The sequence below is a fragment of the Pelecanus crispus genome, chromosome 8, assembly GCF_030463565.1.
Source record: "Pelecanus crispus isolate bPelCri1 chromosome 8, bPelCri1.pri, whole genome shotgun sequence".
Lineage (NCBI taxonomy): Eukaryota > Metazoa > Chordata > Aves > Pelecaniformes > Pelecanidae > Pelecanus > Pelecanus crispus.
Window position 1 is genome coordinate 15096569 of NC_134650.1, and position 71147 is coordinate 15167715.

The 71147-nt window shown below is 40.2% G+C and overlaps 4 protein-coding genes across 8 annotated transcripts in view; 3 read left to right on the forward strand and 1 right to left on the reverse strand.

Moving 5' to 3' along the window:
* Positions 1-31068: 31068 nt before the first annotated feature.
* On the forward strand, positions 31069-36564 carry CCNG1 (cyclin G1). 3 transcript variants are annotated; one of them, XM_075714879.1, is made up of 7 exons: positions 31069-31197; positions 31949-32212; positions 33280-33533; positions 34132-34210; positions 34293-34391; positions 34653-34847; positions 35512-36564. In XM_075714879.1, exons 2-6 carry the CDS (start codon positions 31949-31951, stop codon positions 34842-34844), a joined length of 888 nt encoding a protein of 295 aa, XP_075570994.1. In that variant the 5' UTR covers positions 31069-31197; the 3' UTR covers positions 34845-34847; positions 35512-36564. The 3 variants fall into 3 exon arrangements, with proteins under 3 accessions (XP_075570994.1, XP_075570996.1, XP_075570995.1); XM_075714881.1 differs by having other exon boundaries at positions 34135-34210; XM_075714880.1 differs by lacking the exon at positions 31069-31197 and adding an exon at positions 31599-31618.
* A 2990-nt stretch (positions 36565-39554) lies between these two features.
* Positions 39555-44899, reverse strand: NUDCD2 (NudC domain containing 2). The gene is made up of 4 exons (XM_075715466.1): positions 44711-44899; positions 43316-43364; positions 41879-42030; positions 39555-40930 (listed from the first exon to the last, which is right to left on the reverse strand). Exons 1-4 carry the CDS (start codon positions 44897-44899, stop codon positions 40847-40849), a joined length of 474 nt encoding a protein of 157 aa, XP_075571581.1. The 3' UTR covers positions 39555-40846.
* Positions 44900-45213: 314 nt separating this feature from the next.
* Positions 45214-59654, forward strand: HMMR (hyaluronan mediated motility receptor). The gene is made up of 18 exons (XM_075715430.1): positions 45214-45259; positions 46409-46507; positions 47132-47208; positions 48060-48140; positions 48902-49090; positions 49437-49523; positions 50055-50155; positions 51367-51441; positions 52460-52638; positions 53465-53613; positions 53924-54138; positions 54595-54711; positions 55514-55672; positions 57398-57550; positions 57661-57760; positions 58000-58176; positions 58709-58871; positions 59635-59654. Exons 1-18 carry the CDS (start codon positions 45214-45216, stop codon positions 59652-59654), a joined length of 2187 nt encoding a protein of 728 aa, XP_075571545.1.
* A 3177-nt stretch (positions 59655-62831) lies between these two features.
* MAT2B (methionine adenosyltransferase 2 non-catalytic beta subunit) overlaps positions 62832-71147 on the forward strand; it is a 16333-nt gene continuing 8017 nt past the window's right edge. For 2 of the 3 annotated variants that reach the window (XM_075715263.1, XM_075715265.1), the window contains exons 1-3: positions 65402-65477; positions 69885-70079; positions 70994-71108. In XM_075715263.1, the coding sequence (XP_075571378.1) occupies positions 65415-65477; positions 69885-70079; positions 70994-71108 (373 nt within the window). In that variant the 5' untranslated portion in view covers positions 65402-65414. Of the gene's footprint in view, positions 62862-65401; positions 65478-69884; positions 70080-70993; positions 71109-71147 lie in introns of those variants that run through there. The other variant, XM_075715264.1, reaches the window with a different exon arrangement.

Below are 71147 nucleotides of genomic sequence, written 5' to 3' on the forward strand. Positions count from 1 at the left end.
GCCCAGTGTTGCCTTATTCACAAAGGGTGCATGACACAGATTTATGAACTTTGCAGTCCCAAGAGAAGATCTCAGCCGCCTCTCCTTGAGAATTGCTTTCATTTTCCCTCAGCATTAGCTCACCTGGCCTCTCTCTCTTCCTATGACCATATGCTCCCTATATCTCAGGCTGCAGAATACGGGGGCAGGGGGGGAACCCAAGAAATCAAATCACAATTCCTTCCAGGTAGCCAGCTGACTCTTCCCCTTCACATGTAAGGCTTCTGATCACCACTGTTTTTCTCAAAACATACTGATCTTCCTGCTCAGCTGAAGTTCCCAGGGAACAAATATTCTGCAAAAGTATTTCCATCAAAGAATTTCACACCCGCCTCCTAATAAGACCCAGAAGAGAGACTAAGGAAATACTACATCCCATCAGTAAAACCATTGCTAAGTGTTATTTATATCCCATGTTAAAACGGCGCCCTATGATTTGTCATACTCTAGGAGGCCAAATACTTACTACAAACCTCCACTGTTATTACATGTCTTAACAATACTGATGATCATATAAATCGCCATATATTAAAACTACCTATGTAGCTATCATGGTCTTTTTGGAGGAATTTTAGTTAGACCCCAGGTATCCCACTAATCATTCAGAATTCTGGAATTTAAATTATCTAGTGCATAATTTATGTTAACGTAGACAACACTCTGCCTTCAGTGCCATACTCCAAATATGTTTTCAGTTTTTTTCAGTTTTTAAGGGCAAGGGAAGGGCCGAGGAGAGAAAGGAAAAACAAAACATTTAGAAATAGTGAAGCAATGCGTGGTTACCCAGAGTATGTTTCATGTTAAGTTCTATTTGGTAGATTTGTAACGTGGTATATAACTGATCATCTTGATACTGAATATCAGGATCAAAATATGAAGAGATAAAGACACATGTTGGCCCTACAGTGTGGAAGTAAGGCAGGAATTTGCCCACCAGAAATTATAAGAAATGATATTGATGGATCTCTGTTTTTCACACCCCTCACAAAAAGAATCAGAACATGACTGTTTTGAAAAAACAGGCTAAGCTGGCAGGGTTTACTCCTTATTACTCAAGCACAGTGAGACTAACTGCAGGCCCATAGAGACTGACATTCAAATCATTACAGAAGATATCAGAGGGTATCGTGTGTTCCCTTCATACCACAATCAATTTCCAGAGTTAGCAAAAGGACACAAGCAAGTCAGTATGCCATCCTGTCCTTTTAGTTGGGAAAAGGATGGGCTAGATCAGCATCATAGGTAAGCCCCAACACAAAGCAAAGGGAATGCATTAATACCAGCTGATAACAGTCACTCTATCCTTCACAAAAAAGTGTGTGTGTGTGTCTAAACAGAGAAATCTGAACTAACAGGTAAAGATCTTAAAAGGTGCTTAATCTTTGAGAGAAATAGAACACTATGCATGTTTTCAAAGGGTGGTTATAAAGTAGCTATAAATGTCACAGCAGAATGAACAATAAGCAGCCCAAAATTTCTATGGAATGAGAACCTCTGCTTGTATTGACAGTTATATAACTTAATTGGTTTGCAATTCAGATTGGTATCACTGTTCTTTGTTATACCACTTCTTTAAATTGTCTCTCTGTAGACATAGATGAGGTCACCCCTCAGCCTTCTGTTCCCCAAGCTGAACAAGCCAAGTGACCTGAGCCACTACTCCCAAGTCTTGCCCTAGAGACCTTTCACCATCTCGATCGCCCTCCTCTGGACACACTCTTAATAGTTTGATGTCCTTCTTACATTGAGGTACCCAAAACTGCACACAGTACTTGAGGTGGGGCTGCACCAGTGCAGTGTAGAGTGGGAAAATCTACACATTAGAATAATACTGCATTATGTTATAATAATACTATGTTACTTCCGCCTTCTTACAGGAAAAACATACTGTCTTCAAGATACCTCAGCTTTCACTATATAAAAGAAGAAAATTGTAATCTGTAAAATTCAGCAAAAAAAGCCATACTATTAGGACACTTATAGCAACATCTTCTAGAAAATCTGCATAATTTGTAACAAGGTCCAAAAGGCACAGATGTCTTCCTAAAATGATATTCAACCAAAACTTTTGCTCATAATGTCAGGTTTGATCACAATGAATGCTTTCTGGCACTGCAGGCTGAGAATTCCAAATTACATTAACTAGTTCTGAGTCAAACTGACCTCAGCTACATGGCTAGAATTGCAGAGTAACCCTGACCACACATAAATTACTCCTAAGTATCAGAGATCAAAGTCTACTACACCTTCCAAGAAAGAGGAGCTGGTGAGCAATATGCCATTCATTCTACGACAGGGCACAGGTGAAAGACATCATGTGAGCATTTGCTTTGCTACAGTATGTTTTCTTGCAACCATTCTACCTGTTCTCCCAGATTCTATTAATCTAAATACCATGACAATCTTGTAGCCTTGTACTGACAAAACTCCTTTCTACCACATCAGCATTTCTATTTAATGTATTTTTAATTGAGAGTATAATATGAAATCATTTGGGAGAGCCATGCTCAGCTTTAATCTTTTCTGTGAATAATTAGCAACTTGGCAATAAAGGACACGTGCTTGCTCTCTCTCTGGATTGACGTGTATTCCAGTGTCAAGACATCTGCATTTCTGCCAAGGGGCTTAGCAATACACTGTTCATTGCATTTCTGTTTTTGCAAGCTAAAAAGGAAAGTCAAATTACAAGGAAGAATCTAGGCAGTTTTTCTTTTAACCACACTCATTTACCAGTGTAATACAGCAGATTTGTTTGTCTTCCTAGGAAGTAACATTCCTGTTATTCCAACTATAATAATAATTCTATGAAGGAGTAACTGCATCAGTGGACAAGGGAAAAGCAATGGATGTCATCTACTTGGATTTCTGTAAAGCGTTCGACACAGTCCCCCACAACATCCTTCTCTCTAAATTGGAGAGATATGGGTTTGATGGGTGGAATGTTCAATGGATAAGGAATTGGCTGGATTGTCAGATCCAGAGCGTCATAGTCAATGGCTCGATGTCCACATGGAGACCGGTGACAAGTGGAGTCCCTCAGGGGTCCATACTGGGACCAGTGCTGTTTAATATCTTCATCAATGACACAGACAGTGGGATCGAGTGCACCCTCAGCAAGTTTGCAAACGACACCAAGCTGAGTGGTGCAGTTGACACGCCAGAAGGACGAGATGTCATCCAAAGGGACCTGGACAAGCTGGAGAGGTGGGCCAAGCACAAGGTCCTGCACCTGGGATGGGGCAACCCCCGATATCAGTACAGGCTGGGGGATGAAGAGATTGGGAGCAGCCCTGTGGAGAAAGACTTGGGGGTACTGGTAGATGAAAAGCTGGACATGAGCCAACAATGTGCGCTTGCAGCCCAGAAAGCCAACCGTATCCTGGGCTGCATCAAAAGAAGCGTGGCCAGCAGGTCGAGGGAGGGGATTCTGCCCCTCTACTCTGCCCTGGTGAGACCTCCCCTGGAGTGCTGCGTCCAGCTTTGGAGCCCTCAGCACAAGAAGGACATGGGCCTGTTGGAGCGGGTCCAGAGGAGGGCCACAAAAATGATCCGAGGGCTGAAGCACCTCTCCTATGAGGCCAGGCTGAGACAGTTGGGGTTGTTCAGCCTGGAAAAGAGAAGGCTGCAAGGAGACCTTATGGCAACCTTCCAGTGCTTAAAGGGGGCCTACAGGAAAGATGGGGACAATCTTTTTAATAAGGCCTGTTGTGACAGGACAAGGAATAATGGATTTAAACTAAAGAAGAATAGATTTAGACTAGACATAAGAAAGAAATTTTTTACAATGAGGGTGGTGAAGCACTGGAACAGGTTGCCCAGAGAGGTGGTAGAGGCCCCATCCCTGGCAACATTCAAGGTCAGGTTGGATGGGGCTCCGAGGAACCTAATCTAGTTAAAGCTGTCCCTGTTCACTGCAGGGGGGTTGGGCTAGATGACCTCTAAAGGTCCCTTCCAACCCAAAGCATTCTATGATTCTATGATTCTGACACAGAGACAGAGCCAGAAAGAACTACCAGGTGACAAACTTAAGTTTATAGAAAGCATTCAGAAAACTGCTCTTGGTTTTAGGTCAGTGTGCAGGCAACTGCAGTTGTATGAAAAGCAGCTACTCTTCTCAGACATCACCAAGCCATGGCTTTGTACAGCTTTCAGTGTGTGCCACATACTTTTGGCATCTTTGAACGGCACCTATACAGACTGCACTGCTATTCAGCATTATGGTATTTGACATCCATGAGCTGTGTCATAGATATCAGAAATAGCAGCAGTTTATTGGTGGTGCGCAACTATCCCTTAGGGGATGCAACGAAGAATCACCACTTTGTATGTACACAGGAGGGAGGCATTATCCATGTACTGCCTGCCTTCTTTTTGAAGAAGTTGTTCACAAGCGACCTTTGTTTGGACATAATCCAGTTGTGATGCCTCCACCATTACACTGTGAATTTGAGATTTTGAAAAGCCTAGAATTGTCACTGAAGATAGCAGACATGAGGTGGAGCTTAAGGAGAGAAGGGACGAGTAAGAAACCAAAGTTAAGCAAAGCCATACAGCTGCCTTGTGTCAAAGCTGAAAAACACAAGCTCCTGGTTTTGCATTCAGTTCATTGAGTAAGCATCCCTATCTGCAGATCTGGAACTGAAAACAGCTGAGGTGCTGAACTTACAACTCTCATTTTCACCTGATGACCAGACCTTACACACTTATTTCCTTTCAAATTGAGGGAAATACTTTGTATCAAAGCTACTGTCTGGCAAAACTTAATCCCGTATGTCCCTCCAACTCCTCTGTACACAAGATGTACCAGTGCAGTGTAACAGAAATTATATTTACTGTTTGTTCAAGACAGTAATTAATTCAATTAAATTAATTGAAGGGGAAAATTCAAGAAAGACTACTCAAAAACCAAACTGTTTTTCAGCTCGCTCACCACACCTGACAGTCACAGTCCAGGTTATCTAGTATGAATCTGGAGAAAACGGTAACTGGCCTTGAATTATCAAAATGGTGACTATCAAGGCCAATGAAACCTTACTCTCAACTTTGCAACAAGGACAGAGGCAAACTAACTTGTCATTTCTAGAACATGGGTGGCCTGCAGCAATCTAAATGAACCAAAAAAAAAAAAAAAGAAAAAACACCAAAGGATTTAATTTTTCCTCTGTTGGACCTTGCAAATCAGTTGAAAAGTGACTTGCATAGGCTTGATTTTGACAGGAGGAAGAGTGGAAAAGAAACTGGACCCTAGCAGGAGAGAATAAAGAACTCCTCTCTAAGATGTGGAGCAGTAACCACAATATAGGAACAACAAACATTTTCTCACATTTGTCTGTAACATTAAATTACTTCAGCTAAAGTGAATCTGTAAGCTGTTCAGCTAGGAGCCCTGATCCTCACTTACTGAGAAGACTGCCTTGCTCTCTCACGTGCATGACAACTTCCTGTCATAACGAATAATAAAGAGGCTGGAATTTAGGGTTCACATTCGCTGTTCCTTGCATGGAGTTTGGATTGAAAAAGAAAACCACGACTCTTGATGTGGATGCTTATACCCTCTGTTTAAAGTAATGAGACTTCATTTTTCTTCCTATTGCAACAAGAATAAACTATATCCTCTAGTTTTGTCTGAGAAAATTGCATGAACCACAGTTACCAGATAAACCACATATTAAACATATAAATTTCACATAGTTAGGGCAAACAATGAATCCAAGCTTCTCCCCAAGTACTTGTGAACAAAAAGGACCCATAAAGTTCAAGTGAAGTCTCTGAAGATTCTCCAACCACTTTTGAATTTAACACCTCTCACACTTTTAATACATTTTATCATAGTATTCTTTGAGAAATCCAAAATTCCTACTTTGCAGATATGTCCCATCCTGGAGAAAATATCCTTGGCCTGGAAAGCATCAGTTTTGTCATCAGACTGTTACAAAGGCCATGCCTGAAAACACTCAGTTTAATATTCTCAGAATTTCCTCTCTCCTGGAGAAAACAAATACAGAATTAGTATTGTATAAACACAAAAGGTTATCCCTCGATACCAACAGCTGGCAGGGTCTAGTCACACAGCTATAGAAGAAAAGTAGTGAAAGCATTTGTTTGGTTGGCTGTTTGGGTGGGGGGTTTGGGGCTTTTGTGTGTGGTGTTTGATTTGGGGGGGTGTGTGGTTTTGCTTTGTTTTTTTTTTTTTTAAACTGAGAGCCATTTCATAATTTGATAAAAATAAATTCATAGCAGTTCCTTTGACAAGGCTACTGAAGATCGGGTATAATTTAAAACAGTTGTTTTCAGAAAAAGAAAACAAAAAGAATTAAGAACAGAGAATTTCCCTCCAATGTGGCATAAAGGTAGGAAAAATGGGCTTTTTTTTTTTTTTTTCTTATACTAGCAGGCAGGAATACTGAAGACATAACTTCAATTACATTGTACAAAACATGCCCATGTTAATTGGTAAGCAATTTCTATGCTTAAGATGTGCCAGTTATATGACTGAATTCCCTCCTTTCCTGCTTCCCCGCTCCCCGCCCCTTGGAAGAAAGCTAAGCTTTGAATAATAATTTCTTAGGCATTTACAGAACACCAATTCTAAGAATTCCTGAAGGTACTTATAACCTTTCAGATTGCTGTGAGAAAAGTCAGGAACACTTCATCCCCCACTGAAATACATTCTTCAGCTAGGGTGGAATACAGCAACTGTTCAACAGGCAACAAGAAGAGACACAAAAAATATCAATCCAGGAAATTATATGGATACCTGAGGCAAGGAGAATGAAATTACCAGAGCTAGAATTCGATCGAGGTATAAAGATGCTACTGTTGGTAATTTTTCATGATTAATAATGGTCTGAGATTCATTCTTTTCAGCACCAGAAACTTGAAAATACAGGGAAAGATGAGAGAAGAGAATTACAATTGCAAATGCCAGCAGTTACTTGAACAAAAATGGGAAGAGCGCGCATTGCACTGGGTTATTGTGACCATCCGCATTTATTGTGTAATTCAGAAGTTCAAAGATTACAGGTTATAGGCAGACATCTTTTTAAGCTTCTGGTTATTTTTAAGTACAAACAAGCAGAATCAAACTTTCCAATCTCAAGTATCACCTTTAACCTATGCTGGCATATAAATTGGTTCAAAAGTATTTAAATGAGAAAAAAAATATTTAGACAGGAAGCACCAACATTAAATCATTTTATACACCATGCTGGTGTTTCTGCAGATGTCTTCCACCTGATGGGAAATGACACATAAAAATAATTTAAGACAAATAATGCTACAGTGCAAACGTACGAAAGAGAAAGAAAGGGGAATTAATAGTGAGGTGGCTTAACTCTGTAGTCCTCTTGGCCTTGTCAGATGTATGTGATCATGCAATCTCTGCGAAGTGCTTGAACTGTTTATATTATGCCTCTATACTTAATTTTCTTTTCTAATGGTGCATCAATCACTATTAGAACTGCGAAAAGGCACTAGTGTTTTTCTTTTGATTGTTAAAAAAAGCAGCCTACGAGAGTGAATTTGTCACAGCCTTTGTGTCTTAAACTGTGTCCACCTTAATACAAGTTAGTCCAAATTTGGTCACTTTTCTTTCCACATTCCTCTCATGTTGTCTTCCTACTTCCTCATACATTTACACTTTCAAGAAAAAAAGTCCTCTGTTGATCTCTACTGTCTACCCTCTACAGCCACTTCTAAGCCTTCAATAATTCATTATCTGATAGTATTAACATAAAACACTTGGAATTCAAGGCAAAAATCATGAGAAAACTTGCATTAAAAAAATTCATTTAAAGATCTCTTTTCCCCCCTCCTTCCCACAATTTGATGTGTAGCATGGTTGGTTTACATCTTAAGCACACTTAAGACAAATGCTTTCTAAACTTAATTAACTAACTGTTTTTCAGATCTTTTACTGATAAGAAAAGCTGGAAACTTTAAAGGTAATACTTCACTGCTCAGGAATTGCATTTCAACCTTTGCATAAAATAAGCATGCAAAATCACTCACTGCTGCAATTTCTCTTTTGAGTGCCTAAGATTACCAATATGTCCAATATTCATCTCAAAGAGCTTAACTTCACATACAGTACCTCCTTTCAGAGCAATGGACTGCACCTAAATTGTAGGTTAAAAGAATAAATCTGTACTGACAAAATCCAATTTATTTTTTTAGTGCTGACTCAGTGTAGGATTAAGTTAAGCCTTCAGTGAAATTACTGTAAATTTGCAGTAATTAAGTATCAGATCAAAATTTCATCCAATATCTTTTACTGAAGTCAAATGAAAGCTTTTGTTTCCTAGGACAAGTAATCACACTTACACTCTACAGATTTATTAAGGCAGCACCTCTCTTACTCTTTCTAGTACTGTTTTCATTACAATGATCTTTTCACTAAATACGTATATGGACGTACAAATCATGTATTCAGTTCCTAGGTAAGCAAGCAACTTTTGCTCCCTCAGCTATCTTCTGCATGTGATATACACAAGCCCAGAAAATGCTTACTGATATAGTGTCAGGTATTAACTTTTACAGGCAAATCAGTTTTATCTCTTACTGTACTTACCAGCAAAGTTTCAATAATGTACCTTCTAACCACATTCTAGTATGCAGAATCTTCTCACAGCTTCTGAGTATGCATAGGTCCCAAGAGTCTTCTTATTTCTATGAATTCCTTCCCACATCCCTTTTAATATTTTAAGTTACATTATTTCTGCAGTTATTAGGCATTGATTTGTACACTTGCCTTGCCACCTAGTCTTCAGAGCTCTAGAAAGCAAATACAGAATTTTTATTGCACATCCTACTACTTTTACTGCTGAAATAATGAAACCTTCTATAAGTTATTAATTTCATTGTAAAAGTTTATTACACTACATCTTCCAGAAAAGCCATTCAAAACAAAACTATGCAGTCAATTACCCAATAGAATGAAGCATTAATGCTAATTATCAAGTTAATGTTCAATTAGATTTAACAAAAATACTGCTGGGAACTTGAGAAGAGCCATAATACTGATGGCCGTTTATTATTAGAATGATAGCATACAACAATGCAAGTCCTGCTACCAACAAGGCCTCAGACTGTATAAGAGTCCCAAGAACAGATGACTTTTCCTGAGATTTGAGCTTCCTACAATCCCTACAGCTCCTTGGGGAGCCATGTCAATTATACCATCATCAATGCAAATGGCATTTTAAAGAGTCTCTGCAACAGGCAGAGAATGCTAATGCTGATCAGACGTGCCAATATACAGCACATTTTTCCCAAAAGCTGTTTAACCTGTTGTGTGTCTATTCAGTTGGTTCTAATCCTATCACTTTTGTGACAGGCCACTGGTGCCCTCTCTGCCTTTGTCAGTCAAAAATCAACCATTAAAAACAATCCATTTTCCAACATTAGAGCAGTGCGGAAGGCAGTAGTGGCAGCAAAGAGATAAACTCCTGTATAGAGAGTGCGATAATGCGAAGTCTGCTGGCTTTCTTGCTTGATAAGTTATTCTTATTACGATAAAATGTCTTCCAAAAAAACCTACTCTACATAGAAAGTTAATTAAAAAAAAAAAAAAAGGAGTGATGGAGCATGAAAACACTTAATACTGCTATGTGGCATGAACAGAAAATGAAACTTTGGAGAATAGCTATAACTAAATTTCAGGGGGAAAAAAAAAAAAAAGAAAAATCCCACATGCTCATTTTCCAATGTCATTTAAACTACATACTCCTGATGCTCCACTCATCATATAATAGAACTCTTTCAGGAATAGATGCAAATTGTATAAATGAAGTAGCCAAATCAAAAGGAAAACACAGTATTACAGAAGCAACTGGCATATCAATTTGAAAACAAATGAGAACCCAACAAGCCGTCCCACTGCAAAAACATTCATATATGTAATATATCCACTTTACATTTACATATCAAGGAAAGCCAAAGAAATTCTAAGTTTCCTATGATTATAATTGTTGAGAAATTGTGATGTCTACCCCAAATGTTAAAGCAATTCCTTTTGCCTTCACAAAAATTTTGTACTGACAGGCAAACTAATGAAGTTTTTGAATAATGTAGTTCAGTTAACCACCATTAGAAGTTATTTTCCAAATTACTTGTACACAATCCCTACATATTTTTTTTTTTCTTAAGGTTGTTTCTAGTACTGGTTCACAGATGGACAGAGCTGAAATCATTTGGTAAACCATACAGATCTGCACCAGAGAAGCAAGAGCAAAAATAGAAGTTTTGAAAGAAGAAACCAAGGGCACAACTAGAATAAGCATTTAAACCTTCAGTTTTAAGAAAAGCAGAGAGGCTTTTGAACTGTGTAGTGTTAGGAGGTGTTCAGAGAAACCAAATACCTGATTCTAACATCAGCTTTTTATTAAATGGCTACTCCCCTCTTATCTGAGGTTTAGCCACACTTTGGGGTATCTGTAGACTGTTTAGGCTGGAAGACAGCAGGGGGATGGGGGGAGAGGGAGAGAGAAAAAAGATAGGAACTTAAATCCAAACATACTCATGGAACATGTGTCATGTTCAAGATAGGACGTGAGGTCCCCCCAGTGCCCACATGTTGCTTGGTATTATCTTTCTCTTAATTGTGAAAAACATTAAGAAAAAAGTTCTATTTCAAGGACTGTAAAACCTTTATGGTGACACTGAAGTTCAACAAAAATGGAAGGTGAACTTCCCAGGGGATGTTCTACCTTCCAGAATGTCATCCCTCTGTGCAAGCTCTTCTGAATACATTTCCCCATGCATACTCTTCCACAATATAGAAAGAGGTGCTAATGTGCTCTTTCTCTACTTAACACAACTATAAGCATAAGTTTATGTAACTTTCTGCGAACAAACTGTAAGCTATTTTTATTGTTTTATTTTCTAGCAAGCAGAGATAGTCAATGAAGTATATTACTTTTTAAATTCTCACGCCTTTTAAGAACTCGGTAGCTCTACATTAGTTTTATAGCTTTTAAAAAGACAGTCTGCTTCTGCAAGGAATTCTGTCCTTCTGGAAAATACCACATTTTCCTAACATGAACTGAACACCATTTTTGGCTTCGGTAAGAGCTCCTCTGTTTTCAATATTGAAGCCTGATAACTCCATGTGTCATTACCAGAGACACTCCACCAAACACAAGCATCAAGTGGTTTACTTCCCACACAGCAGAAGAAAACTTTCAATTAACATGAAGTTAGCATGGCATTCTGCCCATGCCCTCCCCGCCCAAGGGTAAACTCTCCAACTCCTTCGGCACACGCTTACTGCTTAACTGACCAATTTATACATCAAATAAGACGTCGGTCTCTTATGCACAGCATTGACAGCAATGGTTACCGATGGTAGTGTTACAGACCTCTCAATTTTCACTTTGGTGCTCAGCTGGAGACATATGCCGGGGTGGTCTCAGCTGGATCCTGCCATGCCACAGCTCCTTTCTGTGCCTGTGCAGATGGAGCCAGGGGAGCTCTACAGGCAGCGCACGTCAGCAGTAGCGATCCCGACTCCCATCCAAGCACAACTGCATAAACCAAAAGCTGCTCTGGCAGACGTGGCAGCATCCATAGTTTTTCCTGGCTGAAAGTTCTCACATATTCAAGAGCAGTCTGGGGCAATTCCAGGCACATGGATCCCTTCCCTGCAATTATGTTCACTGGTTATAGATTTCCATACCTTAGAGAAATATTTTTTTTCCCCACATAAACAATTTTATCAGACTATGACATCATTCATTAAAGAATTGGTTTTACATATATGCACCAATAGAATATGTGGTGTTACCAAATGCAAGTTAATTTAGGGAGTTTTTAGAGTATCTACATAATATTTCTAAAGGAGTTTAATTTGTTCACCTGCATTTAGCTGTAAAGAATGAAAACAGGTTGCAGCTGTACCCAGCTCACCAGTCTGTATACTGTATTGTGTAACAGACTATTCCACAATCATACCCATTTTTCAAAAACCAAAGCACAAAAACTTCACCAGAAACCATGTGAACTGAACTTTAAGTCCACGATGGAACAGGGATCCCTACTGCAGATAGTTTATTTTAAATTAGCTTTTAAATGATTGAGATAATCCCTATTTTTAATTTGATATTTCGGTAAAGGTTTCCATTGATCTCAGTTTTCCAAGTATACTTGAAAGCTTCTAAGGAACAGCGGTAGGCTGATTTTTAATTTTGCTTTCACACCACTTGAGTGGATTCAAATTCTATGAGACAAAATGATATTTGGCAGCAAATGACACAAGATGCCACTTGGCATCATATTCTGATTTTTAAGCAGAAGCTGTTGGAAGGCTTAAAATAATTTCTTTGTCTACTCTACAGTATCTGAAATACAGGACTAATTTGTTAATGACTCCAATACTAGAGAGAGGAAGCCAGCACATGAAAAACCTCCTTTTTCTATAGATTAGAAGGACATTGATTACATGACTTTGGGGAAAGTTCAAAATATTGCAGGGTAATACATCTGAACATTAAGATCTGCTACATGGTCAAGAAAAGCTACAGACAAGTAGAGTTTCTACAGTTCAGTGACTTATGATGGTCGGTTTAGTAGTTACATGCATATTTATAGTCCACTGCAAACTCAAAGCAGAATTTGATCAACCTACTGTTATATCATGAACACCATTTAAATCAGTATATTTGACTTTGTTTTGTCTAGCCCACATAAAGACTTATCTCAGCTGAGCTTCAGTACCACTGAGTACTATGAATATTATTTTCATGCTTCCCCCACCCACACCCCACCTTCCACTATTCTTTGTTATCCTTGCTTTCATCTCAGTGACTGTGTCATTTGTAAGGCAATTTCTTCTAATAGCTTTACTCATGCTTCCAGACTGTGCAAAATGCTGAACAAAGCAGAACAAGTAATTCACAGGCACTTGGAATACCTTTAGGAGGACTATACAGCCCTTTAACAAGCATTAGCTAAACTCCTGAACAAACAGTATTTGTTTTGCAGATACATTATCCCTATGGTCACCGAATTCCACAAGGTGCAGAAGCAAAACCAATAATGAAGCATCCACAAGGAACACATTTCTCCTGGGGGATCCCTCATCTAGTTGCAGAGTACACAACCAGACTTAGGAAAGAAATGAATGGAATTCTACTCTAAAACAGCACTAGTTCTTACTTACATTTGCTTCTGGTAATCAAGAAGCTTATCAGAAAGAGAGAAAAGAACAGAACAGAACAGTGATAACACGCCTCCCAGTCTTCCTCTGGTACTCCAGGGAAGGATCCAGTATTAGGCGCTGAAGTGCCAGGAGGTAGTATTGCTTAACATCTCTTGATATTCACACATAATACAGTGGTCAAGGAGTAAAGTTTTCCACATCTATATCTGGCCAACATAGACTTCACATCATTAAAGATGAGACATTTAAAAAACAGTAATGAAATTTGGTTCTGAAGAGCCAGAAGGACCCAGTATTAGTACATTCTTCCGGTTTATCACCAGGGATGTAGGAAAGACCCATTCAAACCTCTACTTTAGCAGTGTCCAAATAGCCTAGGGTTCAACCCAAGTTCCCCATAACTGTAAGTATAGAAATAGAGCATATGAGCTGCTGATGGTAGGGGTCTCTCCTTTGAGTTCTGACCAGAAGCAACATCTTGACCTTTTCAAATCAAGCTTTTGTTGAAGTTGGCCTATCCCGAGAAGAGTTTTTTTGTCAAAAATTTCTTACCCAGCTCTCACTCACCAGTTTTTCACTTAGTTTCACAGAGGCAGGGTTGTTGGGGTTTTTTGTTGTTTTTTTTTTTCTTTGCTGTTGCTACTCCATACAGTTTCAGTAAGAATATCCTATTTCACTCAAGTAGCTCAAGAGTCACTTACTAGCATGCCTTCACACAACTTTCCATTAATGCACACACTTTTGAACATAATGTATTTTCACATTAAAGAGTGCGAAATAAGAGCAGTTGCTGTTTGTAGGTACAAACCACAAGATTTATTTCTGATAGCTGACAAAAATGTAAAGCATAGATTTAAAAGCTTGAACATCACTAAATAAGCAAAAGGAACCAAAACTGACAATCAGTTCAGACTGGCCAAATATCCCTTCATTTGTGGTCCAAAGTTATACAGCTGTTACGGTTTGAGGCTCTGGAAGTATCCAGATCAGATATGGTCATAAAATACTGATTCATAAAACCAAAGCAAAAACCATAAACAAACCCCAAAAAACCCCTTGTGCCTACAAGTGACTGGGGTCCCATTGCAACTCAGCTCCCCAGGTATGAAACAGGAGCTGTCTTCTATTTAAAAGAACCCCAAAGTCACGCTGGAATGTTTACTGCCTGCATCAAAAAACCTTGCCCTGCTGCTTTGCGTTCAAAAGGGGCATAAGAGTATTCTCATCTACTCAAAGGTCTGTCCAGGAGTACTGAGGAGAAGTCTCTCAGTTCGTCTCCTGTAATTACTTCTTTTGAACACTAACCAGAAAGCCTGGCTCAGGCACAGTGTGCTGAACAGGACATTCATTGAAGAGAGACCTGGAGTAACTGCAGAGGAGAACAAGCGGTAAACAGTCTCCATGTGATTATATATTCACTCACTTTATAGCAAGGGCCTGTCTGCTTCTGTCTCTCAGGGAAAATCCTATGAAGTCCACAGTTTTTAAACCAACAAACAGCACACTTAAGTTTTATCATTTTTCACAGAACATCATCAAAAAGACACAAACAAAACATTGCCACATGTGCAATTTACACAGCTTGTGCCAGAGGGAGCTCTCAAATGTTACATTTGAAAGTGCTGAAATGATTGTTCAAAGAAACAAAGCAAAGCAACAGAGGCACAGAGTGTGGGCAGGCAAGCACAGGCTAACCCTGGCCAATAGCCAGCACTGGAGCTGGGCAGGAACCCAGTATTTCATGATATTCCTACTCTAAGTTTTGCCTCAAAACACTTTTTGTCCTCAGTCCAGCTCCCGCTGCTGCCAGCCTTTTCACTGATTTCAGCAAAAGGTTGATTTTAGGCCTCAGGGCTTAGATTTCAGACATGCTGGATGTGTGTTGACTTCTGCTGTCATTGTGAATGCTCAGCAACACACATCTGGAAGAGCAAGTCCTTAGCATGCAAAACAATTCTCTACTGGTCGCATAATCGCCTTACAGAAGTCACAGAAGCGTAAAACTGTTTTAACATGGAAAGCAGCCCCGAGAAGCACAGTGACCGAGAAAACTTTAACACTCAAGAAAACTAAGCACAGCCTGTAGGCTTGCAGGAGGACAGCCCACATTTACTGGTTTCTATCGGAGGTTTCCAAACATAATAATGCATCCAATAATGGACCAGGAGAGGCAACGGTGGCTGGTAGTACACCACCTTGTCTACTTAGTCCTGCCAGAAACAGAGAAACAGACAGCTAGCATCATAGGACCCAAGAAATTACAGTTCAGGTTATCTGTGGATTACATTAAAGTCCCTCAGATTATTTCTGTTAGCCAGTTTTTCACCTTATTCCTTTCCTAGATAAATTCTGAGACGTTAGTTGCTACCAAGATTATGGAAGCAGCTGTTGATCTAGCCTTTAAAGTCTAGCTTCAAAATACTTCTAACAAAATTGATTCTTTCTTCTACAAGACAAGTTGGAAACTCATTTTATTTGTTTATCTACTGGGATAAAGAAAACAGTTATTGGTAATTCATCTCTTATTTAAATGATTTTTTTTCCTCAATAGGAATTGGGACACTCAACAGGTGAGCACAGAAGGGAAGAAAAGCAAAAACTCCTTCTAACACACTACAGGCCTTTATCTCATGGCAACGAATACGAAGACAGCCTCTACAGGTCTCCTCCTGTCAATCTGAAAAAAGTTTCATGTTACAATTAAATTAAATCAGATGTAAGAAAAACAGAGGCTAGAGATGCAGAAGCTGAAGGATGCTCATTACTCTGAAAGAAAAAATTAAACTGCATACAGAGTAACTGAATAAACCATACGTTCTCATGTCACCAGCCAATACAAGAGGCTTTATTGATATATTTTTTTTTAATCTGACATCAGCTTGAAATAACATTTTCAAACAATGGTTCTTTCCTATTGATTGTCTGTGCAATCCATTACAGTGAATGCTATCACCTTTGAGCCAGCTACAGGGTTTTAACCTTCCAAGATGTCTGGAAACACAAATATGACAGTTTTCCTGAGCAGCACTGATTGCCATGTATTTTAAGTTATTCTGAATGGGAACACCAGGAAAATAGCTTCTAGATGCATAATGTATAAGCTCATTTACTGGAAGCAAGGAACAAATCTAAAAGGGAGAAGTGAGACAGAAGAAACTGGTAGAAGCAACAGTAATTTTGCCGAGATAGATAACATCATGGAAATTTAACCTTATGGAAAACTCTCTTTATTCAGAGCAGGCATTTGATAAACAGCCTCTTAATTTGCAAACTGTGCTTCCCAGAGATAATTAAGAGCAACCAAAGTGACAAGAAAAAGTATTGCCCCTTGCTTCTGAGCCCACAGAACATAGCTAACCTGTCAAAGCTTCAAAAATGCAGCAGGCTTCCCTCCTGCAAACCCCCACCACACATGGAACGTGATACAAGGCTTCCTGGCCATTAGACGTAGTCACAAACCTTATGATAAATGTTAAATAGAAGGTTTGCAAGCAAAACGTTACCTTAATCGTGGTAATACAAAAGCAAGATCTAGTTAAACCTCCAGTACACTGACTGTGGTGGGTCGACCCTGGCTGGACACCATGTGCCCCCCAAAGCCGCTCTATCACTCTCCTCCACAGCTGGATAAGGGAGAGAAAAATATAATGAAAAGCTCGTGGGTCAAGATAAGCACAGGGAGAGATCATTCACCAGTTACCATCACAGGCAAAACAGACTCGACTTGGGGAAATCAGTTTAATTTATTACCAGTCAAATCAGAGTAGGATAATGAGAAATAAAACCAAATCTTAAAACACCTTCCCCCCACCCCTCCCTTCGTCCCAGGCTCAATTCACTCCCAATTTTCTCTTCCTCCTCCCCCTGAGCAGCACAGGGGGACAGGGAATGGGGGTTGCAGTCAGTTCATCACACATTGTCTCTGCTGCTCCTTCCTCCTCAAAGTGGGGACTCCTCACACTCTTCCCCTGCTCCAGCATGGGGTCCCTCCCACAGCAGACAGTCCTCCATGAACTTCTCCAGTGTGCATCCTTCCCACGGGCTGCAGTTCTTCATGGACTGCTCCAGCGTGGGTCCCTTCCACAGGGTGCAGTCCTTCAGGAGCAGACTGCTCCAGCGTGGGTCCCCCACGGGGTCACACGTTCTGACAGCAAACCTGCTCCAGCGTGGGCTCCTCTCTCTCCACAGGCCCTGCCAGGAGCCTGCTCCAGTGTGGGCTTCCCATGGGATCACAGCCTCCTTTGGGCACATCCCCCTGCTCCGGGGTGGGGTCCTCCCCGGGCTGCAGGTGGGTATCTGCTCCACCGTTCACCCCCATGGGTGCAGGGGCACAGCTGCCTCACCATGGGCTGCACCAGGGGCTGCAGGGGAATCTCTGCTCCGGTGCCTGGAGCACCTCCTCCCCTCCTTCTGCACTGACCTGGGTGTCTGCACAGTTGTTCCTCTTACATATTTTTACTCCTCTCTCCAGCTGCAGCTGCGGCATTTCCGTGCCCCCCGCCCCCTCTTAACTATGTTATCCCAGAGGTGCTACCACTGTCACTGATGGGCTCAGCCTTGGCCAGCGCCGGGTCCATCTTGCAGCCGGCTGGCATTGGCTCTGTCGGACACAGGGGAAGCTTCTAGGAGCTTCTCATAGAAGCCACCCCTGTAGCCCCCCGATTCCCAAAACCTTGCCACGCAAACCCAATACACTGACCAACCACTTCTCGTCACCCCAACTCAAAGAACAGCAACTCAAGCATGCACAAGAGTGTAGCTTTCTTAGTTTCTCTATTTGCTGCAGTTCCTTGGACCTATACTTGTGCTAGACTCAGATCAGCTGCTAGTTTGGTGTAAATACCTACTAGGAAGGGCTTCCCAAGCAAAGATAAGGATAAACTGTATTTCACAGTTTTAACCTGAAAACCACACTATCTTACAACTTAACAAACATCCAGTCAGGAGTCTGCAAATATTTAACTAATCAATTTAGGTGCTCTGTTTCAGCTGGCTTGACAATTTACAACTGTTGTGCTTAATGAAGCACAGATTCTCCAGGCAGCCACAAAGCTCAGTAAAACAGGGGAGGGGTGTTTTCCCCATCTGCTTTCTAAGAAAAGATTCCCATACGCCCGTCACTGTCCTAACTACACACATATATACCGGCGGCCTCAGAGGAACAAGCCAGTCCCTCCTGGCTCCAGTGCACACATGGCAGACTGCACCACACACACTTCAGACACAAGTGACCATTAAGAATGCTATAGCCTACACATTCCTTAAAAAGAGAAGGTCTACAGAGTGTCTGTAGATATACAGGTACCAAAACGGCAGCTTCAGAACACAAGGTATATTTGTACTAGGAATAAATTCCCACACAAGAGTGCAAAGTGCAATTAAAAAATGCCACTCTCTCCTTTTACATGTTGTGAAGGCAGCAGCCACTCATTACAGTGCAACATGTAGCCTGCAGTTACCCCTTCGACAGCCTACAGACACCCCCGCAACATTTTCACCATTCCATCAAAAAGTTGCTGCCTACATACATTTGAAAACATGATGTTATGTTTGCCAGTTTGGTTTTATGCAGATTTAGTTTAGATTCTTAACTCCAAGGTACATCCATTCCATTGCTTACTATGCATAGAAAGCAGGAAGCATTATTCTATGGTATGTTAAGACTCCATTGGCATACTGGCAGATAAATCCAACAAAGGAAAATTTAGCTAGATAAACTTCTTAAATTATAGTTAAAATTGCGTGCAAGCAAAGCTAATACACCTGTTTTTCTTCAGCCTAAAATAAAAGCTCTGCCTAACAGTTACCACTCGGAACAGAACTCCGGTTTCTGCTCCCTAGCATGCCAGAGCCAGTAACTCCACCTTACCGCTTTTCATCATCCTACATCTTTCACATTGCTTTAGCAAAGCCTTCAGGAAATTCTCATAATCTGCACAGGGGTTAGCAGGCATGTAAACACAAACAACCCACCATTGAGAAGTCAGCAGCAGTTGTGGTTGCATGGAGTTAGTCTTTCCACTTCATTTAACAGGTCTACACAGTCTTCTGTAGAGACACCTCAGTTCACTGTTCTGCATGATTATTGGCTTGCAATTGCAGAGTTTCTAGACTCAGTGGAGCACAAGCACAACAAGCTTATGTAAAGTTGAGCAGACACAGCAAACAAAAGCAGATTGGGCATCATATCGGTTTCTTAAAACCATAATACCCAATTACATAACTAGTTCTGCTGTTCAATTGACTAGGCCAGTTCTTGTGCCACCTCAGCAAGATACCTGCCCAGTTATAATCTCATCTTCACTGCTATATTAATTGCCCCCAAAAGCATGTCACTAGGTGCCATATCAAAAAGTCCTCAACTGGTAGAGAAGTCATGCTTCAGAAGACAACACTCATTGACACCTACAATGACATATATTGTTCTCTCACAAGTCTACTAGTGCTACTCAATACTGAAAGCCAATTAAGAAAATATGACAGGTCTCATGTTAAGGCAAAGGGAGGGGTAATTATTCATCTAATACTTCCATAATTGCTGCTGTAAAGCAGTCACATGAGGATGTAACAATTAGAAGTACATTATTTAAGTACATGTAAATAGACTTGGTGGGTATTGAACTAAACAGTAAAATTAAACATTGTGTACAGAAAAGAATCCTTCAGTAAAAATTAAGTTTCGTTCCTGTAAAACTTGACCATTTCCTGAAAACTTAGAAAACTTTAAATGCAGATTTGCCAACTTTCCTTGTCAAGTGATAGCATTTTCTTCAGCAAGTTGTCTTGCTTTTCTTCGGAACTCAAAAATCATTCTAGTGGGAGGTTAAGTTGAAAGTCCTCTTTATAAAAATATCTCCCTTCACAGTCTTTTCTGTTATTTCTCAGCTCTGGATTTATAAAAATAATTCCACAACACATTCACTGAAACACCTAATATAAATATACCAAAGCTCACAGTCTTTAATGAGTGTTACATTAAACACGAATAAGGACTACACAAATCGTGTGCCACTACTGCCCTCATTTGGGAGAAGTCTGAATCTCACATTCTTCTTTATCAAAAGGCTACAGTCTTCCACACAATTATTTTTATTATTAGTTTTGACTGTATAGATCTGAGCATATGTACTGTCACTTACATTTTCTTTCAACTTGAAGCGTCCTCTCCTAACAAGGGGGGTTTCTATTGGATCCCTGAGCAAGACAGGGAGAAAAACCTGCTAGTATACTAAACCAAAAACAAACCAAGAAACCCACAGCATTTGCTTAGACACAAGTGATCACAAGCAACTGATTGCAGTGCCAAATCCATCTACATACAAATGCAAGTACCAAATATACAATGGAAAAAAAAAATCAAAAGCTGAGAACAACTTGGATTCTGATCACATAGAAAGAGGTATTAGAACAAAAAATAATGACAATAAGAATAGTTTAAATACGCTACACTGTTGTTCATAAAGGCATAATTATCAATCAAAGGTGGATGAAAAACAAACCTAGTGGCAGAGGGATAAAAACTGCTGTTGAACAGTCATAATTTTTGAAAAATGTGTCAGAAAAGACAGAGAAATGGAAGCATAAGTAACAAGAAAAATTTGGTTGACTATAACTTTAAAGAAATTGATGTGTCACAAACAATAAGGAGCCAGATCAGTTTAAAGCAACAGAAGGAATCTAATAGCCTTGGCCCACTATGACACAGAAACAGTAGAATGATCAACAGAAGAAACACTGATCAAATACTGTTCTGCTCTCCTCTTAAGTAAATCACAGTTCTATCAAAATAATTTTGCATTTTACACAATACATTTCAGCTATTAACATTTGATTTATAGAAAAAAACACTTGAAATGGCTCTATTCCACAAAATGTATATTCATAAAGAGCATTCTGTGCTACTAAAGTTGATTTCTAAACACTCCTAAACAAGCTGGAGTCATGATACTATTTTAAAGGAAATACAGAGTGTTCAGTCTAAATCAATCCCTAGTAATATCATTAAATATTTGCCATTTATTCCTCCAATGCACTGCTCATTCAGTGCTGCCTGAATCATCCCTTTCCAGACTGGTAGCCCAGTCTCTAAAACTGGCAGCAGATTCCAAGACCTGCAAGCTAAATTTTAACTGTTTAGTTATCAATGCTAGTTTCTACAGAAAATACTTCTCAGCTTTGTTTCAGAACTTGTAAGGAGGAGGGAAACACAAAGAGAGGAGTCAGTGAGATTGCTCACACACATTTTATTTATTTAATCAAGGAAGAATGCTTTCTGTGTTTTCATCAAGCACAGCCAGCAGCTTTGGCCAGCTGCAAGCAAGTTGTAGGGCACTTACCCCACTACATAATTACCAAGTACTTCTATGGTTATTTGAGCCTGAACAAAGCAGTATCAGAGAGAACAGTGACCAAAAAACTTTGAACTCCAAATACTGTCATTTAAGAAAACTGTGCCAAAAATAAGTAGGGACATGTATGGGTTGGAGGGCAAAGTAAGGGTGGCACTAAGGGGACTGCAGCAAGCTCTTTCAATTACCAATTTTCAGAGCACCTCCATAACCTATTTATTAAAAAGTAAAAAATAAAAAATAGACTACCTTTGCCCTCCTCTGGAACCTGCTTTCCAAATGTGCAGCACTAGACAAGCAGCACAACAGGGCTCATGTTTACCTCAGAGACAACACTGTCACTCCAGCTACATTTGTCTGACATTTTACATTCACACGTTAGGAAACGATGACTATTTCTGGACTGCAAAATACTATCTGAAGGACAGACAGATTATATACCATGCATTCTAAAGTGGCAGGTTGCTATGGTTTCCCACTGCAAGAACAAAACTCACTTCATTATGTTATCTGAAGAGCTCCTCTACTAAACCAAAAGGGTCCATCAGGGAAGCAGACTGTCCTTTAATCACAGCTCTGCCTTTGTGAAAACCAGTCCGTTTTTCTCCTAAAACAGCTTTTGAAAAGAACTATGTAGCTCTCAACATGAAATGAAATATCCTAATGCTTCATGTTCTGAGCTGTGTACTAACCACCGAGTCCCCACAATAGCACGGACATTAACTGAATTGCAAGCTGCTGCACTCTAAATCTGTGGTTTGGAAAAAGATATTTGACTCTTTATTGTTTAAACCTCTACCTGAACTACTTAACTCATTCATTAGGTAAAGCACATTAGCAATTACAATCAATTAGTAGACCCCCTTATCTTGAAAATCCAATATAGGTAACAGGAATCAAACTAGTTCCTCCTAAAAAAAAAAAAAGATGTATCACTCTTTACTGAGGCACTGGGAGGATGAGTTATTGCAATCTGACATGAAGCAATCTTCTGTATACTCAGATTATTTACGGGACACTTTGCAGAGTGTGACAGAGCTCCACTTTTGAGAAAAACAGCAGCAAGGTTTATTGGGGGACAGTCTTCAACAAGGTATGGGTATGGGCCTGGATTGAGAGGCTTCTTCCTTTCCATCAAGCTAAGACAGACGTTCACAGGATCCAACCTTTAAAGAAACTGTTATACTGTTGCTTTAATCCAATGATTTAGAAAAAGAATAACTTTCAACTGAATCTGCTCTCCAGTCTTGGAGAGCCACATAAGTGCTAAAGCTAGGCCAAGAGAGGCCATTCATGTGCAACCAGGGACAAGAGCCAACATAGCAGTGTGGAAACACGCTCACAATCCCATAATTTTAAAGGTAATAAAAAGGAATTTGCATTAGAATCATGATACAGTTACATTTCTAAATCAAAAATCTTAAAATAATTTCACTGTAGAGTTCATTTATTTGCAAATACACCTGAGTTAACAGCTATTGAGGTTGGATGGAACTAGAATCAGAGGAAAAAGCTTAAACTGTAAATATTACTCTGTAGTGAAATCAAGGCACTAATTACTTAAAAAAAATTGGTCACGAAATCACGAAATCAGGAGGATCAGCTCAGAACTGAGAAGATGAGTGAATGGTGGGAAACCTAACCCCACATATCAATGCATTCAATTCCAGTGCTTCAGAGAGCACCTAATCTTTGTGACCAATACATGTGAATTCCCCTGAACAGTACTGCCAAGGTGTTACCTCGCTTTTGGAGGGTGTAGCAGGGAGAATGCCTTCAGCCAGTTACATTTTTTCCCCCCAGCAATCTTTCCTGTGTATTTTTGCTTATTTCCAAGTACTACATGATCCATCAGTGATCTGCCACTCAGAAACCGAAAAGACTTGTTCAGTCCATCTCTTTGGGTTCATCAACCAAGCATGGAACAAAAGATATCCAGGTGTTGCTTTTAGAAAACTATTTTCAACCATTTTTAAGCCCCTGAGCTCTCAATTAGTCTTTCAATTTGCATTCATTTGGAATTTATGGAAAAGTAGGGGTTTTTTGTAGAAAACTTCTGAATTCAATTACTTTGCTTCCCAATATTTTTTCTTAACAAAAATGGCAAACCGCTATTTCCATGATGCCAAGATGCAGCTAATAGGGTTCACAAACTGGTGTTCCAGGGTAGTCAGGAACAATCAACTCATTATCACTAAGCCTAGATCAACTGTGCAGCACCCACACAATCATTGGAAATATTTCTTCTGCAAGCAAAAAAAAAAAAAAAAAAAATTGAAACATGAAACATGACTTTGTACTGTCTTGTAATGGCTGAAGTATTTCAAACAGTTCTCTCTGAAGCAAACTGACACTGTCCCCAGACTGCTCATCACAGGGCGATTAACAAAAACACCCAAACTTTTGCAGGCTTTTTAGTAATCAGTAGTCCCTGGTCTCAGCTTTCCCTGTCTATTCAGACAATTACTGTGTTCTGGATCCAGATGACACTACTCTTCCCAGAAAAGCAGTCCTGAATCTTCCCAAAGTGGGAGGAAATGTCTAGCTGAAAATGAAGGGCGGAGAAGATTTAATCACAAAGAGCTCAGGACTGCTGCTATTTCTTAAGTTTCCACCACAGCATCTAAGATTTCTTACACCATGCCCTTTTCTTCTAGAACAGCTAACTACACACTAATCTTTATGATCCTCATTGAGTGTTTTAGCAAAGGCTGGAGGAAAGGGATGTGAAACAGCAAAGAATTTTCCTTTCAATGATTTTCAATTTAAATACCTTTGGGGTAAAAGGAGATTATTTTTAAAATCAATGCATCACAAAAACAACACAAAGCAATCACAATAAACATAAGCAAGCATACAAATCAGGTACCAGATACATAAAGGAGACTGGGGCATTTAGATTACATGTTATTCCAATACACTAATAAAAAAGCTAATGGACCAATATTATCCCTATGCAATACAGGGTTTTGTGCATTATCATTGCAATCAAGGTGCAGAAACATGCAATAGTCTGCTTAGCTCAGCAATTTCACATAAATATGCAGTAATAAGTTTTCCAGTTTGAAAAAGTAGATATCCTGTTATTACCTTCTAAATTTTCTTTATTAAGAAAATAAGGGGAGAAGAAAGCATGGAATGAATGTTTGACTTAAGATCAGCATAAGAACACCGAGTAAGAGTTAATTACGACTTCTAGATCCATTCCAGGTTTTGGTATTTATGGAGTGTTACAATCTCCATATTCAGTCTGACAAAGTATCCTTCTCCCAATTGATTTATAGCAAGGAAATGTAGACCTCATTGCCTTTCTTTTGGGCTGTAGAGTTCCTTCTGTTTAAAAAGTGAAGAATGCAATGGAAAGCAAAAGTCACAAGAAACTTTTGAAATCATTTAACCTAAGTTTCAGTCAAATCACTCGATGTATCAATGTCAGGGCTAACTGATGCCCCCTCTGATCTCCATGACCTTTCTCCTCCAATGAAGTTTAGACATCTAAGTCCTTTACATTAAGGACAGTGGGAGTTAGATGCATAAAACACCTTTGAGAACCTGGACCTCTGTGAGCTTAAATGAGGCCTTTGAAATTAGAATCCCACAGTTCTTCTGCGCCTATGCTGGACTTTAAATTACAAACAGACTTTCCCTAAAGCAGGTCCAAATGGCTTAGAGACCTGTCTCCTTAGCCTCCCAGACGGTATGCACAAGCACTTGTACTTAAATGCATCCAAGAGATCTTAACACTCTCCTCTGACGTATTTGATGTAATGAGCTTTGGTAAAGGGGTAACACCAGACAAAGCAAATCTCTTACAGGGCTTCACATTTACTTGGAAAGCTTCACATCTTTCCTTTTATTTCCCTTTCCTTCTCATGTGCACTTCCTTACAATTATGTTAATAAACTCAAGACAATTACTACAATAAGGGAACAAGCACATCATAACTACTGACAACTGTCATCAAAACCCTGACTCTCCATGTGTTTGGGTCTGTCTGAATTGTATATGAAACACAATAGAAAGAGTGGGTAGAAACCTTTCTGGTTCTTACAGTAAACTTTTTTTTTACTGAAATCCCAGCAAAAATAGTTTCAAGAAGCTTTATCTTAATTCACCATATGATGTTTTATGACTATAGCATCAAAGTGTGAAAAGCCAGCATTAGCTTCAGCAGTTGTCTTGAGAACAGGGTGATATTAGATGCACAGATGTCTTGCCACAGCAGGGAGAAAAAAAAATAATAGTATTTCCCATTCCCAAGGACTCATACTGCATACACACATTTCTCCAATTAAGACAACCATGTTGCAGTGCTTCCTGGTGTTGTTCAGGCAAGTCAGTATCTGTTTGTAACCCATCACAAAATAATCATATTTCTGCTACAGCAGAAATTCCTTTAACTGATAACAGGTTTATAGTCTCCAAAGGACTTAACTATAGGATGTGTTCTCTGCCTATTAACCATAAACTCTTGATTTTGTCCAGAACAGCTTACAGAAAAGGAAGTCCTATTCATTTCAGCAAATATCCTTACAGAAGCATTTTTACAAATCTTATATAAACGTGTAGGGGGAATTGTGAATGTTACTTAATGTAAGTACAGTAGAAGGATAATGAGACCACTATATACTAAAAAGTACTAAGACTTCCCCGTGAAAACCTACTTTAGATTAAAGCTCTTTTGACTATAATGATACTATTTACAGCAAGACATATAGGATTTTTCCCTTTAATAATACAAGGCATTTCTAGATGAAGTGAAGTGGAAAGGACACAGGATTTTTCTACAGAATCAGACAAAAGTTTTGAGGACCAGTTCATGAAGATGAAAGAGCCAGGGAGCAGCATTGCTCCACCAGGGAAGACTAGCAGAAGCTGAGGACAACCCTGGAAAAGGCAGGGTAGGACCTCACCAACAAAGACACCACCCCACCGCAGAGTGAGCGGAGCCGGTCTGGTGACAGCCACGGACTGCGCTGACAGTCCCATGATTACCAGACAAATGAGAGGTGACAAGGCAAGTCCAAGGTCAATCTGGGAAGCCCAGTCAACAAGTCTGGGCAAGCAGGGGAGCAGGCTGACCACAGTCCTTCCTAGACCACGGCTCTGAGCTTAAGTGAGGCTCCTGGGCAGGGAGTGTGGCTGGAAGACCCAGGTAAGGCTGGGCCAGGTAATTAAGACCTACTGGTGCTCTCTGACTCTGGCAGTAGGGATTAAACAGACCTTTACACAGGCTTATGAAAGACATACAGACATAGATTAGATAGAAAAGAGGTGAAAATGTCACTCCCACAACTATCCACTCTGCTTCTATGGCAGGATCACCACCCGTCCCTGCAGCAGCCCTAGGTCTAGCACACTCCTCAGCTTGGCAGAGCTGTATACGCTGGGATCACCAGGCTGATTCACAAGAAAATTGGATGTTCTTGCCTCAGGAATGACAACCACCGAAGAGGTAGGATAGACAGCTAGAAGAGAAGATGTAACACCTTAAGCTACTCAGTCTTAATCCTCTATCTCGTATCTGCCAGAGCTACTAGGGAACAGCTGCAACATTTAAGTTACTGGTGCCTTTACTGTCGGCTGCCACCCTCTTGAAGAGTCTTCTACCCACACACAGCAGACTGCAGAGCAGATGGAGTATGTGCACTCGCTTCAGCCACTTCAGCTCAAAGTCTGGCACCTCAGAGCAAGCGACTTCTCACAGCTGCTGCCCAAGTGGCTAACAGCAGCCTAGACTCTGCACCAGCGATGTTAACAACATACACTGACCAAGGTGTTTTGGGCTTCCACTTGCTAAGTGTCTAAGCCCTAGGAATGTTTTTAAAATCAAAACCTGCACATTACATTTAATTGACATACATTGGTTTTCCTTAGTATCACTTCAGCCCAGAGTCCTTATTGCAAGAACACAAAATAGGCCAGCGGCTTTGGCTGCTGTCAGTGGCTTCCAACCAGCTCCGTGGCCCACAGCTTTTTAGAGTTCTCAGTCTATTTTTAACAGCAATTTAAGAAATAAAAGCTATTTAAAACAAGCAGCATAAAAAGAAGTATCATTTGCTTCACATGATTATTATGTGCATAGTAATGACAGGAAGACTACTGCAAATGTTTTCCAACTCTTAAAAAAAAAAGAACGCTTCCTTTGCAATATGTAATTTTGAATTTTAATTTAGATAAGTCAGATTATTTACTGGCAACAAAAATATGCCTATTCATGAGATCTGATTTACTATAATCTTTATTTCTGATGTTCTGCATCTGTGAATGCTTGAAGTACTTGAGTTTGCATTCATGGGCAATTATACAGGAATCTCATAGAGTAGCAACAGATTGATTTATAGTTAACAGTTTGTAGCACAGAAAGCCAACTTTTTTTTTTTTCTGCCCCCCAGAAGGGCTGTGGCATGAGATCTGGGATTGATGCTTCCACCCTCATTTTTGACCAAACTACTTTTTCTTGTCTAATAGACATACAAATCAAGGTCATTATAATGAGGGTCAAAACAGTGATTTTTTTTTTTTTTTTTTAAGATGCATTCACTCTACCAATAGCAAAAGTCTGAGGAAGAAAGTTAAAATAGACAGCAAGTGGAAATGTAAAAGTTAGATTCTACGTAAGTGAATGGTGCTTTAGAGGGAAAAGGTAGACACACTATTTGGTCATTCCATCTTCACACCCAAGGTCTCCTTCAAGTTCCCTTACGCTGACTTCCACTAAGCCTTCTAGAAATCCAAGCACTTACTATGCAAAACACATTTTTCTTAAAAATCTCTGCATCTCTAACCATGCTTCTTCCTGGTCTTGCCTCTCTTGTCATTCATTCCAGCCTTCTGAAGTACAAAGATTCTTCTAATAAAACCAACTTTAATTAATTTCCAAAAGTAAGTCATAGAGAAAATGAAACAAACCCATAATAAATCAGTGAGAAGTAGAATGGGAGAAAGTAGTACGAATACAGCTTTTGATGCATATACTGAGTAAATAAGACGATAAAGCTCACTGATGCATGAAACAGTCCCTCTGTTTTACACTCCTTCAAATGAAGGAACGCAACTGGAGAGACTTCCCAGGAAAGGTGCTCCCTCATCTTCCTCTCCTGGTGTGACAGTAGACTAATGAATACTGGTAATGACACTCATTAACACAGAAAAGGGGAGGATATACAAAATGCTTTTAAAATCGAGTTTGGATCACTGTATTTAGAGCAACTCAGGCTAACTGTTGCTTTGGTGAGTCTCACTCTTGGCGAAAACACACATAATGCTCTTGCCAGTATTTAGCCAATGTTTCTAAACAGCAAAAAAAGCACACATATGAACAATTTTTGCTGAAAAAAAAGATCTCTTGCAGCTAATCTTTATTTGCCACACAGTCTGCTTTAAGGTAAAAGTAATTCCACAGCATTACTCCAAGACATATAAAGAGAACAAAAACAACTGCAGTTTTTCATAGCTGTAACGCAAAGACCTACCTCCGAGATCAAATCCATGATGCTGTTCATTTCAAAAAGAAGGGACCAGAATTTATGCACACCAGATCATAGTTCGTTGTTGGGTGGCAACTATATTAGACATACGTCTGGCTGACAAAAGTACCCTGTTCTGAACAATTGCAGTATTATCTATCACATCTGTCAGCTAAACTGTCTCATGTGAGTAGATACATGCCTTTTTTTTTTTTGTCTCACAAATATTATGCTAATTTTACCCCAAAGGGCTTTAAACTCAACTTGTCCTCTACTCTTAGCAGATGTGACAAGCTCTAACATTATAAGTATTAGAAAGAAAACTCTGTACTATAGGGGAGGGTAAAATACTGCCTGGAACAGGTGTTGGCTGTTTGCAATTTGTCACCACTTAAAGTGCAACTCACCCTCCCTCCATTTTTTAAAAAAGGCATAAAGCACTTTAGAAATAATGCTTACAGCAAGTGCGAAATAAACACATTCATAAGCAGAAAACAGACAGAAAAACACTGTCTCAGAGGACATAGGATGACTTCTTTGACTTGTGCGTTCAGTTATAGACTATCAGTAGAGCTACCTAAAAGCGTTGCCAGGAATGCTGCATAAAGGCTAAATAAATCATTCAGCCTTCCTTTCAGGAAGATTTCTGAACAACAGATGAGCTGATAGACTTCACTGAAAAAAAAGCATTCTTCTCAGGATAGTTATCACCAAGGCTGTACTGAAATCTTAGACTTCCTAAGAGAATTTCCAAAAACCATAAAACCCACCTGGATTTGAACTCTTTCAAGCCCTTACGAGATTCAGAGAACTTCTTCTGATCTGCAAGATGCATGTATCTTCAGTATCTATATATTTAGCGGTAAAAAAAGTTTAGGGCTGCATATCACCTCATTAGTCACATATCAACATATATTTTCTTTGAGGAGTCAGAATGTCAAATATAGCGAAGAGGTTTGCCTTCCTACAGGCCTTGCATTACAGAAAATGTCAGTTCACTCCTTCGGAGAATTTTAAGCCCTTCAACCAATTCATAATTATCACAAAATAGCTTGAAAGTTGTAGACTGAAATAGAAATAACACCTCAACAGTTTTAGGAAAGCAAGTACTTAAGCACCTTTAACCCATTTGAAAGACATAGCATCCATTATAGGTCTGCAAAATACCTCCTTCAGCCATTTCTCAGCCTTTATAAGAAACTGGTGTTCACTTTTGATAAAATAACAGATAATGGAACATTTATTAAATAGATGTCTTGGGCCTCGAGCATGCCCTGAAGAGAAGCCCTCTATGGTAAGGAACTCCCTTTACTTGCCTAAAGTCCGTTCAGAAGTGGAATATTTTCTGCTCCTGGAATAGTTTTAAACACTATTTTAAGTGTTTTTCAACAACACCATATCTCTTCCAGATCTTGTAACTTAACTACTTATCCCAAACAAAAAAAAGAAAGTTTATACACAACCTGACCTGATACCTACAACAAACTAGAATTAACTTTCACCGGCAACGCATTCACCTTAACACAACCCTGAGTAACTCCTGTTACTGTCAGGTTTTTTGAGCAGAAAGAATATTGGTTGTTTCACTCAACCAAACATAAACGAGGAAGATGAATGCAGGGATATTTGTAGATCTTCACCTGAATCCCAAAAAAAGCTTGCCAAGTCAGGCTGTTTTAAGCAAGAGGTTGATTGGGTCCTTCTGTTAGTCTTGACCTTCCATGAACACATAAAAACATTTCGGAGGGACTGGAAAGTGTTAAAAAAGGAAAAGAAAATAATCCTTACTCAGGCGGGAGGGAGGGAGGGAGGGAGGCGGCGCTGGGAGGTGGCGGGCAGCGCCGTGCGGGGGCGCCGCCGCCAGAGGCCGCCACCGTGCCGGCCCTGGCGGTCTCCTAGCGACAGCGCTCCGCCCCTTCCCGCCATCCGCGCCCTCTGATTGGCCTGCCTGGAAGCCTATCACCCCCTCAGCCTCGCCCGCCCGGGCCGGTCGGAGCGGAGCCCACGGGCAGTGCGGGACGGGCGGGCTGTCTGCGGGGCGGCGGCGGCTCCATGGCGGTCTCCCGGTGGTCGCTGGTGCCCGAGGAAGCGGGCAGCGCATTAGAGTGACTCCTCGGCGCTGCTGCGGCTCACACCGGTTCGGGGCCCTTCCCGCGAGAGAAGGGAGCGGAGCGACAGGGACAAGGTAAGGGCACGGGGCCGGGCCCCGCCGGCGGCGGATTTGGGCTCCTCTGCGCCGCGCCTGGCCCGTCCGCCCCGCCGCCGGAGCCGGCAGGTCGCCCGCCCGTCGCTGCTGCCCAGCGAAGCGCCCGAGGCGGCGCAGGGCAGGCCCGGGCATGTCCCGGGGAGGCGGCGCCTGCGCGGTGCGCGGCCCCGCTGGGCCCCGCCGCCGCAGCTGGGCCCGGGGTGGCGGGGCGCGGCGGGAGCTCTCTGCGGGGCGCGGGCTGTGGCGGGCACAGCTGCGGGCACGTTTGCGTGGGGTTACCCGGGCTCCGGTGGGCCCGGCTGTGGAGCCCTGTGGCCTGTTGCTGGCACAGCTGTGGTGTCACCCGGTCCCCGAGGTGGGCGGTGTAGCTCTGAGGTTCGAGTTGAAAAATGTTGTTACGGTGAGTAGAAGGGTGAACGCAGCCACCCTAGCTGACAGGCCTGGTCAGGCCCCGCTCGCTCTGTACAGGGGGAGCCTCGCTGCCTGCATACGCTGTGTGACCGGCTGGTCACCGGGCCGAGCGCTGATGCCACCTGTAAGTGCCCGGGTGTATCTGTTACCAGTGTTCCACACGTGTTGCTAATTGGCAAAAGTACTTAGACTCAGAAATAAGTCCTCCACGTATCTACGGAGAAAGGAAAGTTTCTATCTTTGCTTTAGAGACAACTGTAACTTTTCAAGTTTTGCCCTTTCAGCTGTTTGATACGCTTAGATTTTTTTCTCATTACAGATGATTGAAACGCTTGTAACTACTGAAGCTCAGGAACTGCTGTACCAGCTCACAGCCCTGTTGGAACAGGAGTTAAGATGTCAGCCGAAGGCCTCTGGCCTGAGGCTAATCGAATCTGCTCACGATAATGGTCTCCGAATGACTGCAAGACTGCGAGACTTTGAAGTGAAAGATCTCCTCAGCTTAACTCAATTCTTTGGCTTCCATACAGACACGTTTTCACTAGCTGTGAATTTCTTAGATAGATTCTTGTCAAAAATGAAGGTATGGCTTTTTAAAGCATAAGCTCTCAGTCATTAGCTTTGCTCATTGCAACCTTGTTCCTATTATAAGTTAGAACGTCGTGGTTTTAAGATGGCTAAAGCTTAAGCTCCTTCCAGAGACTGATTGCACAAGAGCTAAAAAATAGCTTTCCCTGTTCAGGTTTTAGTATTGTTAAGAAAGCTGTTGCCTCTGGAGAAGAGAAGGAAGAAGGCATCAGTTTCAACTTGAGAATGCTGATAGGCTTGGAAATGCAGGCCATATTAATGGGTTAGATCAACACAGATTGTCTTGCCTATTGTATGTATACAAGAGCACCTTAAATTACTTATTTTACTGCTGTTTCAACCTAGCAGTAAACTCATGTATATCAAGAGGCTTGATCCTGTTCACCACTTAGAATCTGGTAGTGGCATGCGTACCTGGGTTGTTGTTAATTGTCCAACAAGACAGGATTGCCACTATACTATTTGGTCAAGAACAAAAGCTTTTTTTCCTTGTGTGTTAAAAGCAAAATGAGAAGTTAGATGGAGTGGATAGGAAAACGATTATTTGAAAGACTTCTGATTCTAAAATAAGCAGTAAAAATGGGGACTGTAGTGCCTGTGGAATAAAATAAGTGACTTTTTATATATATATGTATGTATATATGAATGTGTGTGTGTATATATATAGAGAAGAGTAAAAAAAGCCAATTTTTTTGTTTTGTGTAAGCCAATACGTACAAATGCTTTAAGTCCTAAAAGTTTCTGATTAGGCTATTATAGAACCTTATTAAGAAACCAGTTTTACCTCAATGAAAATATGTTGTTCTCCAATCTTGCCTTTTAGATGAATGAGGCAGAACTTGTAGTGTGTAACAGTCTTCTCATTTAGTTAAATAAAGATAAGAATATAAGCAGGCAAAAGACTGATTTCTCGATCTTCAAAAAACAGAACAATTCCCCTTACCCCCCATAATTTTTTCCTAAAATACACTGGTGCCTATATGGTTTGGCACTTACATGTTGAAATGGCTGATCAAAGGCTTTGCAACTCTTTGAAAGTAACAGTAATTTACTTTTCTTTAGGTACAGCCTAAACATTTGGGTTGTGTTGGACTCAGCTGCTTCTACTTGGCTGTGAAGGCATCAGAAGAAGAGAGAAATGTTCCCTTAGCCACCGACTTAATTCGAATAAGCCAGTATAGGTTCACTGTTTCTGATATGATGAGAATGGAGAAAATCGTATTGGAGAAGCTGTCTTGGAAAGTCAAAGCTACAACAGCCTTCCAATTTCTACAACTATATCATTCACTCATTCATGAGAATTTAAGCTGTGAAAGGTAAAATATCTAATACTTCTTTTGAATAATACTTATATGATCAGGAAGCCTATATAGAAAAGTAAGCAGGGAAATTACTCAAGTTTAATTGGCCTTTCTATACTTAAAAAACCCACAAACTTTCCCCCTTTATTGGTAAATATCATAAATGTGAATATCTGTAGTTTAATATTTTAATTTTAAATGTTGTTTGCATAAAGTGATCTAAAGAATATTGCCCTCCCAGTCGAAAACCAAACTTGCTCAATAATGATGGTATAATAGATCTCTGTTTATGCTGCCCTCAGTATTACCTCATTGCAAAGATTTTAAAATCTGGCTTAGAAAGAGATTCCTTTTGCTAGTAAACATTAAAATTCCTTGTTCGTAAGCCTATTTTGACAATGCAACTCTCTCCAATGTAACACAAGATTTATTATTTTTGGCATTAGGACTGCCAAAACTGAACACCTGTTTGACTGTAACCCTAGAACTTCTGGGACAAATGAGGCCTTTGTTTAGATAATGAATATTCTCGCTGCTTCTCTGAATTCCCAGGGTGGTGCTGCCTTGATCAAGCTTGCGTTCTTCTACATTCACTTATCTGTTTTTATTATAGGAGAAAATACCTTAATTTTGAGAGACTTGAGACCCAGCTTAAGGCATGTCACTGCAGAATCATGTTTTCTAAAGCCAAGGTAAATGTCTTAAAAGCTCAAAGACAATGAGACTACTGAAACTTAACAAAGCAGTGCTTAAAAATGCTTTCTCTCTCTCCAGCCTTCTGTCTTGGCACTGTCTATTATGGCACTAGAAATAGAAGAACAAAAACTAATGGAGTTGACAGAGGCATTGGAATTCCTGCAGTTACATTCCAAGGTATGTATAGATAAAGTTTCAGGGAAGGAAGGAAGAAAAATGCATGGAAGGGCCTACACAGTGGGGAAGGGGGAGGCCCATGGCATACTGATTTCTTTTGTGGCTTGGTTGTTCGGGGCCGGGGGTGGGGGGGGGTATGGTGTGTGTCCATTTGGCTTGGGATCTTTGGTTTCCTATCTTATGTGAAGAAGCTTGAAAGTACGTGTATGAAATAAGGATTTAATGAGTTACTAACATATGAGATTCTGTCTTGCTATTTAGATAAGCAACAGAGATTTGACCTTCTGGAAGGAACTGGTGTTAAAGTGCCTTACAGAGTATTCCTCGAGCAAGTGTTCCAAACCAAATGTCCAGAAATTAAAATGGATTGTGTCTGGACGTACAGCACGGCAGCTTAAACATAGCTACTACAGAATAACACACCTTCCTACAATTCCAGAGACCAGCTCGTAATAGGTAACTCCTTGTGAAATCAACTTCTGATAATGTAGAAGTAATTAGCTGTTAATTACCTCAAAGGTTCTTGTTCCATATAGGTAACCTTTGGAAGACATGTAACATAAACGTAGTAGGCCTGTCATAGAGGCTGGTCTGTTCTCCTGTTCATGCTTGAGCCAGTGCTGTACCTAAAGAAGTGGCAACCTAATATATGAACGTTGGAGAAAGAACTGATCCTCTGGTGTGCTGTGGGAGCAGAAATGTGTTCTACAGACATTGGGACCTCATTCAAACTAAAATGTGGAGTAAAACTGGTAAAAAGGCAGAGGAAAAAACTTGGCTTGCTCCTATCCTAAGAAGAATCAGCTAAGAAGAAACAGTTGCCTATTAGAAGGAGTTTCTTGTAATCATTTGCTTAAATCACTTAAAAGGAAGACAGTTTTATAGAGTTCTACTTGTGTAACTGTCTGTTTAGTAAAGTCTAAAAACTGTAATTCAGTTATATTACTGGTTTTTTTACTCTGTAGAAATTGTGAACTACTTCCTTGTCTAGATTTTAATTCCAAAGGCTACATATTTTCTGTAGCAGCTGTCTTGCCGTTGTCTTGCTATATTGAGTCTGATGCTTTGTTTGGCTCTTACAGAAAGCCCTTCAGTTGACTGGTATTTTTTTTTTTTACAGGAGTGCAATAAAATGCAGAGAGAACCATCCTGTGACCTTGTCGACAGACACATGAATATTTGAGAAACAAAGTCTGAAACATGATATTAATAATGAAGAACTCAACTCATGGAAAGAATATGTAACATTTCAGACTGAAGATCCTTCGAGCAAATACGTTCTTTTCGTGATGATTACAACAATATTCAGTATCAATTTTCAGTCTTATTTGTTAGACTGTTTACTGTTCAGTGAAATACCGCAGTACTGATAAAAGGAATTTTAACACCATATAGTTTGTAGAGCAGCTTGTATAGTCTAACCTTGGTTTACTAAACTGCAGGTGCTGAATTACATATTTAATTTTAAAAATCTGGTTCACTTCCCAAAGGTTATGTGATGCTAGGAAAACATCATGTGCATTAGCATGGTGCCGCAGTGTCTCTGTCAAACAAGGCTAATCCTGCTCAATATTGATGACAATAGCAAATGCCTGTCAGTCCACCTGACATGCTGTTTGGGTAGTGTCATGTGTCCACATGTTCCTGCTGGGCAGGGCCCTGGTCTTCTACCGTAGACACACATTAAAAACTAGGCTATGAGATACCCACTGAACATGTCAAGTAGCTAGAGCAGGAGAAAAGAGAAACCTTATTTCATTGCCTTGTAAAAGGTAGTCATCAATACAGCATCAGCAACTTCAGTATTTTGTAAGAGGCGTAGTTTACTGAGATTATGAATTATTTCATAGAGTGTAACAACTTCATGATACCTAATGAAGGCTGAGGGAAAGTACTGGGTCACCTTCCTGAAATCTGACATCAGTTTTCCAAAGTTTTACTGTACAAGAGGTAAATGCTGAGGCTACACAGGTGCATTTTTACAGGCACAGTAGGAGCAGGGCTAATGCCCCATCTTAGCTTGTATGTAGGAGCAATCTAGTTGAAAAAACACTGAAGATTGCTTCAACTCTGATCTCTCTAAGGGTAAGCTTCATAAAATACAACTGTTTTTTCTGAAGACTGGATCAGTACTTGAGGCATATCATGCTTCTGGTGCTAACGAGGAAGTGAATAATAATGTATTGTATGTAAGATGAATAGAGGTGTTGGGGGAATGTTGCTAATGACCTCTTGAATTCTGTGTCACTGTGGAGCAGAGGCTGTTAGCAATAGGCTGTTAATAGCTAATTGATTGCCATATGAACTGACTTAGTGGAGAAGGAGAGATCAGAATATTCTAAATATTGTGCGGGCTTAGATGTTAGCCAGTCAACCCTTTCCCCTTTATGGTAGTAGCTGAGGGGGAAGCTACTCTTTGCATATCTCAAACTAGTTACACTTTTCACAGAAGACTTCATACCAAAGCTCTATACTGGACAAATCAAGCCTTCTCATGAACTCATGGGAGCGATAGCACTGGCAGATGCAAAACCCAATTACATGTTAGGCTGTGCAATCTTTGCATTGTGCTGGCCTCTGAAAAGCAAGTGATGCGGACAAAGTTGTGGTCAGCCTAATGCGAGAGATGGAGAAGATGCAATGTGCAATTCTAAATGTCATGTCTCAATATTAAGATATATACCTTTCAATTAAACATTGAAATGTGCTTAACTGAATAACTTTTTTCCTGTTTGTTATCAAACATAGAATCATAGAAAAAAGACCTTTAAGATCATCCAGTCCAACCATTAACCTACACTACCAAGTCCACACTAAACCAATCAAGGGTAGACTAGACTAAACCATGTCCCGAAGTGCCACATCTACCCATTTTTTGAACACTTCCAGGGATGGTGACTCTACCACCTCTCTGGGCAGCCTGTTCCAATGCTTGACTACCCTTTCTCTGAAGAAATTTTTCCTAATATCCAATCTAAACCTCCCCTGGCGCAGCTTGAGCCCATTTCCTCTTGTCCTATCGCTAACTACATGGGAGAAGAGACCAACACCCACCTCACTACAACCTCCTTTCAGGTAGTTGTAGAGAGCGATAAGGTCTCCCCTCAGCCTCCTCTCCTCCAGGCTAAACAACCCCAGTTCCCTCAGCCGCTCCCCATAAGGCCTGTGCTCCAGACCCTTCACCAGCCTTGTTGCCCTTCTCTGGACACGCTCCAGCACCTCAATGTCCTTCTTGTAGTGAGGGGCCCAAAACTGGACACAGTATTCCAGGTGCAGCCCCACCAGCGCCGAGTACAGGGGGACAATCACCTCCCTGCTCCTGCTGGCCACACTATTCCTGATACAAGCCAGGATGCTGTTGGCCTTCTTGGCCACCTGGGCACACTGCTGGCTCATGTTCAGCTGGCTGTCAACCAGCACCCCCAGGTCCTTTTTGGCCAGGCAGCTTTCCAGCCACTCTTCCCCAAGCCTGTAGCATTACATGGGGTTGTTGTGACCCAAGTGCAGGACCCAGCACTTGGCCTTGTTAAACCTCATACAGTTGGCCTTGGCCCATCAGTCCAGCCTGTCCAGGTCCCTCTGCAGGGCCATCCTACCCTCCAGCAGATCGACACTCCCACCCAGTTTGGTGTCGTCTGCAAACTTACTGAGGGTGCACTCAATCCCCTCATCCAGATCATTGATAAAGATATTAAACAAGGCTGGCCCCAAAACAGAGCCCTGGGGAACACCGCTTGTGACCAGCCGCCATGAGCGGTGTTTCCTACATCTTAGTAGGAAGTGTATGAAGTGACTTATATCTGAACAGTACCTGGAAAACTTCCAGACAGGAGGTAAGAGATTATGGAGACTTTTTTTTTTTAAAGAGGGTGAGGCTGCACGGGAAAGGCTGGAGAACCAACAGGAAAAACTCAAAAGTTCTTGATTAAAATTATTTCAACTTGGCCTGCGATTACTCTAAATCCTTTGAGATGTGAAAGCATCAAGATTGAAAAGACTGACTTAAGTAGCTTAGACTGTTCAAATTTGACTTCAACCCTCTTCCATTATTTATCTAATAATACATACCATGTTTCTATACATTGCAGTAAATACATGAACGGTGCTTGCTTAAGAGAATCCAGCACTCAGATTTCTAATCCTGAGATTTGAGTTTTTGCACTGATCTGAGCATCCCAGTTTGACCAGGTGTGGGTTTAGCTGTACATTTCCATGCCTGACTCGGAGCAGCTATGGTCCTTTTGATAGAGAGCAATGCTGTGACATTACTCTGTGCTGATCTTGAACCAGATGCATGAAAAAATGCCAGTAGACTGTCCTCCGCCCATTTACATAGCAGAGTAGCACTCTGAATAAGGGCACAGGATTGTTTCCTATAGAGTGGGTTGCTCTGGATACTGTATTACATACCCAAATTTATGCATCTGTCAAATACCTGTTACTGTTTGTCTAAGAAACAAGGGATTGAATCCCAGTGACACTGCTGTGAGATGGAATACAACCACCATTTGTTAAAGTATAGACTGAGAACTGAGTAGATACTGATTAAGGAAAGTCAATATCTTTTTATTTTCATCTAGATTTTTCCAAAATTGGTCTGTAACCTACAGCAGATGACAGAAGTAGCTAACCAAGTAGTTCAAACCTTTCCTCAAAATAATTCAGAGCCGTGATGCCTGAATACATACTTCACAGTTGCCCTCTTCCCTTGGCATCAGCCTTGGACTTAGCTGTAGGATGACTCTCATGCTACTTCATGAAGCAGAAAGTATGGGAATAAAGTTTAGCTTTGAAAGTGCATATAGTAAATGTAAGTTCATGCACTGAATTGTCAGATGCCATTCTAAATTTCTGCTATAAGCAAAAGATGTACACAACTGTCCTGTGCAAACCAACTGCTGTAGCAAAAAAATACTATTTCACTGGGTAGTACTTCACTGTTTTGATGCAACATTAACTGTTTTCTATCTTCCCTCTGTCTTCAGTTACTTTTGCAGTAGTCTCATTCATTTCTGAACTATACCATCCACCTTCTATACTAGGATCATGGTAAAGATACAAAACTTCACAGCCATAAATCAGCATTTGATACCACACTACCTTCCTTTGTATAGTAAGGCAAGTTCTCTAAAACCCAAGCACAGTGCCTGGCCTTACTTTACATTCTGTAAAGATGACATGGGTAGAAGGAGCACACTCAATTATTTCAGGAGTATTAATGCCTGCTTGCTTGTACAACAAGAAACAACTGGATATATTAAAACGAAAGCATTCTTCCTCAACTATTGCTTTAATTTTTGCCATATGCCAACTGAAATAACGATGCAATTTTAGAAATAAGGCTCAGCAGTATGATGGACAGCTGCTGGCAATTTATCTCCAGTGAGACTTCTGCTTAGGACTGAAGGATAGGCAGTAGTTTCAGAGTTCGGAAAGTATAGGATTTGGCAACCATGTTTTCTTCCTCTGTTAGTCTGTCTGATACAGCATTCATCCTGTAAAATCCTGTGGTTGGAGTGCTTCTCAGCTATATCCTTAACAATGAGTAGAAAATTCCTGATACATAATTGGCACATACAAAATATTATATCAAGCAATAGCTGAGTTTAAAATGTGGCTATTGAATTCATCTACAAAAATCTAGAGCTTCTTAGATATGCTATCAACAACTTGTGCTATATGTCGGTAATGAATAGATGCAAGATACCATTTCCTACTTAAGGACTTCCTATTCCTTTCAAAAGTCATTATATTCTCTTACTTTCAAAATCTTAAATATTTATACTGAAAGGCTGTATTACATTAACACATAAAATTATTTATATCCAGATTTTCACCTGACCTTTCAGTTTTCTAGCATCGCTTACCTGGTAGCAAGTATTAATCACTAGTGCTATATTTGACAGCACAGTGGATTGTAAAAGCTTATTTGAGGCAAGATGCAGTAGTTTATTTAAACCACTGGTTTAGAATGACATTTGTGAGTTCTCAGAGGGCTGCTACAGAGGGAAAGTGTAACTGTGGCCATCGTAATATCCTTCCTATTGCAAGTTAAGATATTTAGTATCTTGCTTATAAGGTCTATTCTTCAATGGTGAATAAGATATTCTTGCATGAAGACAAGTGGTATATTTATAACTGACTAGTTTACTATGGTGTTTCTAAAAAAAAAACCCCAAAACCACCACAAAAGCCAAATCCAACATTCTGCTTAAAGACGTTACTTTTTTGCATACACCCTTCTCTGTAGGTTGTCCCTTAGTATTAGAAAGTTATCGCAGCTTATAAATCAGCTGGTAACACTTTGTTCTACTGGAAGAGATCTTCTTTCTCTTCACTGAAATAATTCTTGACAACAGTCCGTTGAAGAGATCACTGAAGTCTTCACCAGTGACACGATTCCAATTTTTAAGTGTAGTGTGTAATGCCTTTCAAGGAACACAGATAAAAAATGTTTACTTTTCAAGACAAGAAAAGTCTGGTCCTCCTTTGCTGTAATTTCCAGAAATTTCTGCCCCACTGAAGTCAAATCCAGGGTTCTGATGGAGGTAAGAGAAAAGTTTAACAGATAGATTATTCTTAAAAATGTTTTTAAAAAACAAACAAACAACAAACAAAAAGCACAAAACTGTTTCTGTTAGTATTCTGCCATTCTAACAAGGACATGTAATGATCAACTTGTCATCCATTTGTCATGGCACTGAAATTCTTGGAAAATACATCAACAGATAAACCTTAAATTGTCATAGTTTGGTTGCCGACTGCTGAAATGACTTTGTAATGCTGTTCTCAATTTGGCAAACAGTTAGGTCTCCCAGTAGAGAAATAATAAGGAAAGTTTAAGAAAAATTTCTGGCTTCTGGTGTCCCTTGAAATTACTATTTGAAAATACAAGTACCTGCCATGCTGAATAACAAGTTTCATAAAAATTATGTTCTTTGTTGCAGTATGTAGTGTGCTGATTCAGCTGTTAAATAATAAGTTGTAATTCTACAATTCTGCAGACTTGCATAGGAATAGTTGCGTGCTAAAGGTGTACCAAAACAATTTAAGCAATTTTAGTAAAAGGGCAAGGAAAATATTTTCCAGCTAACTATTCTGTATCATCTGATGTTATAAACAAACATATTCAACAGAGCTTGGTGTTAGAAGTTTGTTGAAATATGGCTATGTCATAGTTCTAGATAATAACAGAAATTGTGTGTAGCCTAAATTAAGTAGAAAGTTATATTATGCAACAAACCCTAAAATAGCAATACCTGCCCCCCAAACTCATCTTAACTTTTCACAAAACCTTCAGACAGACTACAGACAGCATAACCTCTTGAAAGTATACTGATAAAGCCTCGTGAGCGTTCTATATATATTGAACTACAGTACATGCTTCCATGGCACTGGACAGCAGGACAATTTTGCTTAGCTTTCACAGCCATAACCTCTGTGTGCAAACACAAAGTATAAGGAGTAACTGTGGTCCTTTAACTTGCCTCTCTTTGGAATCGCTCCAGTGTAAGTTTCCTTTGCATCTGGTCCTGTACCCAAGGATCAGCAGCATATTCATTTTCTAACAGAGATGTCCAACAATTTCCAGCATCTCGATTTGTCTTCATCAGAACAATTCGTATCAGCTTCCTGTCTTCTGTTGAATGAAAACAGACACATAAAACAACCATTAAACTCAGTTCTAGGTGCTAGACTTTTCTGTTGTTTTGGTGAATTCACCATTAACAAGCACAGGATTTTTTTGGTGAAGTAATTTAAATTCTTAATGCCAGTGCAACAGGGTTATTGATAAATAAATAAACATTTACAAGAAACAGAAAGGCTGAAGCAAAGATAGCCTATACAGCCACCTATCCCCTTTCTGGCCTGTAAAACGCTGAAGCTGTTTTAAAGGATTAAAACACAGTTCATAGGTACTTCTGTTGCAAGCATAAACTAACCTTTCAGAGAGGTTCACAACAGAGAAAAGATTGAATCTATTAATATATACAGCTCAGCTAAGGCAATAATGAAGAATTTGAGGTCAGGCTTTACAGAGACTTATTACCAATATAAGCCAGAACTAAGTTTTAGCAACATATGGAGGTATAATCAATTTATTTAAACACAGACAGTATACCTGTAGACAATACATTGAAAGTACATTTCAAAGTTAACATGTAGGATGTTTACTTAATTGAATAAATACAGCATTATAAAGTGTATTTTGAAGATTATTTGCATACTGGAAAAGAGTAGGCTTCACTTTACAATGTTTGTTTACACTTCTAGTTTTCATGTTTAAGTTACTAAATTATTAATCAGTATTTAGAATAAATACTGAATGGAAAACAAAATGCATCATAGGAAAACATTAAGTGAGAGGCACAGTCCAGAAACATGATTGCCAAAACCCAAAATATTCTGAACACTTTACAATATTTACAATGTAACAATCAGAGAAGTTTTTTTTGTTCATCATCTGCAGGTACCTTAGTGTGCTTTTTGATTCTCTTAGACTGTAGCTTTTGTCACCCATCCCAAAAATATAATGCACATAATGTCACTTATCCCAAAAATATAAGGCATAAGCAAAGGAGAAAAAACAAGAAAAGTAATTATTATGGAGAGGTGCAGGCCATATAACTGTACCACAATTGTCTAGCTTTAATGAGGGTTTACAAAAAACTTCTCACTATATGGAATTGTTTGTAATCCATTGACTACTGCCTTCCAAGATACGGCATTTCTCCATTAACCTTAATCTCTAAGACTTTTGTACGACCACAGTTCCTTAGTCTGACAATAATGATTGTCTTTTTTACAAAGTTATGTACAAGTAATCTTCCCATTAAAAAAAAAAGGAGGTAAACTCTTCTGCAGCACATTTTGAGAAGTTCTACTGCCCTCATAATGTCATTTCAGATGTAAGTTATTATTACCCAACGTCCATGTTCCTTCATCAGTTATTGTAGAGTCAAAAAGTTTACCCTGCAACAGACAAGTACAATATTACAAAACAGGAAAACCCATTCAGTATCCAGTTCATACTGAATTGTGAAGTTTTACTCCCAACTTACTTTCTTGTTTCCTACTGAAAATTAATAGGATGATCTGGCCCTATAAGTATAGACTTGCACATAGACAATCAAAGAATTGTTTTCTGTTACACAACTTTTTTTTTTTTTAATGAGGCATTTAATACAGTAAAAATACCTGTCACAGTTTCAGTATCTCAATTCATTGAAAGGGCTTGCATTTCTCAGCCAGCAGTCCGTTTTTAATAGACTTGCCATGCAAATGCCAGTGTTTCTGCCACGGGTAACGTACAGCTATGGTGCAATATATATACATTATGCTACGAAGAATTGTTCGCTACCAGTGTGAAAGCAAATCTGCTTTTGATCTGGTTTGGTTTTGCTTTCAGCAGCGACGGAAGCGACGCACTTAAACACTGCCTGTCCTGGTTTCGGCTGGGATAGAGTTAATTTTCTTCCTAGTAGCAGGCATAGTGCTGTGTTTTGGATTTAGGAGAAGAATGTTGAGAACACACTGATGTTTTTAGTTGTTGCTGAGTACTGCTTATGCTAGTCAAGGACTTTTCAGCTTCCCATGCTCTGCCAGTCACACAAGAAGCTGGGAGGGGACACAGCCAGAATAGTTGATCCAAACTGCCCAAAGGGCTATTCCATACCATGTCACATCATGCTCAGTATATAAACTGGGGGGGGTTGGCCGGGGAGCAGCGATCGCTGCTCGGGAACTGTCTGGGTATCGGTCGGCGGGTGGTGAGCAATTGCATTGTGCATCACTTGCTTTGTATATTATTATTACTATTATTATTATATTGTTATTATTATTATTTTATTTTATTTCAATTATTAAACTGTTCTTATCTCAACCCAGGAGTGTTTCTCACTCTCACTCCTCCGATTCTCTCCCCCATCCCACCGGGGCAGGGGCAGTGAGCGAGCGGCTGCGTGGTGCTGAGCTGCCGGCTGGGGCTAAACCACGACACTACTCAAAAATCACTACAAAAAAAGACTGCAAATCCACGTGAATTTGTCGTCTTTATTTTTCCTGTCGTCTTTAAAACTGTTTCGAATGAGTTGCACTTTCAATTTAGCAGAATCTCGGTATTTAAAGAAGAAAACCAAAGCCAAGCGCAACAGGGCAGAGGGGTATTTTAAGCCCCTCGGGAGGCAGCGGAGCTCCCCGCAGGCACCGGCGCCCCGCCGCCCCCCGCGCCCGGCGCTGCTCGCCGTCCCCTGGCTCCCACCGCGCCGCCCGCTGCCCCCCGCCCCCGGGCCGCGCCCCCGCGCCGCGGCGGCCGCTACCTGCAGCACCTCCTGGCCCCGCACGGAGAGCGCGATGTGCCGGCTCGCCAGGCTGCAGCGCACGTCCTTAGCCCGGGTGCCCGGCGGCACCTGCACCTCGATGAACACCTCCTCCAAGGTCTGGTACCAGCGGCCCCAGGGCGTCCCGCAGGGCACCACCCCGCTCCGCTCCTCGAAAGGAGCCGACATGGGCGACGGCGGCCCCGCACCGCACCGACCCAGCGGCTCCCGCCGCGCCCCGGCCGCCCGTCAGCCGTCAGCCGTCAGCCGCCCGTCGGCCGTCAGCCGCCCGCCCCGCGCATGCGCATGCGCCCGCCCCGCCCCGGCCGCCGCTTCCCACCCACCCCCGGGACAGCGGTGCGCGTGCCCCGTGCGAGGGGCGCTGATTGGCTGAGCCAGCCCCGGGCGGGGGGAGCTGATTGGCTGCCCGGGGCGCGTGGCGGTGGCCGTTGGTGCCTTTGAATGCCGAGAGGGCCGCGCTGCGCGGGGCGCTGTCCGCCGCCATGGCCTTCTCCAGGGCGCCGCTCCGGCGCTTCAACGAGAGCTCCGGTACGTGCGCGGCGGTCTCCCGTCCTCGGGTGGCGCGGGAGAGGGAGCCCGAGCCCTTCGTAGTAGGGCCGGAGGGGGAGGGGGGACCGGCGACCGGCCTGCGGTTGCCTTCGTGTGTCCCGGTCCTTTTGCCTGTACTCCCCCTGTGAGGGGGGTTGCCTGTAACAGTGTGTTTGAGGGCCTCTTGTCTAAGCGTTTGTAGGAGTCTCCTTCTGAGGAAGAAAAATTCTGGCTGCAGGTCGAATCCTGGTCGTAGGTTAACGCCTACTATATATAGTAGTGAACATATATATATATATAGGTAGCTATGTAGTAAATAAAACGGCGACAAACCAGGATTTGCTAGCCTTCCGATATTGTGACACAAAACTACAAGAGAAATGAATAGAACTAGTCACAACTGAAGCTACTGAGAGCATTTGCTAATGTAAAATTTTCTCACAGTGGTTTTTTGCTTGTAGCTGAATGCCTCTGCCACTGTCACCTGTTCTCATATTAAATTAAGTTGCTCCCATTTGCAGAAAGTTGAAGCAAGTAGATAAGCATTTATTGGGTGCGACAACCTGACTATAATAAGTGTATGAAGAATTTGTAGCCATCTTGTTTCTGTCTACTGTTGCCCTTAATTGCTTAATTTTTTAAAAAAACTTTCAGATTTTTTATAAAAGTTTAAGTAACTTGGTTCTTTGGAGGAAAAGTTTGGCATTCAATAACATCTAAGTAGCCTCTTCTAAACTTGAAGATGATGTTTAAAAAAAAAGTTTGCTTTTTATCCTTTAACACTTTAGATTGGCTTTTTCACCAATTAGCATTAAGACCCTCTAACCATTTGGGTTTTTTTCTTTATGGAAGTTAATGCACTGCTATCATGAATAAGATGCCTTGCAATATTTTATATGTAAATCACAGTTTCTAATTTTGTTAGTGGTGTAATAAACAAACTCTTCCCCCCCACCATATGTGCTGTATATTTTCTTTTCTTTATATGGAGGATGAGGAGAACTGAGACTCCAGCTGTTGGCTGGTTCTCTTTTTTTCTTTTTGTAAGTGGATTTAACTTAGATGTGTTACCAGCCTCAATTCATCGAAGTTGAAAACCTGATCGTTTACCTTAATAGTTCTCTACTGTTCTGAAAATCTCATTTCTAGTATGTACCCCACTGCAAGGATACTATGATGTTAAATCTTCAGACGCACTGAAAAGTTCTCTGTCCTCTGAAACACATCAACGGGTTAGGAAAGAGAAGAGTAAGTAGTCCTGAAAGTTGCACAGAACACAATGGTATGATATCTTTGAATGCTACAATTGTGAGTGCTTACACACTGTTGCTGCTCTGTTCATGTTTAGAAACTGTGTTCTGTTGCAGGGGCTCATTGCCTACCTTCCAGGTCAAGGGGATAGCAGCTGTAAAAACATGTCTAACTGAATATTCCAAAAATAGCTTTATATGTAACTTCTGATAATTAGGGGGACCTCTGGAGATCAAATAAATGATTTAACTACTTAATTAACCTTCTTTTTAGTGATTTTTTTTTTCCCCATATTTTTTTCGGATATAACGCATCCCTCGGTTGAAAACTGACAGCATGGGTCTGGATGGTGGGGGGGAAGCTTGGCAGAAGCTGAATTCTCAAAACTGACTCTCATCTGGTAGTCTCTCTCTAAATTGCCCAGGTGACTAATATTGAGCTGCTTGCTTGTAATAAGAAAACAGCTGGCATTGGGTTGCAAAGTGCATAGTCTAATAAATCAGGTGGCATTCTGTCTTTTGTATAAAAAGCCAGTTAACCTTGTCTAGTTCAGTTAAATTTTCCTCACTATGTGCATGCACGCCCTCTTCCTTCACCATTCTTTTCTACATTCTTCTGCAGGTGAGACAAATCTGAACAGTGAGAAGAGTGCACGTACCCCTGTAACTGGAAGGAGACTCACATCTCTTGGGTCAACAGTAAGATTGTTCTGTCCTGTCTGTAGCACTGTTAAATTCCAGCTAAAGTTCACTGTGACTAGTTAAATCATGTAGCCCCCTTATACAATTACTATTAACTTACCTGAGCAAACTATGAAATGTGTTACTGTGCCTGTATTCCTTAGTAACTAAGAAGGAAAAATGAAATTGCAGCATCTTTGGGAATCATGTGATGATTACTTGGGACTACAGAGTGGCTTGTTGTTACAGAGGTGGCTTGGTGTTACAACATTGGGGTTTTTTGCCTCTTGCTCCCCATGTAATTATGGTGCAGCTACTTCCTTTTAAGAATATTGTGTTTCTGCTTTCATATGGTGGACAGGGCAGAGCAGAAACCTAGTGGTAAAAGAAACAAAGAGGGGATGATACTGTATATACAGGTTCTCAGTGTAATGTGTGAGGATATGGATTTGAAGATGCATAGCTTAACAAGTTGAAAAATGATAACCCTGACTTACAAATTTAGTTTACTAGTACTCACGTTGTAGGATGAAATTCTGCAAACAAGCCTGTGGTTAAGAGATTTAAGTGGGTTTTTTATGGCATTTAGGGGATGGTAATGTCTCAAACTTACTTAATCTCTGTCCTGTCACCATGGTTATGAGCTGTCTGTTCAGAGTAATGCCTATGAGAAAGTACAATGGTAAAACCCATCCTAACCTGATACTTGTCTGCCCTGTATGTGAGAGATGTTTGCTTTTATTTTGTGTGTGTGTATCTTTAATAGTATTGTCTATAGGAAGGCACCTACTCTTATATTTAATTTGTTGTTAAACTAGTATGCAGCTAGAGATCAGTTTAAATATTTCTAATACATCTCTTTTCAAAAGCCAGGACATGGGACTCTGAAGCCTAAAAAAGATCCTACCCTTATGAAAGAGAAAAAGAAACAGAAAACACTGGAGAAGGAGGTATGAATACATTATGTGAGTGCAATCCTGTAATGTGTTTCCCACTTACCGTAATAAAAAATACAAGCTGGTAAAATTAGCCTCTTTTGCATAACATAGCATACAAGTAGTCTGCAAACAGCTCTGTGCAGAGCAGAGATTATCAAATGTTATGCTATGTAGAAAACATTGGGTTTGTTAATGGAAGTACATAAATTCCTACTGATTGTGAACAGGTATGCAGCCAGTCTTTTTTTTTTTCTTAAAAGAAAAAAAGAGGGAGAACCAAGTCCTATGTTCTCTACCCCAAAAAGGTTCTGTTTTATTTAACAACTGTTTGCTGAGATTTTTGCTTAATAACTGACATAACTTTAAAGTTTAAGAGGTGGATAGCTTTTCCTTATAAGTACACTTCTGTGTACTAATCTATGCCTCATGTCTCAAATGTCACATTCTGTCTTTCTGTTCTACAGCTGAAGAGGAGAGTTGGCTTCTGTTGCAAGTTGCAGCTAGGACTATTCTACCTTTAATATGTACTGGCTGAGTAGCATAAAATGTCAGATGAAATGCTAGGACTGCAAATCTGTGGTGTGTAATAACGGATGATTGTGGTGATTCTGTTATCTCCTTTCCTGTGAATGACAGTTGAAGATAGATATTCTGAATGAAAGTTAACACAGTTTAGATACTTAGCCTCTCCAAGAAAACAACAGGCATAAACTAAGGATGTTATTTGAGAAGAATAAGAGTAGGAAATAAAGAAAATACCTCTTTTGTTTTAGATTCGTGCATTAGTGAGAGAGCGCGGAGAGCAGGATAAAAAACTTCAGGCTCTGGATGAGGATTTTGTTAAGATTGAAGCAAAGCTGAGTGCTGCAGTTCAGGAGAAAACATCTCTCTTGGCAAATGTTGCATGCCTAAAAAAACAGCTTCTGGAACTAACAAGAACCAATGAACTACTAAAGTCAAAGGTATTCACAGAAATAAGTGTTTTGACTTTGCTGTTATTCAGACAAATAAGCAAAAATTTGCTTTGACTTTGCTGTTATTAAGCATCCTGGGCAAGAAGAAACTTTCGTTGCTGATCAGCATCTGTTTCACATTCCCCGTGCCCCTTTGTTGCCACAGGGATAGAGCATGTCTGGTTTGGGATCTTGTGTGCTTCTGTATAAAGACAGAGTGGGACCCGCTAACATCCATCCCAAGGATGGGTAGAGATCAGTGTTGTGGTTGGGAGGGGGATACTTAAAAGATTGTGTGAAGAGTAATTCATGTGAAGGAGTTATGCTTAGTGGCTTTATATTCATCTCTAATAAGCTGTCTGAAGATGTTGTGCAGAAGAAAATGAGCAGCCTATGCATGGAGTTAATGAAGCTCAGAAAGAAGAGGGATGCTAAGGAAAAGGTATGACCATTTGCACCACACAGGATAGTAATTCTGAGCTGTTCAGGAGCAGACAATGAAGGGGTTACAACAGAACTGCAGATCCTGTTTTGTTTCTGTCCTCAGCTTGGTAGATTCTTCTATTTTCAGTAGAGTGAAAACAGAGAAAGAAAGAAAGATTGAACAATGAATGATTTTGACTTTGCTGTTGAGGTGCAGAGTAAATCTGAGTTCAAGTAAGGAAGCGTAGAAATACCTCTGTTACAATATCAATCTGTTGGTCAGACTACTAATTTCTTTGAAAACCAGTGGTTCTAAGTATAGTTTGAAGCTCTTAACATGTTTATGTTTTTCAGGGGGTGGTGGTGGTTGTTCTAACAAATGGCTAATATCTTTACAGAAGGATACTTTGAATCACATTTAGCATAATAGCAAGCACTATCATCAAATTGTAGTTATGAATTAATTTCATTTTACCACTGCCTCTTAGACAATGTTTTTTTTTTTTTACTAAATCTCTTTTTGGTGGTAATACTTGTCTCTTTTTTTAAGACTGCACTTGCAAAGCAGGAAGATATGGAAATGAAGCTGCAGGAAGTGCAAAGGAATCTGGAGCATTCAAAAGGAAAAGTAGCACAGTTAGAAGAAAAACTGTAAGTAGTAAGCAAAGGAATTGACTTAGATGACATGATATCATCTAGCTGTGCTTACATGCCTATACCTTATAGTAAGCATGTAGTTTGGGGAAAAATACAGGCCATCTCCCTACTGAGAAGGAACAGAAATTATTAGTATTTGTGACTTGGAATAAATTTGATGGAATGAAGTTTTAGGAACTGCTATATTCTTATAAAATAAACACATAAAATACTGTTCCTCTAGTGTATCTAACCTTTTCCCAAAAGACAAACAATATCATCTCAACCCTTTGTCTTCTGGTGTGGTATGGGTGGAGTTTTCTTGGCTGTGGGGTGCGGAGGGAAGACATGTATCTTGAGAAAAGAATCACCATTCCTCTTGGAGCAAGACATTCATGTAGACTGGATGCTTCAGCGTCTGGTTCTTCAGACTAGTAAGTTAGGAATAAGCAAGAATGAAAAAGTATTGGACCAGGAGCTGAGATCCTAATTCAGTAGCCAGGCATTTTACACAGATTTGATGAACATGTGTGTGTTCTTCAGCTAAGTGTATTGAAGAGCAGTTGTAGTGCCTTCAAAGTTGCTTCATAGTGACCACATTCTTTGAAGAAAGGCAACTGCGAAGTGTCGTGGCTGAAGAAGCTGTGGGTAGGAAGAGAGAGTTCCAAATCAACGCTTTCTGTTCTGCCCGAATAACTTCATTTGCTGCACAGAAACAGTGCACTAGCATATAGGCTATTTCTGAGGATGGTGACCTAAGATTGATGAACTTAAGGTATATTTTGTCTCAATTTTACATGATTAGCACTGCAGCATCATTCTTATGCTTTCTTAACATCCAAGTGCTCAAATATGAGCGGAATTTTTATACTTACATTAGAGTCAAAATACACAAAGATAATAATGCAGGCAGTGCAATTCACAAAGGGAGGAAATGATAATTTGTCTAGCTAATGCAGCTGTTCTAGCATACTTGCTTGTGGCAGAATATGGCTCAGCATCTTTACTGCAAATGAGAAGACCATATGGAACAATTATCAAAAGAGGGTCGAATCACCTCTTAGAGCCAATGCCAGTTTGTCAGTCAAACTGGATTATGAAAAGTGTGTATTACTACTAAGTCATGATTCAATGGTTTATTTCTACTTGCTTATCTGTAAACAATAGCTAACAAGTAGCTCTGAATTTGTTTAAATACATCCATCATGAAAAGTTCCTGGTTTTAGGTCTGCTACTGAGAGAGAGAAAGTTGAAGAAAAGTCTGACACTGAAAAACTCCTGGAATATATCACAGAACTCAGGTAACAACAAATTGTTCTTGAGTTGGACTGGGTAAGTTGAAAGGCAGTAAAACTAAGCCTTGTTTATGACTGGTGAAGTAGAACCTTGGCAACAATTCTGTTTAACAGTATTAAAATAGAGGGGGGGGAAAGAAATCAGAGGTTTTTTCCACACAATGGAAAGGAGTTGTAAGATTATTTTAATTATCTTTCTAAATGTCTCTGTGCTTTTCTGGGCTAAGCAATAATATGGAGGAGTTTTGTATCAGGGTCCTGAAATCATATTTTTAGCCTGAGTTATTTGTGCATAAATCAAGCTAAATCCTTTCCCTCTAAGGTACTGGCAGTAATGTCTTTTAGCTCTCACTTGTAAAACAATGTACAGTAGGGCAAAAAAACCCTCAATCTTGGCTTCTGGTGACCTTTACAATACTTTGATATGCATTTAAGAGTTGTGATGAATTATGTATGTATGAGTGTCAGTCTGATTCTAAAAATTACTAATCCCGTGCTTTGTAACTGATTGAAACTCTAACCAGTCTTCACAGTAATGTGTCCCTAGCTTAGAACATGATGAAAATACAGAAGTATTTAAATTTAACTAGTTCACTCTTGGTGCCCCCCCATCAATTTCCTCATTAAGAGATTCCTCTTTAACTGCATCTATATCTTAATTCTGCTTATTCTTGTAAAATCTGGTTTATTATTGTGTATGCTTTTCTGTCAAAACTCAGCTTTGTAAAAAAAAAAGGATGTAGAAGTCAGCTGTAAATCAATTATAGCAACTAATTCTGTTTTAATCGAACTTTTATTTTATTTGATTGTATAAGTTTCTTTTAAAACAAAACATCAGTGTTGAAATAAATCACTTTTAATCCTAATTAACCTGTCTTAATGTGCAAAAACTTGTGTCTGGGAAAGTAGGTGAAGCCAATTTTCCTGTTGGAAACCAACGCTCCTAAGCATTTTTCCTTTGTGCTGAAGTGTAAGCTTACAAACAAAATTTAGTGGTAACAAATAACTGAATTTTCTCCTACAGTAGTGTTGCAGAAACAGTTGAGAAATACAAACTAGATATTGCCCAAATGGAGGAGATACTGATAAAGAAAGACCAGGATATTGGGATCTTGAGGGATACCCTCAAAACAAAAGAGGAAGAATCATTTAAACTGATAAAAGAACTTAATGAAAGATGTCAATTGCTTCAAGAAGAAAAAGGTAATTATTAGTGCTTGTATGCTGTTCACATATGTGGGATCACTGACGTGTCTTAAAGCATCTCAAATAGGTTTGTTCTAAAATGTCAACTTAGACTGGTTTGTTCCAAGTTAAGTCATGTTTCTGAGCTCCAGCTGAAAATAGGTATATTTCTAACAGTGTAGAAACTACCTTGAATCTAACATTTAAGTCTAAATTTGTATTTTCATGGAAGGTTACCAAGGTAGATAGTATAGCAATTAAAATTGTTTACATAATAGGAATGGCTTTAGTCTGAAAGCTGAAGGCAAATGACTTGTTCCTTTCTCTTCATTGAGAAGCTGTATGATATTGTCTCAATCCACTGTTAGTGGCTTGTGCACAAGTTCATTAAGGTATTGGGAATGTGTCTAGGGATCTTTCCTCACCTCTTTCCCCCACTCTTCCCCCAAAATCAGCAACTGCAGCCTGAGACTGGTACTCGGTTCTCTGTGTACCAGTTGGTTTGTACGTGCTACTACGTGGAAGGAGCTTTGGGGAAGTCATTTAGTTGTTTTTCCCCAGCAATACTGCTCTCTGATGAAGGCTAATTGCTTGATCCAAAGATTCCTGCTGTTAAGATTATTTTTAAAGTGGTATACTTTCAGCCAATTTTGAGGAGTTTCCAGATAGATTAAAGATGTGGTTTGGGTGTTCTTGTTTGTGTTTTTGGTGTGTTTTTCCACCCCACACCCTCCCTTGCCTAACTAACTTCAAAGCTAGGATGGAAGTACTATGAAGATAGATGTTGTAGTTCTTTAGAGAAAGAGAAGGGAATTTGTGTTACATTGACAGTTCCTCTATGCAGAGAAAGAGTTGTCTGAGAGCAGAGGAAAATTCCTGAGTATGAATGCTGAAATAGAAGACCTGAAAAAAAAAATCAGCTTAGAAGAACAAGAACATCAAAAACTGCTTCAGAAACATGAGGAGATGGTCTCTCAGCTGCAGCAAGAGAAGGTAAATACAGACTATAAATTAGTCTAAAAACAGACTGTAATCCCAATCACTAGCACTAAAGGTTCTGATTTTGGTTACACATGAGTTTGCTCTATTATTAATGGTCTAACCTGTGGATTGTACAAGTGTGTGCTGGCAAGCAGAAACTCTGTGTGGTCCAGCATCTCTGAGAATTGTAGCTGGTATGATGTGTGTTTTGGTTCTTCCTGTAGATTTGAACTTATTCCTGTGCTTTAAAGTTTGAACGTTGCAAATTAGCCTTTAATATCTAGAAAAGTGCTGGTAGTTTTAAATTCACTCTGGCTTGCAGGAGTCATCTGCATCAATGCAGCAGAAGTTACTAGAACTCCAAGATGAGGTAACAAGTGAGAGACGCCTTCTTGAAGAAGAGCTGAATGATACAATGAATGAGCTGAATAAATTGCATGCTAAGGAGAAGAAAGCTGAAAAGTTGGTGAAGCGGTTGGAACAAGAAATCAAATCTCAAGCTCTCGAACTTGCACAGATAGAAGTAAAGTTGAAACGGTTTGTGAAATAAACTTTCTGATTCTAAAGCTTTGAAAGGAAAAATGTTAAATCAGTAGCATAAACAAAGATTCTGAGTCTAATTCAGGTTTTAAAAATACCTGAACAGATCTATATTTATTTCTTGCTGGTTGTTGATTATTGATACCAACTAGAACTAATCCAGTTGAGTGACTTGAATCAGTTTTATATTGCCTTAAAACCGTTTCATTAGTGTGCTATCAGGTGTTCAATCTATTCTATAGCTATCTTGGAAAATAAGGGGAGGGGAAAATGCTTAGTTAAATCTGCCATGAAGATTGTGCTTTAATACATGAGAAGCTGTGGCAGAAAAGTTACTGGTTTGTCAAATTAATTTATTGCTGCCACACTAAGCCTTCTGTAACTGGCAACAGCATTTGGTAATGTGTTCAGACATACTTATCTCCAGCGTGGAATGCTGAATTTTTATTTCAGGAAGAATGCTGAGTTGGAGCAAATCAATGAAATGCACAGCAATGCTATTTTGCAAATCCAGGAAGAGCATAGCAATACATTGCATAAACTTGGAAAGACTGTTGCTGAGTTTGAAAGGTATTTGTTTCATTAAGATCTAGGATGGGGATTATCTGTCAGATTAAAATAAAATATGCTGTTTATTTATGTGCTTGGGTACGTAACACTGTATATGAGTATTAGTGTGGTATTAGAGCAGAGGATTTTTGTGATGGAGTATTTGATGGCATTAAGAAATTCGTTTATTCCTTTTGATTACTAGTCAAGTGTGGTGACATATTCAGAATCCAGTTCAGGAAACTGGATGTTTCCTCTTCCAAAGTGAATTGAATTAGAATACTCAACTGCTCTTGAATCTCAGTGAGAGTAGTAACTAGTGATGGTGTTCTCTTTGCACTGAAATCTCTTGCAAAAAACCTTCTTGTTTAGGCTTAAAACTTGCTCTGAATCGAGATTATTTTCCTACAGTTCTTGCAGATCTTTCCTCTCAAAATATTCACATTGTGGAAGTATTTAAAAAGTTATAGTGTTGTTGCTAAGTATGCAAGGCACCCATGAAGGATCCAGTGGGATATTTGCTAATGCAAGTTGCAGATAGTAGGTCTTTTGTGTTTTAAAATATCTACCAAAATGTGAAAATATCTGTATAAGCAGAAACGCTATGACAAATTCTGTGATGGCTTTATGGAAATGTGTGTTTGGGTTTGGTGGCTTTTTTTAGCTTTGGATTTATCAGTGCTAGAACACTGTCATATCTCCAGATTATAAAATCTCTTATACTTGTTAGCGTGAGCTTATATTGCTCTTGTAAGGTCTGAACATATCAATCTGTATTTTGTTTAAAGTAACAAGATTTTTCATATTTGCATTGGAATACCAGCTACAAGACGACAATAGCTGAAGAAATATGCAGTCTTAAACAGGAGAACATGTCTCTGCAAGAAGAAGTGGTCAACCTAAAAAAAATAGGCCAAGACCATCTACAGCTGCTTCAGGAAGCAGAGTACACTAAAAATGAAGCAAAAGAAGAATGTGCAAGGTACTAGATAGACAAACTTTTCCTTAAGTTAACGAATGCCAGCTGAGGCTTGCTGCCTTAACTAGAATTTAACATGGTGCTCTACCAAATAAAATCAGTATTTGGTGTAAGCTAAAGTTTCTTCCTTTTCCTGGTGTGGAGGGTTCAAAATATTGACAGACAAAATTAATTAAGTTTATATGCATTAGGAAACCGGTCTGTTCAATCAATTGCTTTGACTTTTTCCTTTATGTGGAACATATAGGGAAAGGAAAATACTTAACTGGAACATGTTGGAATATTGTCTTTATCAGAAATATCAGTTATAGTGACTGCTCTACAAGTAAGATCCACAGGGGCAGACAAACAAATACTTAATGCAGAGCTCACCCTTTGCCACTGAATAATGTGTCACCTCAAATGCTGCTCACAAGCAAATGCCTGTTAACCATCCATGAATTACCATGCTGCAGTGAGGTAAACAAAGGTACTCTCTCTACCTATTATGAAGCACCACAGTGCAGCTGATAAGTAGTAACACCCAAGAAGTTGTCTTAGGCCACTAGCTGAGGACATGTTTCTCTGTCTAACAGCAGCTTAGTGGTGCGTGTTCTCCTTCCAGCTCACTGCACAGAGCTTGAGAAAGTCCTTTGCTGTGGGCAGGTAACTGACTATTTGAGGAAATCGGGGTGTTTGGTCTTAAAAGGTCCCAGTGTACAATCACCTGTATTAGGCAACTATGGTAACTGTCTGTACATGAGTTGCATTATGGAACATATTATGTATGTGTTCGAAGATTTCCTTCCCCACCTCTTTTAATGTAGTACCTAACTTCTGAAGTTGAAGCTGGATTTAAGTCAACTATGCTCTAATCTTTTTAACTGTTGCATGTGGATAAATGACTTACTCAACTGCATTAAAATGCTGGTTTTGCCCAACTGAATTGGGCATTTCTGATCTTCCCCACTCTATCTCTTTGATTTATAAAATGCCTCTGTAAAGTTTTGTAAGGCTTCTGCTGTCTTGTTCACCCATAGTCAGTATATTAAGATTGTTCAGAGGACTATTACAGCTTACCCCAGCTTATTTTAAAACACCTGTGCTGCTTAAGATGTTGCCTTTTCTTTCCTCCCCACCTGCTTAATATTGCATCCAGTTTCCATTAGAGCTGGTAAAAACAGCTGAAGAGTTATTTCCTGTTTGATTTGCTGGTTGAGTGTGGCAGGGAAGGGATTCTTAGTCTCCACCTAGGTAATACAACAAACAGCTGAGGTCGGAGAGGGAAGGCAATGCTTTAGGTGCAGAGTTTTTTAACCCTTGGGTACATCCACACTGAACAGTCTTGACTAGTTTCTGCTTAAGCAAACCTCTGCATGTGAAGTCTAACTACTAAAGTATCTTCCACTAAAAGCTGCTGGCATTAAACAGTCATAAATAAGAAACATACCATCTTTCCTTGCTTCAAAAGCAAGAATCACAGAATTGTTTAGGTTGGAAACTTTAAGATCATCCAGTCCAACTGTTAACCTAGCACTGCCAAGTGCTTCATAGGAGAAGTTAAATATTGTACATCTTGAACTTGATTGCTTTCTGTATTGTTGTTCTCTTGTAGCACTGTTTGTGCAAACCTTTGTTTTGGTGGTTCTACTACCAGCTTTTCAATCATGGTTATTTGTCTTTTCAGATTTAGAGTAGTGTAAAAAAAAGAATTAAGGGTTCATTAAAGATGAATTATACTTTCCTCAGGTTGCTTTTAGAAGTCCAGACGAAGCTTGCACTAAAAGAAGCAGAAACAGAGAGAACGAAAGAGTCTTGCCTTGCACAAATGACTGAACTTCAGGAAAAACTGGAAGAGCAAACTGAAGATCTGAAAAGAAAACTTGAAGTGGAAAGATCAAGGTGACTTTTCTCAAACTAAACCTGTGTATTGTAGCACATCAAAGTTTTAGTGTGAAGAAGGGCTGAGAGCCAACAATGAACTTAATGAAACTCCACTCCTTGCTTTTTAGGAAAACCATAAATGAAGATGTGACCTCTAGCTTAAAAGAAGAGATAAAGACCTGGCGTAATCTATATGAAGATTTACATAACAAAACTAAGCCTTTTCAGGTGTGTTATGAAGTAGATGTTTATTAGTAACAGTTGACTTAAGACTTGTGCAGTTGACTCAAGTTCTACTCTTGAGAAGTAAACATTTCCCATTCTAAGCCATTTATCCTGCAACGGTTTCCTAAGTTACTATCCCTTGAGCCAGCTATTCCCCTTCCCGAACCAATCTTTCTTTGTAGATTTCAATTCAGTAAAAAGTTATGCTTAAAGATTTCTAAAAGATTCAATATCTATTTCAGCAACAACTAGATGCGTTTGAGGCAGAGAAGAATGCGCTCTTAAATGAGCATGGTGCAGCCCAGGAAGAACTGAATAAACTAAGTGATGCGTATGCTAAACTACTTGGCCACCAGAACCAGAAGCAAAAAATCAAGCATGTTATGAAGTTGAAGGAAGAGAATACCCACCTGAAGCAGGTTTGTGAAATGAAAAGTTAGAAATCTGCAAGCTATTCATTTGCCTGATTCCTTTGTTGCTCTAAAGATTTATAAACTAATCCTGCAAACTATTTGCTTTCTAAGGTTCTTAAATTCCCTGCAAGGGCTAGATTAGAACAAACCACTGGCCTCAAGAAACACCAAGACAATCTGTTTTAGTTTCATTTGAATATGTGATATACAGAGAGATCACCAGTGCAAATAACTACTCCTACTCTTAGCTTAGTTGGTTTTTCTTACCTCTTTTGGAGGTTCTAGGCTTAGAAAACTATCTACTGAAAGCAGCACCTGAAAGTTTCAGGCTACTGTACTGCTTAGTGGTGTTATACAGCAATTATACAGTAGTGCCAGTTTCTCTACACCTGTATGTTTGTGTTTGGTTTTTAATGCTGTAGATAATTGTGTATGTATGTTTGTGTTTAGCATTAGTCAAAAGGACTACTTCAGTAAAGGATGAAGCAGGCTTTTCTCCTGTTCTTAATCTGACTTCCAAGTATTATGTTTTTGTTAGGATGTCTCAAAACTGCGTGCATTGCTAGCAAAAGAAAAGCAAACCAACAGAGATCTTCAGGAGCAGCTATATGCAATTCAGGGCATTAGGCGTTTTGATCCTTCCAAAGCTTTCCAGCATGATAGCAAGGAAAATATTCCTCCAAAAACTCCTTTTAAAGAAGGTAAGCTTAGATATTGATGTAACCATGTCCTTGTACCTCTTGAACTTAACCAGAGAAGCTATGACAGTCTTGCATGGTCTGCTGCATTTGGGGAAGGAAGGGGAATGGCATCTCTTGTGTGTTTCACAGCAGATGTTGGAAGGCTGCATCTATGGGGTACTTCCAGTGTATGGTTTGCTATTGGGCTTTCCAGCCCAGTTTCTTAGAACCTGACCCGAGCAGGTGGTCTGTTGGGTCAGACCACAGAAAGTGTTTGGGAGGAAGAGGAAGGAGTGGGTTACAGAGTATTGGCTGGTTTGCATGATCTTGCAAGATGTGAACTTTGCTTTGCTGCTGTGTATCACCTACAATTTTCCTTCTGTGGTACAGCTTGCACATTACAGCTAATCAGGTGACAGCACCTCCTGCACGGGTGGGAGTGGTAAAAGTGGCTCAGCCAGATGTTTGAGCCCTGGTTCTTTAGCTGCAGGACCTTATACTCTGTAGGTGTAAAGGTAAGATGCAAAAGGCCTGCAGATGAATGTGGAGTGGAGTGAAAGGTGGCAAGAGCATGGGAGTGCATGAAGGGAAACAGCGTAGGAGAGTGTGAGAGGCTATAGATCTCAACCAGACCTTCATTTTACAGTATATTCCAGGGTCTGAAATTCTGGTTTGCCTGTTATGTGGAGTGTAGTGCCTTCCTTCCCCCAGCAAACAAATAATTACTCGATGTGGTGGCAGCAATAGTGAAAAACCCAAACTTAGTAATGTTTTTCCATTGCAGGTAATAAAAACAAAATTTAATCTCTTCTTGGTATTAAGAAAAATACATAAATTGCCCATAAATTCATGTGCTACAGAAGACTTCAACAGACTACTTGTTCAAGGTGAACTTGGGTGCTGTATATATACAAATTAGTAGGAGTGCTGGAGAAATGGCCCAAATGATATATATTTTTAGAAAAACTGTGCTTGGTCATACCCTTACTGAGAAGCCATAGGTGACTGTATGTTCCAAAATCCTGGTAACATCGTTGCACTCTTGAACCCCAAAAAGTGTTCACTGTTTCACTCTTTTTGTGGGCTGAAGCTGCTTAGTTTGTTTTTGACAGAGCAGCTTAAGTTCAGAAAAGGTAAATAAGCACTGGAGAATGAGGGTGACAAATCTGATTTTGTGAAAGATGGCTTTTTGCATCTGTATCATGTTTAAAATTTTATGTTAAGTTATTTCTGCTATTTATGGTTATTTCAATACCAATTGGCAGGAATGCTGCCAAGAGACCCTCTGTGGCCTGCATAATGTAGAACCAATGTAGAAAACTGGACTGTACAGTTAGTTTTCATATTCTTAATGGGATCTATATTCAGGGCATGCTAATGTAAATCCTGGGGCTAGATACTGCAGCTGTTGATTTTCAGAAGAGGATTTTTCAGGTTAAACTCAAATTGACTGCATTTACTTACATGTTTGCATACTGTGGCTAAGATTAGTGTCTTAAGAGAAATGTCTATTTTATGAATGCTGTGCTTACTGGGCTCTTAAATTGTCATACCACCTTTGTAGGCAGCTGTTGTAATTGATCAATGCTATGTGAAGGGGAATAACACAGAACTTGTTTTAATTGGGTGGGAGGATATCCACTGTACATGCATTATTTGTACAGACTTGAATTTTGGCAAGGTGGGAAGAATCTGTTTAACTGCATCTAAAGTTAAGAACATTTTAGCACAATAAAAAGTTAAATGAAATAATTTGCCTATTTCCTTCACAAACCAGGGATCAAAATCAAATTACACATACTGTAATTGACCTAGTGTTCTTTGTTCTAGTCTTAAATCTTCATAACAAAGCCCAAAGTCAGTCTTGTTTCAAAGATTCTTTAGTCTCACAGAAGAAATTTAGGCTGAACTGTACAATACATACAACCTGCAATTCCCTTATCTCATTTCCTGTGAATTTCTCTCAATACAAAAGTAAATACTGGAACATAAGTGAAATGTGGAACTCTGTGTTCTTGTTATTATATCTACTAATATCCTGCATATGGGTGCTGCAGAGAGACAATACACAAAGCTTAGCATGCTGAATACATTGCCATTTATACTGACATTACAAGCTTACAAACAATTGGTAGTACATAGGAAATGAGATAGCAAAAATGCATATTAAGTCCAAGGAAAGAAATTGCTAGGTCTTGTCTGTTAATGTCATCTTTGTGTATTTGCTGGATTACTTGGACTTCTGAAGACCGAAGATGAGGATTAACTTCAAGTGTTTGAACTGAGAAATACTTAGTGTTCATTTAGCAGTTTGCCTGAAGTGTTGAGACATGTTTTAATAAGGAAGTTGCTGAAAGAATTTAATACTGGAGTTATCTCTCCTTGTGGAGAAAAAGATAAATGTTTTGTCTGAAAGATGTAAATGGGGCAAAAGAAAACTGTAGAAGAAATGTGTGTTAGTCTGACTCATTTGATGAGAACATGATCATACTAGAAATGCCGATGTTACACAGCCTGTATATCCAGTAGTTGGTGGATGTGAAATGAGCAGTTGGTTAAACCAAACTCCATCTAGTGAGCAGCAGGGGAAAGAGCAGTGGGGTGGTGGGGGAAATATGTAAACAACCGAAAATGGAAGTTACACTCTGCAGCTATTATACTGGAGTTTATCTCATAAGATGGCATTCATCTTTCATGCAGTGTTGCTGAAAGTTGTACTTTCTGTGCTGTTCTATTCATATGGGGATTTTTAAGTTAAAATCACCGTTCATTAATCAGAATGCGAATGTCTGATGAAAAGCCTTCATGCCAAAAAATGAAAGATATCCTGATTTTAATGTGTTTTTTAAAATGTAAATGAGCTTTTTATTTCAAGGGAGATTAGGGCAAGTGAATGTTAACAAAGGTTCCACAAAACTCAAACATGGAAATGGGGATACTGAGTTAGGGTCCATTTTTAACTGAACATCCTGTTTGGTGTTTGGTATGTCCTGTATCAAATTAGCAAAAGTTTGTCAAAGGCTGAAAGGATACCAAGTGAAGCAAAATACTGCATATGTCACAGGACTATGCTTTTATGATGGCTACATACTTTTTTTCATACAACCTTAATTCTTAAAACTTTCTAGCTTAAGTGGCACTTTTGCCTAGGTGTCATTTTAAATCCTTTTGAGACTATCGGGTACATGCCTATATTGACAAAAAGAATAGGGAAACTCTTGCAAATAACTATGCTAGCCTTACAGCAATGTTGATTTTTGTGTTACCTTTAAAATATAGGTAAATAATGTACAGCAGACTGGGGAGAGAAGCAAAGAGTGGAAGTAAAGGGGAAATTTTGAGTGCTTTGTGTCAACTTCGATCTAAGTGGTTTTGCCAGTTTCATGCACATAGGAAATATGTATTAAAAACAAACCTTGATACTGGTAGCTCAGCTGACTGAAGTATTCACTGCAGGAATCAATTGCTTTCATGTTGTGGGACATACTTTTTTTTATTGAAAAAAATACATAATTTAATAACTTCTCTGATTGTCCACCTCACTGTATTGTAGCAAGATCTGGGTCGTACTTAGTTTAAATGTAAAATGAAGAGCTGCTAGAATCCTCAACCTGGCTGACCTAATTAGAGCCCTTCTCCTGTTTCCTATAAAAGGAAAACTGCATAAGACTCTGTGCCAGTGCTTTGAATAAATTTCATACACAATGGCTGCACTTGCTCATGCGGGCTGTTATGAAGCAAAAATTTAAGTTCATACTGAGCTGCTTAAATGGTACCACTGGGAATAAACCAACAGCTTAACAGGATTCAGAGCCACACGTGATATAGGGCTTGGATTAGCGTTTTGGTTTCAAAGGTCAACTGAGCTATTGCTTCTTCCAGTCCATGTGCTCTCTGCAGGCAAAAGCAGACAAAGGGACAAATGCGCAGTTGAACTGCAATAATTTCCTAGACTGAAAATTCCTTCTATAGTTCGAAGCAATGCCTAAAATGCTGGTGGAAATGGAGCAGGTAAGGCTTTGGATATTTGCATTAATAGATTGCTGCCACACTTTGATTACAGAATCTGGGGAAAAGGGAACAGGGGAGAGAGAGAGACTCAGTTACGCTTTAGTCTCTGCAATATTACAGTCCGAAATGTTAATGAGTTGTGCGTTTAGTCAGCCAGTGATGTGTTGTGCTTAAATGATTATGATATGGACTATAATAAAATTTTTGTTTATCTATTCCATGAAATCAGTGTTTTACAAAGTGAATGTAATGATAATAAGAAATTGAAAATATAAGCTAGAATGCTGCTGAATTTAATGCAAATATTTAAGGAAAAAAGAGACCATATTCTGTTATGAAGATAAATTACATGTAGTTTTTGTAACTTACACTGGTGACAAAAATGCAAAGATATTTTACAGGCCAATTTATGGTTCTAGCTTGAGACTCCCGTGTTAACGCTTTCCTTATTTTCCTCTTGCTCTAAGCCTGGAAGGCAAAACTCCTATTTCCACTTCCTTGTTTTTAAGATGTACGGTGAGCTCTCGCTCTGTGTGGGGAGGAGAGGGTGTGGCATTAGGTGTACGGGGAGTTGTTGCCTTAGTGCTGCTGAGCAGGTGGGTTTTTTGTAGATTTTTTCTTCTGAATTTCAAGTTATGAATTTCTGAGATGTTTAATAGAATTCTAAGACTAATGGAAGGAAATTAAATCTTCATAGCTTATTACAAGGAAAAATAGGGCATCTGCATTCCAAGAAAGCATTAACTGGCTAAAGTGGTTTATGTATGTATATTTTTTGTCCTGTAGATGTCAGTTGTTTGTCATAAGCAAGGGTCATTTACAATGTGATTCCGTTCAATTTGCAGTAGACTTTCTGATTTCTTGTTAACTGTGTGTTAATTCCTGTAGTATCAGCTGGTTTTCTCCCTTGACTACCAATTAAATACTGTTTTAATTGAGTGAAGCTGAAATAAATTTATTGGGTGAAGATGTAAGTGTGAATGTAGCTAAAATAAGTCTTGGCTGCTAATTCTTACGCATCTACTTAACTTTAGTCCTATTGTTGAAAACAATGTTAGGCACGCAGCTGTTGCCTTTGTGTGGGTCAGAAGTATCGCAGTAAAAAGCTTTGCATACAGGTTAATGTTACTTCAAAGGCTTGCATTAAAAAAAACAACTTTGTCATCTTGTAAGCATAAAATTCTGTATATAGGATGAGTACTAAAAGCAGTGATTGCTTTCTCAAAGGCAACCCCACCTTCTCAGTGGGATTTTCCAGTTGCTTTTATATAAAGCTACGGATAAAGGCAATTTGAAAATGCGTTATTTCCACCATTCAAAAAGGAAAATGAAATAGTTTCTGTTGAACATGCACCAGAGCTATATTAATGATATCTCTTAGCAGCCAAATAAGGGATCATAGAATAGAATCATAGAATCGTTTAGGTTGGAAAAGACCTTTAAGATCATCCAGTCCAACCATTAACCTACACTACCAAGTCTACTCTAAGCCAATCAAGGCTAGACTAGACTAAACCATGTCCCAGAGTGCCACAGCTACCTGGTTTTTGAACACTTCCAGGGATGGTGACTCCACCACCTCTCTGGGCAGCCTGTTCCAATTCTTGACCACCCTTTCTGTAAAGAAATTTTTCCTAATTTCCAACCTAAACCTCCCCTGATGCAGCTTGAGCCCATTTCCTCTCATGGTCTAATTCTGAAGTTTTGCCTGTCATTTTATACAAAGGAAAGCTCATGCTTTCAGTCTGCAAACTTGGCACCATTAAAACTTTGCAAGAGATGTAATTGCTAGAATAACTTTGATTACTCTTTGAAGCAATGTGAACGTGTTAACACGCGGCCGGCGGTGAGGCCAGCCCGTGTGCTCGTGGTGCGGTCATGCTCCGGCCACTGCGCGCTTGTGAAACGTTGCAAGTCTTTGGGCGAAGGGTGACTTATTCCCCTCCCTCCCGCGAGGAAGTGAAAATTAGTAATTGGCATCTGGACTGGTTTTCTAAAAAAAAAAACCTAAGACCTGTTCAGACTATAATTTGAAATTTGTTCCTGCAGAGGGAGGGGGCTAGGCCTGGCACTATGTCTGTGCTAGAGCATACTGCGTCGCTCACGTGTTTTATATAAAAGGCTGCTGCATGGGGTTTTATTACTTCTAACTCGCACAAGGGGTCGTAGAGGGTTATTTTCAGGCTCGCGGCGCCGATCGGCCTCCCCCCCGCTGCTCTGGGGCCGAGGGCCGCTCCCGCCGCGCAGGGGGACCAGGCCCAGGCCCGCGCCCGGCCCCGCCCGCGCAGGCCCCGTGGCGCATGCGGCGCCGCCTGTCTCGTGCCCGCGGGCCGCCCCTTTAAAGCCCCGCTCGGACCCCGCCCCCCGGTCGCTTCTCAGCCAATGAGCGCGCGGCGGCGGGAGGCGCCTGCGGCGGCCGCGTCGCCGCGGCCCAATGAGGGCGCGCCCTGGCGCGCGGCGCACGGCACGTCCGCCCTCCCGCAGCGCCAGGCGAGCTCGGCGGGCGGCGGAGCAGGAGGAGGCCCCGGGCCCGCCGGCGCCCGCGCCGCCGCCATGGTGGGCCGGGAGAAGGAGCTCAAGATCCGCTTCGTGCCGGGGCGCTGCGAGCTGGTGGAGGTGGGCGGCGGCGCCGGCAGCCCGCGGTGGGGCGGTTCGCTCCGGGTGCGCAACGCCGGCTGGCGGGGGGCTCCCGGCTCCCCGCGGCGGGTGGGCCGCTCCCCCCTCGCAGGGCCTCGGGGAGCGCCGGCGGCCGGGCCGCCCCTGCCGGGGGTGCCGGGGGTGCCGGCGAGCGGGGCCGCGTCCCGCGGGGCTGGCGGCGAAGCGCTGAGGCGCAGTGCGGGGCCGCTGCGGCGCCTCGGCCTCCCGCGCCGCCGCCTCGGCGCAGGGCGAAGCGCGTCCGCCGGCGCTCGGGCGCTGCCGGCTTCCTCTTTAAGTTGGTCGGGCTACCTTTGGGCCCCGTTGGGGATCGCCCGCGAGCGCCAGATATTTGAATGCTTTTGCATCTCCGTACAGTACCTCTGCGCTAGTTACCGTAACGATATTTTCGTTTCGTAGCAGGAAGTAGCGTCTGTTCAACCGCCTTATCTTAGCCGCCCTTTCACAGAGAAAGTTTTGTCCGTACCAGGGAACACTGCGGTAATTCCGCATGTGATTACTTCCGTAGGCTTGTTGTTTTCTGTTGTTCTGTTTTATGATCAACAATGTTCAACAGGTGTGGCCTTTAACTCCTGCGGTTGTGTTTGATATGGAAGTTAAATGCACAACTTTTTGTCTATCGTATGTATTCGCTTGGCAGTTTGGGATTTTAAGAAAGCCTGTTGGTTTGCGTTTTGCTTTTCGCTGCTGTAAGCGATGTCAGAACTGAATGAAGAGCTCAGTCTTGTAGTGACTTCCCCGTAGTGACTTTTTTATCATCGTATTCTTTTGCAAATCTGTGTTAGCCCAGTAGCTTCCGTTTTTAGTGGGCGTTCCTTACAATTGGTAGTTTTGAGTTCCTCGTGATGTTGTCAAATTCTGATTTTATATACAGCTTAAAAAGTACTTTTGTGTCTTGGGTTTCAGCTTGAAATGCATCACATTGTACTTTTTCTGTAAATTATATCCTTTGTATTTTGGTAGCATCTACTTGGGTCTCATAAGTGCTACTTTTTAATCTTACAGTGCTGTTGCTTGTACATTGTGTTAATTCTTAATGAATATTGAACATCAGATAAAGCAAAACTAAATTGGATGTTTTATGCAAAGCTCAAAATTGTGCCTTTAAGTAGTAGTATTCAAAATTAGTTGCTAAGAGAACTTTTTGCACATTTGATGACTCTGAATGTGATTGCATCTTAGTTGAAGAAACACATGTAAAAAGTTTGTTAGCAGATAGGCTAATCTGCACAAGAACTTGTATTTAAGCCTATAAAACTTGCAGGCAAAAGGATAACATTTGAATTCTAGAATGTTTTGTATTCTTTGCTTACAATAACTGTCTATAAAATCACTGCAAGTTCTAGTGTACTTTCTAGCTAGTTAGGATGACAGTTGAGAGCAGTCTCATCTTTTAGTTGCATTACGTTATTAATACTCTAGCTATATTAAAGAAAAAAATAGGTAAACTAACAAAAGTCAGAAGATGCTACACTATACATGGTTTCTGTTAAATAACTGCTGCTACTAGATAGTAGATACAGGTTTTTGCCATCTTCTTTTCTAGAGGACTGTGATTAATTCCTTGCAAGACAAAGCGAGTAACAGCAATTACATTTTTAGCTTTGCTAACTCTTAAGGATGATCTGGTTGCTACACTGAGGTGTGTACTGTTAATATGTATTCACTTGTCTGAGTGTGGACAGCTGTGAGGCCACAGCAGTAGCTTCTGCAAGCCTGTGAGAGCACCTGCAAACAGCAGCGGTGGGAACCCTAAACCTCAGAGGTCCTTTGGACTTAGAATTTCCGTTGTCTGTAGCTTCTGAGACAGAAATGCTGTTGCAGCTGGGTGATGTTCTGTGAAGGAGCAAGGCAACGTATAGGGAAAGAGTTAATCTGTGCAGGTTTTGTATTACTAGAATGTTTAACTTCTGGCAAGGTGAAATATGTTTCAACTGGTAGTCACTTTGTGTTGAATTTAGGGGAAACATCTATCACTTGGTTTCTCAGAAACAAGTGACTAAAATCAATTAGACTTGCAGACAAGAGGAACAGAATGCAAACTGTACTTGGTAAAAGTTTGGTAAAGACTGTGTTCAGTTTAAGCTGTGCTGCTAATGTAACATCCTCTTTATGATATGTTGAATAAACAGATGAATGATGCTTAAAAACATCGGGTTTTACAAATGATGTATGCTTTTGTGTTGGCCACTTTCTGCTTATTGAAGATATTCTGTGACATTTTTAGAGAACCTTTCAGCCTTTTCTGCAGCAGGTCTTTGCTGCAAGGTACCCTCTGGCTATAGAAGCGCTGCTAATCTGTCCTATGACTCTCTATCCAGACTTGGTTGAGATAAAAAGTACATAACAAAAAAGGAAAACGATGCTTGCTTGCTTATGCTTTTCAGAGAAACATGGGCAGCCTTAAAAAATTGTAAATAAACTTGTATTCTGAGGTCAAATTGATTGTGAAGACGAAGGTAACTTTTTAAAATACCACTTGCTGTAGTTTGTCATTTTCAGGAAATTGTCCAGCTATAAATCATTGATTTTCATCCAGTACTGATGGGAATAAGTCATCCTTTGCGTGAAGATTTAGAGTTGAGGAAAACGCATGCAGTGTGCTGGGAACTTTAAGCAATTGTTTTAGTATAGGCTGTTTCCGTAATGGACCTCTGCATATACCCTTATGGAACAAAAGCTTTTTAACTTTAAGGGTTGTCGTGGTTTAGTCCCAGCCAGCAACTAAGCACCACGCAGCTGCTTGCTCACTCCCCCTGCCCCGATGGGATGGGGGAGAGAATCAGTGGAGTAAGAGAGAGAAACACTCCTGGGTTGAGATAACAACAGTTTAATAATTGAAATAAAGTAAAATAGTAATGATAATAGTAACAATAAAATAATAATAATAATATACAAAGCAAGTGATGCACAATGCAATTGCTCACCACCCGACGACCGATACCCAGCCAGTTCCCGAGCAGCGATCGCTGCCCCCCGGCCAACCCCCCCCCAGTTTATATACTGAGCATGACGTCATATGGTATGGAATAGCCCTTTGGGCAGTTTGGATCAACTATTCTGGCTGTGCCCCCTCCCAGTTTCTTGTGCCCCTGGCAGAGCATGGGAAGCTGAAAAGTCCTTGACTAGCATAAGCAGTACTTAGCACCAACTAAAAACATCAGTGTGTTATCAACATTCTTCTCATCCTAAATCCAAAACACAGCACTGTGCCTGCTACTAGGAAGAAAATTAACTCTATCCCAGCTGAAACCAGGACAAGGGTGAAAGACAGTAATTTGGAAGCGATTTCTGTTGCTTCCTATGGTGCAGTCAGCAGTAGTCTGTTAGAATGCTGAAAATGTAAGAATGCTCTGAAGTGACTGGGCTATTTGCATTGCATAGTAGAGAGCATTTACAAAATTATAATCAGTTACCGTAAACTGTCCTTGTGTATAAAGTGGTCAGGAAATCCAAGATTTATGGATTCTGCACACCTGAAATTTTGTTCTGTACTGCCATGTAAACATACGCTTTTATTTTTGTTTTTAGCAGGCTCTTGTTCCATGATACATGCAGAGGGAAAGCATGAAAGGAAAATAAAGATTGTACAGACAGACAAACAGACATGAATCTTATGTTTGCTGTCTTGAAAACTTGATGGTCTAGTGAGTGGTGGAGAGGAATGAACTTTGTGTGAACTGATGCACACAACTGTCTCAAGTACTGAAATGTGTGGTAGCTGGAATAAAGCTTTAGTATGTTGTATAGATTGAGAGTTAAAATTATCAAATCACTTTCAGATGTGTTTTTTAAAACTGAGAAGAGAGTGCTGTATCTTGGTTTTACTTATTATTAGTGCGTTGAATAATGATGAGTTACTGTTCTATTTAATAATAAAATTCAAGTCTTTGATTCTCACGGTCATTGTAGGTAGGCCCATAGTGAGTTGTATGGTATCGCTGCAGCCTGTAACAGGCACAGTCTATCCAAAATCGTTTGTTGCAGGATGCGGACCCTAAATCTTAAAAAATGTTGGGTCCATTTTCAAAAGAAGTTATCTCCATCCTTTCAGCACAAAGTTAACAGATTTTGAATGACCTTAAAAGTCTGTCTTCATTAGTTGTTTGGTTTGTTTTCTCTTCTTGTAGAAGTAAATGAGTTTCCCATTTAAGTTTTGTTTTCGGTATCTTAAAATGTGTAAATACTTAACTGGGTATAGTATTGGTGCTCCCAGATGTTTGTGTTCCGTGAGACACTCCAAAACTCTTCTGTGGCAAGGAAAGCTGTTTAATACAGTAGCACTGACTGTAGCCTTGCATACTTTTTAAGAAAAAACAGCAATAAATAACAGTATAAAGAAAACTTTTCCTGTTCTCATTTCCCTAGGAAGATGTTGATATTCCTAGTAGGCGAGTTTTGATTACTGGTGCGACGGGACTTCTTGGCAGAGCTGTGTTTAAAGAATTTAATGAAAATAACTGGAATGCAGTTGGCTGTGGATACAGGAGAGCTCAGCCCAGATTTGAACAGATTAATCTTCTGGACTCTATTGCAGTTCATGACATTATCCATGAGTTTCAGGTAAGTTTCTGGAGTATGAAGTATATGGATGGGGTACTTTATACATCTAGTAATCAGCTGACGGTGCTGTTCTGATACTGGGTTCATGTGGCTTTAGTGGGGCTAATGCTTTGGCAGAGCTCTGAAAAGTTATATGGCTGCCTTTTCTGCCACATCTGGAAGTGTAGGTTTGCTCTATAGATACAGATAGTTCTGAACTTTGCTATCATCACCATAGACAGACTGCAGGTAACAGATGTACATGTCAGCGCACTTGTATTGATATTTGAAAGAAAAAAATGTGTGAGTTATTGACGGTAATATGAGGTGGTTCTTTCAAAGTTGAATAATACTTGAATACAATAGCAGTAACTGCTTGGCTACCGTGCGGCGCAGTAAGAAGTTCACTGGCTTTTCAATCTGATTTGCAAGGGGAATATATAAAACCTGAACTACTTCATGCAGGGTGCCATTCTATAAAATGGCTTTAAATATCTTCTTAATAGTCTGCATATGTCATATAAGCCATGTGTAAGTGGCTTATCTAAAAATAGTTTGGCTAATGGTTTTTTTAAGTACTGTTACGTGTGTGAGAGAGAATTATTATTATATTTTATATTATTATACTGAGTTGAAAAGAAAAAAAAACAACTTCAGTCTTGCTGTAAAATCGAAGCTACTGAAGATCATAATTGCAAAATTAATGTTCAATTTTTTGGTATTCTAATATGAAATCTTGAAGCAGCATTGGTTCTATTTTACTTCCTAAGGAAAACATGCTCCTTGGAATGCTATGATTAAAAATAATACTATTTTATTACTTCTCACAAGTTAGTGAAATGCCTTTTTGCCTGAGGGAGTTCATCGCTAGAGTTAGGTTGCAACTGCAATCTCTTGACAATGTTTGTTGTTTAAAATTAGTCTTTAATTTCCAGCCTCATGTTATAGTGCATTGTGCTGCTGAGAGAAGGCCAGATGTTGTAGAAAGTCAACCAGATGCTGCTTCTCAGCTCAATGTGGCTGCTTCAGGGAACTTGGCAAAAGAGGCAGGTAAGGAGACCATCTAGTGGATTTGGTTTCTTGTTAAAA

What these genes read in the sequence shown, in the direction of transcription:
- CCNG1 (XM_075714879.1), top strand. Translation starts at nt 31,949, where the DNA reads ATGATTGAAACGCTTGTAACTACTGAAGCTCAGGAACTGCTGTACCAG. An exon ending in GATTCTTGTCAAAAATGAAG is followed by an intron (nt 32,213 to 33,279) that starts GTATGGCTTTTT and finishes ACTTTTCTTTAG; the next exon opens with GTACAGCCTAAACATTTGGG. An exon ending in GAGAATTTAAGCTGTGAAAG is followed by an intron (nt 33,534 to 34,131) that starts GTAAAATATCTA and finishes TTTTTATTATAG; the next exon opens with GAGAAAATACCTTAATTTTG.
- NUDCD2 (XM_075715466.1), bottom strand. Translation starts at nt 44,899, where the DNA reads ATGTCGGCTCCTTTCGAGGAGCGGAGCGGGGTGGTGCCCTGCGGGACG. An exon ending in GGGGCCAGGAGGTGCTGCAG is followed by an intron (nt 43,365 to 44,710) that starts GTAGCGGCCGCC and finishes TGTCTGTTGCAG; the next exon opens with GGTAAACTTTTTGACTCTAC. An exon ending in TGAAGGAACATGGACGTTGG is followed by an intron (nt 42,031 to 43,315) that starts GTAATAATAACT and finishes TTCATTCAACAG; the next exon opens with AAGACAGGAAGCTGATACGA.
- HMMR (XM_075715430.1), top strand. Translation starts at nt 45,214, where the DNA reads ATGGCCTTCTCCAGGGCGCCGCTCCGGCGCTTCAACGAGAGCTCCG. An exon ending in AGAAAACACTGGAGAAGGAG is followed by an intron (nt 48,141 to 48,901) that starts GTATGAATACAT and finishes CTTTTGTTTTAG; the next exon opens with ATTCGTGCATTAGTGAGAGA. An exon ending in ATTGCTTCAAGAAGAAAAAG is followed by an intron (nt 52,639 to 53,464) that starts GTAATTATTAGT and finishes TCCTCTATGCAG; the next exon opens with AGAAAGAGTTGTCTGAGAGC.